This window comes from Mercurialis annua, linkage group LG6 (genome assembly GCF_937616625.2).
Source record: "Mercurialis annua linkage group LG6, ddMerAnnu1.2, whole genome shotgun sequence".
Classification (NCBI taxonomy): domain Eukaryota; kingdom Viridiplantae; phylum Streptophyta; class Magnoliopsida; order Malpighiales; family Euphorbiaceae; genus Mercurialis; species Mercurialis annua.
The window spans coordinates 37,504,516-37,575,513 of NC_065575.1; the positions used below are offsets into that span (position 1 = coordinate 37,504,516).

At 30.2% G+C, this 70,998-nt stretch overlaps 7 protein-coding genes and 2 long non-coding RNA genes across 14 annotated transcripts; 5 read left to right on the forward strand and 4 right to left on the reverse strand.

Moving 5' to 3' along the window:
- Nucleotides 1–1,572: 1,572 nt before the first annotated feature.
- Nucleotides 1,573–3,443, forward strand: LOC126686529 (monooxygenase 1-like). Of its 4 annotated transcripts, XM_050380628.2 has the most exons (5): nt 1,575–1,883; nt 1,989–2,135; nt 2,227–2,277; nt 2,365–2,533; nt 2,640–3,443. In XM_050380628.2, exons 1-5 carry the CDS (start codon nt 1,804–1,806, stop codon nt 3,399–3,401), a joined length of 1,209 nt encoding a protein of 402 aa, XP_050236585.1. In that variant the 5' UTR covers nt 1,575–1,803; the 3' UTR covers nt 3,402–3,443. The 4 variants fall into 4 exon arrangements, with proteins under 4 accessions (XP_050236584.1, XP_050236583.1, XP_050236585.1 ...); XM_050380626.2 differs by having other exon boundaries at nt 1,574–2,135; XM_050380627.2 differs by lacking the exon at nt 2,227–2,277 and having other exon boundaries at nt 1,573–2,135.
- A 589-nt stretch (nt 3,444–4,032) lies between these two features.
- LOC126686531 (peptidyl-prolyl cis-trans isomerase A1) lies at nt 4,033–5,923 on the forward strand. Its single transcript, XM_050380632.2, has 7 exons — nt 4,033–4,272; nt 4,366–4,545; nt 4,653–4,797; nt 4,888–4,976; nt 5,077–5,131; nt 5,256–5,341; nt 5,552–5,923. The coding sequence occupies exons 1-7, from the start codon at nt 4,219–4,221 to the stop codon at nt 5,705–5,707; spliced, it is 765 nt and encodes a 254-aa protein (XP_050236589.1). The 5' UTR covers nt 4,033–4,218; the 3' UTR covers nt 5,708–5,923.
- On the reverse strand, nt 5,899–8,324 carry LOC126686530 (uncharacterized protein C24B11.05). Of its 2 annotated transcripts, none has more exons than XM_050380631.2 (8): nt 8,224–8,324; nt 7,867–7,932; nt 7,678–7,743; nt 7,197–7,294; nt 6,985–7,110; nt 6,636–6,893; nt 6,500–6,565; nt 5,899–6,319 (listed from the first exon to the last, which is right to left on the reverse strand). In XM_050380631.2, the coding sequence occupies exons 2-8, from the start codon at nt 7,916–7,918 to the stop codon at nt 6,167–6,169; spliced, it is 819 nt and encodes a 272-aa protein (XP_050236588.1). In that variant the 5' UTR covers nt 7,919–7,932; nt 8,224–8,324; the 3' UTR covers nt 5,899–6,166. The 2 variants fall into 2 exon arrangements, with proteins under 2 accessions (XP_050236588.1, XP_050236587.1); XM_050380630.2 differs by lacking the exon at nt 8,224–8,324 and adding an exon at nt 8,017–8,149.
- An 8,588-nt stretch (nt 8,325–16,912) lies between these two features.
- On the forward strand, nt 16,913–20,999 carry LOC126686721 (protein ABC transporter 1, mitochondrial). The gene is made up of 8 exons (XM_050380924.2): nt 16,913–17,622; nt 17,734–17,959; nt 18,326–18,478; nt 18,789–18,947; nt 19,243–19,402; nt 19,853–19,962; nt 20,120–20,236; nt 20,360–20,999. Exons 1-8 carry the CDS (start codon nt 17,084–17,086, stop codon nt 20,762–20,764), a joined length of 1,869 nt encoding a protein of 622 aa, XP_050236881.1. The 5' UTR covers nt 16,913–17,083; the 3' UTR covers nt 20,765–20,999.
- Nucleotides 21,000–22,662: 1,663 nt separating this feature from the next.
- LOC126686722 (pectin acetylesterase 6) lies at nt 22,663–26,207 on the forward strand. 2 transcript variants are annotated; one of them, XM_050380926.2, is made up of 12 exons: nt 22,663–23,011; nt 23,256–23,468; nt 23,554–23,627; nt 24,110–24,196; nt 24,279–24,403; nt 24,509–24,569; nt 24,706–24,759; nt 24,843–24,920; nt 25,073–25,178; nt 25,291–25,436; nt 25,551–25,654; nt 25,906–26,207. In XM_050380926.2, exons 1-12 carry the CDS (start codon nt 22,804–22,806, stop codon nt 26,003–26,005), a joined length of 1,356 nt encoding a protein of 451 aa, XP_050236883.1. In that variant the 5' UTR covers nt 22,663–22,803; the 3' UTR covers nt 26,006–26,207. The 2 variants fall into 2 exon arrangements, with proteins under 2 accessions (XP_050236883.1, XP_050236884.1); XM_050380927.2 differs by lacking the exon at nt 25,906–26,207 and having other exon boundaries at nt 22,666–23,011; nt 25,551–25,880.
- Nucleotides 26,208–27,487: 1,280 nt separating this feature from the next.
- LOC126653468 (uncharacterized) lies at nt 27,488–29,225 on the reverse strand. The gene is made up of 2 exons (XM_050347369.2): nt 28,311–29,225; nt 27,488–28,060 (listed from the first exon to the last, which is right to left on the reverse strand). Exons 1-2 carry the CDS (start codon nt 29,068–29,070, stop codon nt 27,978–27,980), a joined length of 843 nt encoding a protein of 280 aa, XP_050203326.1. The 5' UTR covers nt 29,071–29,225; the 3' UTR covers nt 27,488–27,977.
- Nucleotides 29,226–48,172: 18,947 nt separating this feature from the next.
- Nucleotides 48,173–49,475, forward strand: LOC126687996 (uncharacterized). The gene is made up of 2 exons (XR_007644181.2): nt 48,173–48,582; nt 49,024–49,475. It is a non-coding gene; the product is annotated as an uncharacterized LOC126687996 (long non-coding RNA).
- A 1,146-nt stretch (nt 49,476–50,621) lies between these two features.
- On the reverse strand, nt 50,622–52,145 carry LOC126685949 (uncharacterized). Its single transcript, XR_007643755.1, has 2 exons — nt 51,761–52,145; nt 50,622–51,156 (listed from the first exon to the last, which is right to left on the reverse strand). It is a non-coding gene; the product is annotated as an uncharacterized LOC126685949 (long non-coding RNA).
- A 6,683-nt stretch (nt 52,146–58,828) lies between these two features.
- LOC126654136 (transcription factor MYB61-like) lies at nt 58,829–60,837 on the reverse strand. The gene is made up of 3 exons (XM_050348203.2): nt 60,523–60,837; nt 60,284–60,413; nt 58,829–60,188 (listed from the first exon to the last, which is right to left on the reverse strand). The coding sequence occupies exons 1-3, from the start codon at nt 60,653–60,655 to the stop codon at nt 59,189–59,191; spliced, it is 1,263 nt and encodes a 420-aa protein (XP_050204160.1). The 5' UTR covers nt 60,656–60,837; the 3' UTR covers nt 58,829–59,188.
- Between the last annotated feature and the right edge of the window lie 10,161 nt (nt 60,838–70,998).

Consider the following 70,998-nt stretch of genomic DNA (forward strand, 5'->3'; position numbering starts at 1 on the left):
TTAAACCGATTACTTAATCTGATAACTGATTTGACCGCTGACATTGTTTTCGATAGGGTTGTGTTAGGATACGTGCAATATACACGTACTACCCTGAGTCCAGAGATGCAATCGCACGGTTTTGATTACACGTTTATTTAAAGGTTTTCAAATACTTGTGAAAAGAGATTGAGACCTTTTATGTTTCCAAAACGCGAAAAGTTTTTACTATTTTTCCTAGGCTTACTACGGGTTTCGGAACAACCATTCTCATTTCCTAGCACCGGTCGGCACGAGTTTCTAGGCGGAAATCGGGTCGTGACAGTGATTAAAATGAAAAAAGTGTAAAGGTGGTGATTTTATATGGAATTAACCCTTTTAAAATCGAACAAATAAACTCTTCAAACTTAATTTCTGGACACTTACCTCGTCAAATCTTTGGTAAATATTTGAACATTAAAATTATTTTTGAAGTTTTTACCTATATGATTATGAGAGACATGTCAGCCATTAATGAGTGGTGTTGGACGAAAGGAGTTATTTGTTCTATTTGAAAATAAAGAGAGATTAATTGTACATAGAAAAAGAAAAAGGTCAATATGTATTTTTATAAAAATTACGAGGATTTTTTATATTTTTTGCCTTTTTTTTTCCTATAACAAAACATATAGGCACTTTTTTAAAATTATGTCCCAATTTTTTATGCTATATATACGCGGACAATTATTAATGGCATTTCATGTTGAGACTTTGTACCATAAGATATCAAGAATATTTTCAGTATAGCTACTGAGCATTTTGTTATTTTATTAACCAAATTAATGTTTTAGTTGAACTCAAAATCATTAATTCTTTTTAATAACAGGTCAAAATAATTAATATACTGGAACTTATTTATGCTTAACTAGTTGAGTTCTTGATTATAAGGAATGGAACAGCAATTTTCTTTCAATTCCCACACTACTTTTAATATAATAGTTTGTACCCATTTACGTATTGTTATTTTGTGATTATGTTGAATGTTCGATTAAAATTTGATGATAATAATTGAGCTTTAATGAAAAAAATTAAAGAACAATTGCTACTGTAAAATGAAATTATTTCTAAATGATAAATATTAAAATATTTATAAAAAAGACTAAGATTAATTATATTTATATTTATAATATATCATATTTATAAATAAAAAGGGTATTAGCATATCAAATCCCAACATATGATGCATGTAACGATCTAATATTAAAGTTTAAAACATTACACATTAAATCCTAATTTTTCGTATTTTTATATTTTGTAGCCCAAATATATTTTTCGGCAATTTAGATCATACGTGGCATAACAGAGTGTTAGGTCATGTACAATGTCAATGTGGCACGGATGATCAAAACTATAAGAATATATTTGAGTTTCAAAATGCAAAAATACAAAAGATTAAAATTTTATATGTAACTCTTTAAATTATAAGATTAGATCGCTACAACATCATACGATGTGATTAAATATGCTTACCCTATGTAAAACAGTAAAAGGACTTTGTATATCTTTAAAAATATATTAGAGATGTTGTCATAATATTATGATATTGTGCGATGAGGGTGCCAAGTGATGGTTACGAGAAGTGAGAACTAATTAAAAAGCATTTAAAAGATCAGTGAGTTGTTCCAACTAGAAATCAAAAAAGCTTAAATTATTGTTTGCTTCAGACATACTTGAACTATTTTGACAAAAACAAGCTCATGGACCAGGTTGAAAATTTTAAACTATGCTAAGTTCGAAACTTCTGTTACTCTTCTTGTAAGATAGAGCCAGAAGGAGCAAGAAGATATGGATGCCATTGAAGAGGTAGAGATTGTGATCGTCGGCGGCGGAATTTGTGGCCTAGCTACTGCTCTTGCTCTTCACAGGTTTGTATTTTGTGTTAAATCTCTAATTTTTATGTCAAACCATGATCTTGATTTGATCTATAATGTTAGGACCAATTTAAAATCGAATCGTAATATGTTAAACAGAAAGGGTATAAGAAGTGTAGTGTTAGAAAGATCAGAAACTCTGAGGGAAACAGGATCTGGTATTGCAATCCTTACAAATGGTTGGCGAGCACTTGATGAGCTTGGTGTTGGTTCCAAAATCCGACCAACTGCACTTCCTGTTCAACGGTAAACTGAAATAACCGTCTTATTTCAGTTTATTTTGATCCAAGATTCAGTTTAAGTTTAGCTCAGTGTTCCGTGTTCATGTGTATAATAGGGTATGTGATATAGATCTTGACAGTGGCAAGCAAAGACAAGCACCAGCCTCGTAAGCTAATTATAAAATTTTGTCAATTACTTAGTTCAATCCTGATGGGTAAATTTGTAGTTATATGTTGAATTTTATTTTTGACAGGGTTGGAGAAGCCCGCTGTGTTAAGCGAAGTGATCTAATTAACGCAATGGCAGATGAGCTTCCACTCGGTGCTATACGCTTCGGATGTGATATAATTTCTGTGAATTTGGACTCAAAAACTTCTTTTCCGGTTTTGCAGTTAAGCAATGGGAGCTCCATTAAGGCCAAGGTATTTAAAGCTCGTCTAATTTTTTAAGCTATGTTGCAAGGAAATTTGTCGAGTCTTATGTTTTCTTTCCGTACGACGTATAGTTTTTAAGTTACTTGTTTTGCAGGCTCTAATTGGATGTGATGGATCAAACTCAATAGTCGCTGATTTTCTTGAGCTAAAGCCGAAAAGAATTTTCGCCTTGTGTGCGGTAAGAGGATTTACAAATTATCCGAATGGTCATGGATTTGCTCCCGATTTAACTCGAATGATCAAAGGCGAAGTTTTATGCGGAAGAGTTCCTGTTGATGAAAATCTAGTCTTCTGGTTCATAGTTCAGAAATTCAATTATCAAGGTTCAAAGTTCCCCAAGGACGCAGAGCTCATCAGACAATTTTCTTTAGACTCGATAAGAAACTTTCCGACAGAAAGACTAGAGATGGTTAAAAATTGCGATGTAGCTTCACTGTCTCTAACACAATTAAGATATCGAACACCTTGGGAAATACTACTCGGAAAGTTTCGGACAGGAACCGTGACGGTGGCTGGAGACGCGATGCATATAATGGGTCCATTTATCGGACAAGGAGGTTCAGCAGCTCTTGAAGATGCAATTGTGATTGCTAGATGTTTGTCGTGGAAGATGCTCGAAGCGGATCAGTTAGAAGATTCGAGCAAACAAATTATGTCTGGAAAAATTGGAGAAGCATTTGAGATGTATGTGAAAGAACGAAGAATGAGATTGGTTTGGCTATCGGCTCATACATATCTTTTTGGTTCACTGCTGGAAACTACTTCAGGACTTGTGAAAGTTATGATTGGTGTTACTATTTTGGTTTTGTTTCATAATCCAACTTATCATACTAGATATGATTGTGGTCGCTTGTAATTAAGAATTTTATAGATCAATATTTCAAAAAAAATTGATTCAGCTCCTAATTTTCAAAAAATTGAATTAACTCTAATTTCTTTCAAAAAAAATGAGCTAACTTTTAATTTTTCAAATATCTCCTTTAGCTTATCTTAATGTATCAATTCGTTGGTTCATGTGAGCTTAATTTGAATGAATATTTTATAGACTAAACTTTCGTAATATTTAAATCTAATAATCACAAAATTTATAAGCTGGTCAAAAAATTTAAATATTCTTCCTACATGCCCTATTTTCTAATTTTACACCTAAATTTTTTTACTTCAGAAATGTATAGAAGACGTATTATTATTTATTAATATATTTTTGAAGTATTTAATATACATTTACGATATTCTTTTGTAGAAATATTAAAGAGTAAAAAGTGATTTAAAAAAAATATAAAAATAAAACTTAAAACATATATTTAAACATTAAGACTTATTTTTGGATAGTTTTATGGTCTTTTTGTGCAAATAAATAAATAAAAATATTTTTTATTAATTTGTATTTATTTTCTTGAAGGCCCAATGGTAAATGGCCTAGGCCAGCATGAACACAGCCCAACTAAAATGAAGTGACGGATAATATGAAGATTTGAATCGGAGAAAACGATGCGTACCCTAAAAAAGGCCTATCCTGATCCTCTCCTGCTGCATTTCTCCTCATTTTCTTTCTCCTTCGCCAGTCACCACTACCAAACACTCTTATCTTTATAACACACAGACAGCCATAAATATACTCAGTGTTCCCAATTATAACGACCCATTTTCAATTCTCACCCTCAAATAATTAAATGGCCTCCACATTCTCTGTTCAAACTCTGCATAATCCCCGCCTTGTCTTCAAGGTCAGTCTTCCTCTCCATTTTTTTTATAATTTTTAACCAAAGCTGTAGACAGTTGAAAATAATTGGGTGGTTTTAATTTTTTTTTTGTGACAGGGTAAAGATGTTAAAAATCTTAACAGGCCATGTATGATTTCAGCTTCTGCAAATTCTAATTCTGCTTCTTTGAGCTTGGCCGGAAAATCTCACTATGCGTCAGGTTTTTCTACAACACAGCTCTTTAAAGCGCCTTCCGTTAAGCATCAGCGAGTGTCGTGCATCAAGTCAATGGCAAATGTAACAGTTCTTTTAATCAGTTTTTTTTGCTTATGTTTGAAATTATTGATGGTTAAGATATGAAGCTCTTAAATGTGTTACTGTCTTGTATAACTATATTGCCTCAGGAGGATGTCGAGCTGCAAGCCAAAGTGACGACGAAAGTCTTTTTTGATGTTGATATTGGAGGTGAAGCTGCTGGTAGAATTGTGATGGGCCTTTTCGGAGATGTTGTCCCCCAAACAGCCGAGAATTTCCGTGCTTTGTGCACAGGTAGGCTTCTTGCTTCCATATCATGGGAACGTGATTAAAATTCGGATGTAACGTTGTGATTCATTAATTACTGTAAATAATCATATGCAGGAGAGAAAGGGTTTGGTTATAAAGGCTGCTCCTTCCACCGTATAATTAAAGATTTCATGATACAGGGAGGAGACTTTCAAGAAGGAGATGTAAGCTCTCTCTTTCTCGTCTTCTTGGATGAAAACGTTTTTCTTCATAAGCGAAGATGAGTGAAAATTGCTGTATTGATCGACTTTTAATTATCTGCAGGGTACCGGAGGAGTTAGTATCTATGGTTCCAAATTTAAAGATGAGAGCTTTGATTGTGAGTTTTTGCTATATTGTCCAAATAGTCATAGTGAATGTCTATGTTTTGAATCCGCACCATTGTATTGTTTTTGTGCCTATCGCGTGGCTTATTACTAACATATTGGAGTCCTAATCTGCAGTGAAGCATGTTGGACCTGGAGTATTGAGCATGGCTAATGCAGGTCCTAACACAAATGGGAGCCAATTTTTCCTTTGTACAGTAAAGGTAAGGTCATTGCTGCAGTGTTGATTGTTTCTTGGACTGTTCTATTTATTTTAATTGTTTCAGTTATTAGATTCTAGGGCCTAATTCGCTACATAGTTTTATTAGCTTTAATTTGAAGCATAGACGAAAGTGTTTCTCAAGTAAAGCTGGTTACAAACTTGCTTAGTATGTTTGGTTTGGTATATAATATTGTTATTTTGTTTATTGTAGACTCCTTGGTTGGACAACCGCCATGTTGTGTTCGGGCATGTCATTGATGGAATGGATGTTGTTAGGACACTTGAGTCTGTAGAGACAAGCAGGTCAGATTACCCTCGGAAACCATGCAGGATTACCAATTGCGGTGAGCTACCATTGGATGGATGATCTGTTGAAAATATTCTTCAGTTTTCCACGTCATGCATCCCTATTTTTGAAAGATCTATGATCCTTTTGTACAACATGTATGTCAAACTGCATCCTTATTAGCTGAGATAATTTAAGCCATCGCTTTTTCAACCCATGATAGAAGTGCACGTACTGCACTTATGTGAAACAAAATTTTGCAAACTATCAACTCAATAATAAAAAGGCCTTACTTAATTTATGGTGACAATGACTTATTTGTTCATAACACCACCAACTCGGAGTTTGGCATGATGTTAAGGACATTGTTACATGACCATATCAATTACAATGATCTTCTAAACAGTTCGTATTTATTATGAGATGAATGTGATGGTTTCAAATAGACCATCATTTCCTCCCAATTCTTACCTCTAGATTACAGATTCTTCAATACCAGGATTATTTTGTATGCATATGTTTATGAAAATAACGAGAAAGCTAAGCGAGTACAACAGTTTCAACTGCAATAGACGGGATAACTTGTCCCTGATGCTCGCCTTCACCCTCCCATATTTCGGGTATTGCTTCTTTGATATTGTGTATGCTACTCAAGGCGTGGTCTGCACCTGGCACTAGGATTGAGCTCCCTACCTGCCATCATAGTTTAGTCATGTTAATATATAACCAAAACCTGTCTATTCGTATGTTCGTTAATCAGTCTTGTGCTAGTATACATGTTGGTTTTGCAGATTTTTCTTGATTATTAAAAAAGTTATTTGTATGAAGCCCTTCAATATGAATGCAAGGTATGCATTTCGTTTTGTAGCTTACAATTACTGTATGAAGTCCTGCTGCTTTTCCACTTGCAATATTTCTAGCACTGTCATCAAAGAAGATCTGACAAGGGAAAAAGCGGATTAATAATTAGCTATAAATTGTTAAATTAAGTAGAGAAATGTTTTCTTACTGTTTTCTTGGGGTCGACATCTGCGATTCTAATCGCAGCTTCCATGGCCTCCAATGAAGGTTTACAGAGAATCCGAGGCTTGTAGTTGCAAGTCTTGTTAGTCCCACTGAGGTCTGATTCGCCTTCTGAATGGATTGCATCCATGTAATTAGCAGGAGGATTAAGAGTTTCGAAGCATATTACACCTTCGAAACAATCTTCCAATCCCAACCTATTCAGAACTTGAGCAGCATGCACCTTATCAGCATTAGTGAAGATCTGAAAACGACACCAAAATCTCTAAAATTTTAGATTTCGAAGAATATTTATGTTCTGTCTTGGTGAAAAAGTATAATTGGAATGAACATACTATTTTTCTTTGTGGCATGGAAAGTAGAAGGTTCCTTAATACAGGATCAGGCCTCAGTTTTTCATAGGGCAATCTTCCATGTGCAAAAGCATGAAATTCATCATCATCAAAATCATAACCAATATCCTGATTTTGATTTAAGAAACAAATTAACTTCCAGATTAACAAAAACAATTAAAGAATTGAATATTGTTGAAGAAATAATGTTTGACCTTGAGACCAGCCATTGTTGTTCCATATTCTCTGTATAATTCCAAGCACATCCTTGGCACTTCACTTTCTTCAATATTCAAATGGTGCAACATAAACTCTGCAATCAAATTATCTCAACTTCATAATTCAGCTATACTCTATAACATCTAGTTGCATGAAAACTTGTTGAATCCCTAAGTTTCGTTTCTGTTTTCTAAATGCTTTTGAAACTCCAAAATCCTATATTTTAGAGTTTCAATTCTGTTTTGCTGTTTTCAAAAACGCTTTTGAAACTTCAAAATCCTATATTTTAGAGTTTCATTTCTGTTTTGAAATTGCTTCCGAAACTCAAAGATTTTATATCAATATCCATAAATAATGTTATTTTGCGGTTTTCTACTATTGCATTTCAACGTTTTTGTTTCCGTGCAACATAGTGTTAACACTAACATACTATACCTAATTTCATATCGCCGCCATTTATACTGTATATAATCTAACCTTCAATGTTTTTGCGGCATGCCAAGTTAAGACCTGTGCTCAGTGGGTACAAAGTATCATCCATATCTGCAAACATATACCACCAATCCAATCAATGATCAACCATTTCTACAAACATAGCTTGGAATTCTTTAACTTGGATAACAAGTAAGTAACTAGGTTTAAGTAAAACTCATATTTCGTACATACCAAAAAGCAAGCACTCATATTGGATTCCACTGGCCCTCCCATTAGTGTCCATCTTCCTACAGGTACCTGCAACAAAAGAAAGTTTCCAAATTGCTTCAAATTCTTAACAAAATGATGAAATAAAAAAATAAAATATAACCAATAATAAACCTAATGAACCCATCAAGAAATCCAATGAAGGGCAATGACTGAAATGCTCGAGACTAAGCTGATAAATATATAGTATCATTTTTAGCATATCTCGTTGATTATATGATGAAAGCAATGCAATAACATTAATATTAACCACACATTATTAGACTATAGATAATGTATTTTATACAATAAAACCTATATAAATACAGCAACGGTACACACCTGATCTAAAATATAGTTGAATAAAATATAAGACCTCAAATAATGCAGTGCATAGTCCAATAAGAGCTCACTATCGACCTATTTATATAATTATAAAAAATGACCCACCACGTTTAAATGTTATGCATGAGGCATGACATAATCGATCTGAGGTGGTTAGCATATTTATATTCTTCTTTAAGCATGATTTCGAATCATGCATGTTCAGCTTTCTGTTATCTGTCAATTTTTTGTATAGTTGGTGTTTGAGAATTGCCAAATTCCCAACTTTAGCCACTTGTGTGGTCAATTTTCTCTGTTTCCACATTGGAAAAACAATAACAGTATAATAGGAATAATAATAATAATAATAATAATAATAAAAATAATAATAATTCATAATGGTCCAATGCATTTTGCCACTGGTTTATTATGTAAAAGGATATATCAGATTGACGGAATTTAAGAATGCAGGATACGGATTAGATTGCGCCATAAGTGGACATTGTAAAGATCGGGTTTTTTCCCATTAAATTGCCCCCTAAATATGTTATTCCCAAATGGTGCCCCCTTATTGAATCCGCAAGTATGACTTGCGGATTCATTATGAATCCGCAAGTCATACTTGCGGATTCAATGACCATCCCTTAATCACATGATTAAGGGTGATTAAGGGATGGTTACCAATCATTGGGAGACAACTTTTGTCTCCCAATGATTAGTGTAATCATTAGGTTAATGATTGGGCATTTAATGCCCAATCATTAACCTAAATTATTTAAAAAAAAATTCAATAAAAATTTATTTAAATATATACCTAATAATTGAAAATTAAAAAAATATTAAAATTAAATATAAATTTTAATATTTGTAATAAATTAAAAAAGTTATTTTAAAATTCGAAAATTTGTCAATTTTATCCTATTTTGCATTTTTATGTTTTAATTGTACTCTGAAATATTAAATTAACGTTTATGTCATTTGAAAAAAATTTAAAAAAACATTCTCCGCGTCTAGCATATATTAATTGTATGTTTTTAAAATTTATTTAAATTTAGTTAAATTAATTAAGAATTTAAATTAGTGTTAATTTGATTATGGTTTTTAGTTAGTTTTTAAAAATAAAGGACTTACTTGAACTTTTTTGAATAAAAAAGAATTTAATTTCATCTTTAGACTTAGTTAATTGACAACACTTTTCAACGTCGGGGTGAAATTGAAATATTTTTTAAAGGTGAGGGTTTTTTGAGTGATTAGGCCTTTTAAAATTGTTTACAAATTTGGTACAAAATACAACAAAACTAATCACGAAATCGGGCCGATTTTGAACCACCGTGATATTCTGCTCCACCGGGGGAGTTCACAATTTGCCCACCATACCATATCAGAAACGATATATTATGTCGACATTACTAACAATAAATAATTATAACAATTATGACTTTCTAACATTTTTCTAAAAACATATAATTAACTTCAATTTTAACAATTACAGTTCTCTAATATTTTTTAAAAGTTAAATAAAATAAAAAAAAATTATAACATTCTCCTAAATTTAACTAATCTCTAACATTTTATTAAAATACAATTAATTTTTATAATTATACTAAATTCTTTAATTTATTACATTTTTCTAAATCATATTAGGTTTAAAAAATTTATCAGCAATTTTTATTTGATATCAATTTTAACAATCATAATGCCTACCATTTTACCAACATTAAATAATAAATTAATATAATATAAAAATTAGTGTTGATAAAATTATTAATTTATTTCAAATTTTAAAATAATATTATTTTTTTAATTTATTATAAATATTAAAATTTATATTTAATTTTAATATTTTTTAATTTTCAATTATTAGGTAATATTAAAATTAATTTTTATTAAAATTAATTTTTTTTAATAATTTAGGTTAATGATTGGGCATTAAATGCCCAATCATTAACCCAATGATTACACCAATCATTGGGAGACAAAAGTTGTCTCCCAATGATTGGCAACCATCCCTTAATCCCTTAATCACCTGATTAAGGGATGGTCATTGAATCCGCAAGTATGACTTGCGGATTCATAATGAATCCGCAAGTCATACTTGCGGATTCAATAAGGGGGCACCATTTGGGAATAACATATTTAGGGGGCAATTTAATGGGAAAAAACCCTGTAAAGATCCTCAGAGATGTATAAAGCAATTATAAATGAACTGAACCGGATTAGTTGGTTGATCAACCGCACAGAACCGGTCAGTTCAATCGATTGAACTGGGAATCGGCCGCCTGTCCAGTCCGACTAACTCTTAAAAATCAAAACATTTGTCCAACAAGATTGAATAGATAGGTAGAATGGGACCGAATCGGTGAGTTTTTGGGTAATTTTACTTTGAATTTTTTAATATCGAGCTACGAAAATTGCTGAGAATTACATACATCATACAAGCCTAGACCTATTCTATTTTGATAATTTTATTCATACCAATTTAAGCTATTGAGTGATTGAAACGGTAGTCATATACCGCACCAGTTTGGCCATCGGTTTAATTTTTAAAACATTGAAACGACGGTATATGGAATATAAGCATCATAATGTACATTTTGATAAAGGTGGGCTATTGTCCACTAAGATAATTTTTTTAAAAAAAATAAATTGACTCCGGCAATGAATCTATTAGAATTCTGAATTCTAGTTTTTCACCGATTCTTTTCGGGGAAAAAAGAAGTGCAAGGGCAACAAATTATCTTGCAAGTGCTCGGATTTGATTCTGTTTATATAGAAAAGAAGAGAACATAAAGATTTGCCGTATTTGGCAGATAATTATTCTTCGAATTTCACATTATTCTACCACTCTTTTTTTTATTCTATTGGGCGGATTGGTATATGCTGCTAAAGTACTACTATTCCTCACTTTGATTCCAAATTAAGAGCATCTCTAACCCAACTTTAAAAATAAATTGGGTCTCATTATTTAGAGTTAAAAATATTTATTTCATACATCGACTCTACCACGTCATATTTACAACAAGTCAATGAGTTGCGATTGAGAATCTTTTAATTATTAATTTTTCTATATGGCTAACACCATTGGTTTACTGCACGAATTACATGACACAACATGACGTAATGGTTACATGTAGAGTTTCTCTATTCGTTACTTTATAAGAATTAGTTTGTGATGGATTCTGCTGACCATGTTGATTAAATATACAAAACAGAGTAGATAGTCAATTGGATGGTGATTGTCCGATTAATTCTCCGATGCTAAAGTCAGGTTACGCTTTGAGCAGCGTTTTAGCGTATTGAATGTAATTATGTGTTGAGGCATACTTGAAACTCCTTATATAGTAGTTGAAAGAACACCTAGTTAGATCCAAATAGGAAAGTGATTCCCAATTAGTAGTTTTGTGTTTGAATAGGAAAGTTATTCCTTATTTGAAGAAAGTCTTATTCAGGAATATCTTACTAAATAAAGTTATCTTCCAAGATAGGAGTTTGTCTCCGAATAGGAAAGTGATCTCGTATATTTAGTCTTGTAGATATTATTATTCCCGGAGTGAAGGTTCAATTTACCCCCTGAACTTGGTACAAAGTATCAAATAATCCCAACCTCGCAAAACCGGATCAAATCACCCCACAACTATGTAAAACCGGATCGGTTTCACCCTTTTGATAAAAAAAGAGAGTGGAATAACTTAATTTTAAAAATTAATCTTAATTAACCTAATTAACTCTAATTAATTTTAATTAAAACACATCCTATTTAATTAATATAAAATTGAGCGTTTTTCCTACCTTTTTCCCTAATTTTCTTCTTCTTCCACTAAAACCTCCGGCTACCTCACCACCGCCGACCGAAAACTTCGGCTACCCCACAACCGCCGACCGAAAACTCCAGTTACCCACCACCACCCCAGACCCAACGGGTCTATTCCATCGTGAAGAACAGACCCGCTGAGTCTGTGTGAAGAACAGACCCAGCGGGACTGTTCTTCATCGTGAAGAACAGATCCCACCGGATCTGTTCTTCACAAATGGAGAACAGATCCGGTGGGATCTGTTCTTCGCGCCTGAAGAACATATCTGGTGGGATCTGTTCCTCATCGATTCCGGCAGTCAGACTTCCGGAATTTTTTTCTTAGTGCCGGAATATTTTTTTTTCAAGTAGATGAATGGGTTGGGTTAATGGGTTTAGGTTAAATGATATAAAATGGTTAAAGTTAAAAATAGTTCCCTGTTTTTTAATTAAAAATTAATATGATTTTAAACTTATGAAATTATAAAAAATTAATACATTTTTAAAATTAATTAATTGTCAAATTTGTAAATAATATAAATATTAAGGACTATTTTAAACTTTTAACCATCCAAAATCACCTAAAACCGGAGAGTGTATTCACTCTTTAGGGTGAGAGTGGGGAAGGGGGTGTTAATTCCGTTTTTGCATACTTGTGGGGTGGTTTAATCCACTTTCACGAGGTTGGACTTATTTGATCTTTCGTGCCAAGTTCGGGGGGTTTTGAACCTTCACTCATTCTTCCCGTATAGATAGATCTCTGGCGACGCGTCTCTAGCGACGTGCTTTGGCGTAGATTCTGTATACTGATCGGATTCTTTGGAGTCTGAAGATTCGAGCGAATCTCTCTTTAGTCTTTAATCCTGGCGAGTCTCGTGGATTCGAGCATTGATATCTTTCGGCTTTCGCTTTGGGCGAGTCCTATGATTCACCCAGAAGGGCAAATCTTGTACGACTTGGTTCCATTATATTTATGTTTAAATTCGGTTTTATTATCAGCCTCCCCGCAGTGAGTTAAAACTTTAATATTTATGCTTTGTTAAGTTTTAGCTTTATTTGAGACGAGTTGTTCTCTCTTCCAGCGAACCGTTTCACTTGTCAGTTTGAATTTTTAATTCTTTTTATTTGACGTGTGATAATTGATTTTTTAGATTTGAGACAAATGTCATTTCGCTTGACATGTATCTTTCATCTGTCGCGCCGTTTAGGGTTTTGTCTTTTCGTTTTCTCAACCATCATCAATTCTATTTTTATATATTCATTCTATCTTTTTCTTCTTTCTTCTTATTTTCTTTTCGATTTGCATTTTTCTTAAGAGCTGCCATTTTTCTGGTTAATTTTTCTCAAGATTTCTGCCTACCTGATTTCCAGATATTTCGAGTCTGTTTTTAGATTTTCATTTGATTCTTTCGTTTTTTATTTATGTGTTCTTCTTGATCTTGTTGCTTTGCAAATTTTTCTTCATCTTATACTGGTTTGATCTTTGTAATTTAAAGTTTTCATCCTTTCTTTTGTTTTTCCTTTGTTTGCCATTTTTATTTCAAAAATTTCTGATGAAGCTGAAAGAATCCAGGGTGCTCATAATGATGTGGAGCTTACCCCTAGCTCTTTGTCTTATGAGCAAATCATTAAATATGCTTTGGATTATGATTTTCTTGAAATCTACCAGGTTTTAAAACCTGCTTCGAAATTTAGGGCGAATCATGTTTCTAATTCGCCAGATTAACTTCTTTTTTTTTGTTGAGCATTTTCTTGCCGGCATGAGAATTCCTATAGAGCCATTTTTGAAAGATATTTGTGAAAATTTGAGCGTTCCGCCAGGAAAACTTCATCCTAATGATGTTCGGGTAATTTTCTCTTTTCTCGAGTCTTGTAAGAGTTTATTTAATTACTTCTATTCTTTTTTGTAAAGACAAGGGTTTATTTATGCTAGCGGTAGGCTTGATCATTCACTTTTTGTTCTTCCTTCTAAGTTTGGATCCCTATGTTTTTCTTAGTTATGCATGAATCTTTTTCCTCTTTTCGTGAAGACTTTTCCAGTGGTAAAGTATTCCTTCTCTCTCTTCCGAAACTGATTGACGAAAAAATGAACTTTGCCAAATTTTATTGTTAGGATGCAAGGTTAAAAAGTCTAAGTACGGTGTGATCGGAGAAAAGTTTATTTCAAATTAGAGATAGAGTTTATAGTCGGAGAAAAACTTATTTAGGGTTAGAAATCGAGTTTGTGATTAGATAAAAACTTATTCTATCGCTAAAAAATAGAGTTCCAATTTTAGAGTGGACTAGAGATGGCCTAACACACTGAATTTTAGAGATGGCCACGGTTTACAAACTGATTTTTCTAATTTGAAACTATCAGTTTTACGGTTGAATATCAAAACCGGGTATAAGCCATTCCATGAACGGTTGTGGATCGGTTTGATATCAGACGGTTCAAAAAATATATTTAAAATTAAGTTAAAATTAATAGTAAAATAAAGATAAGTGATTATGTATACTTGAAAGTAAAAAAAACATGTGATTTACCATGAATTTTTATAATTAATTATATATGGTAGATATAACTATATATTATTATAAAAAATGAATAGTTATTATTTAAGGGGAATTATAAATTTTAGTAATTAATATTGAATATATGGTATATGATAATTATATATATCAATATAAAAAGAATAATAAATTTATAAATAATATACAAAAAATGTTAAAATTTAATAAATAATTTTTTATACATGTTATAATAATCGTACACTATATAAAAAAATTATGACAGATATATAAAAGGCCTAGTGGTGTCAAAAAGCCAAATATTTTTGACCTTTTGAATATCTATTCAAACATTTTAAGAGTTATAAATTTATTTTAATTCGAAATTTTTTTAGAATCAATTTAATTAAACCTACAACATCAGTTGAATATGTAAAAAAATTAAAAAATTAAAAAAACTTATTAGTTGGGATATCACATGATTTGGATAAATAGATTTTAAAAAATAAAATAAACTTCCAGTAAATTGATTAAATTATGATAAATTTACAACTTTTAAAAGATTTGAATAGATTTTTAAAAAATTAAAAAAGTTTGACTTTTTAATACTATTAGGCCTATATGAAAGATGTACTACATTTTGATAATTAATTATATATATTTGACAGGTATATTAAAAATAAATAAATATTGTCTTATATATTTATAGTAGAATATATTATAAATAATCATAATATGAAATATCAAAATATAATTATATATACATATGTATATTAGGATACAAAATATCTCCTTTTAAAAAGTTCAGGTTTGAAATTGAAATTGCTTATTTAGAATCAAAACTAGCAGTTCCGATTTCAATAGATGTATAAACTAGCCTGTAATCAATCTTTTCCAGTTCTGGGCCAAGTTAAGTCCGATTCAAAGTTGAGAAAATAAGAATAAATACTTATGTTTTTAAAAAATAATATGATTTTATATCCCAATAAAAAAAATATAACGAAAATATCTCTCCTAATATTTTTATTTTTTTACTTTAAGCCATTTGTTACTTTTTTTTCTCTATTTCTCTTTCTCTTTTTTTTCCCATTTCGTTTTCTTTTTTTTCTTTCATTTTTTCCTTCTTTATTCCTTCTTCATTTTCCTTCTCTATTTCATCATTCTTTCATCGCTCCGCCATCGCTCCGTTGTTCTTTCATATTTAATTTTAACAATTTTTTTCTTAACTCGTGGTGGTTATTACTATTTTTTTAATGGTCAGATTTAAATAAATTATTCTTGAATTTTTTTCAATTTCAGATCTAAAAATCTGCATAAAAACGATTTCATGGTATGAAAAAAATAATTTTCTACAGAAAAATATTTTTTTTGTAAAAAACAGCGTCTAATTATCATATGAGTACCACTGTATTATCATATCGGTATCATAACACTGTAGAGAAAAATATTTTTTTAGAAACAATACAAAATAATCATATCGATATTATTATTCATAATATTATCAAATTAATATAATAATATTATAAGATTATGATAATTGTATGATAAAATTATGATAATAATATGATATAATAATGATAATAGTATGATATAATTATGATAATAAATTAGATAAGGTTATGACAGTAGTATGATAAGATTTTATGTAGAAAAATAATAAGATTATGATAATAGTATGATACCTAGATGAAAAATAAATTACAAAACAATTATGATAAAAGATGATAATGTTATGTTACCTACATAATAATTGAGTAAAATCATAATTATTTTAAAACGGAGAATAAAAATATATATATCTGAAAAAAATGTGAAATATTTTCTAAAACTTATATGTGTTAATAAATAATATTTTTATTTTTTAAAATAAATATGTAAGCAGCCTTCCAAAATTTGACTAGATAGGGTTGAGTTTGACATGATTCAGTCCGGCTCATGATCACCTCTACCTACTTTTTTTTTGAGAATTCATCAAATTTGAATATAAAACAGTTACATTTGTAAGAAATTCAAAAAAATTCAAAAACTAAACCCGATAACCTGACATGGAACAGACAACGTGCTGCATGATTCGCAGATCTACTTATAAAAATAAAAACTAAATTATCTAACTATTTCGCCAATAAAGTGTCGTCGTCGCTTAATCATCACCATCACTCGCAAATTGATTTATAAAATTAGAAACTACAGCCGTGACATCGTATACGATAACGATGTGAGCATCTCCACCAATCCATTTTCGAATAGGTTTACAAAAGCCCAAGGCTCAATGATAACACCTAAGTCTTACAAAATTTTAAAATTGAAGCCCAACTATCATCCAATTTGGGCTTTGTTGTTAAATGACGCATGTCCAAAACTTGCTTCCAAATCTTATGGAAGAGACAAGTACCACGTCAACTTTCCCTATTTTAGCCGCTTCTATTTTCGGACACGTCAGATAAACAAAAAAGAAAAAAAAAGAAAATTACAAACTCCGCTCCTTCAACCTCCGTCCAAACTTTTCATAGCTCAAAAATCATAACAGAATTTCAAAATTTCTGAAAACCAAATTCATTTCAAATAAAAAGAAACTGACAAATTAAAGCGCGGGATGATATGACGTCGTTTAAAGAGATTGGGAGGATCGCTAATGGACTCTCCCTAGTTGCTAAAGAAATCGCAAAACGCTCCGGTAAATCACTCGACACCGCCGCCGCAACCGGAGACTTCCAAACCCTAATAACCTCCACCGCCAAAAAAGCTATAACCTCCGTTACAGATATATCGGGCCTTACTAAAGGAAATGTCCGCGAGTTTTCTCCTCCCACTAGGCCCAAAGAGTCCGTCGTTTACTTTGACAGCCAAATTACTGACCCGGAAGAGCCCGGCCCAGTTCAATCGCAATCCGTTAATGTTAAAGAAAATAACAGTAATACAACCGGTGATGATGCTAATCCTGCCGTTGCCGAAGATATTAATGGCGAGATTCAGGTTCCGATCAATGAAATTGTTGGTGTAGAGAAACAATTTGAGGTTGGTGGCAATGCCGGTGACGGAGGAGAGATCGCGGCAGCCGCACCACCGGTGATTGAATTAAAGAGAAGGAAATCGAGAGTGAGGAGTGTTCCGTCGACACCGTTTTCTAGGGCAATTGGGTGAGTTTTGTTTTTCTAAAATGAAAATTTGTTCAGCTTAATCAGCTGAATTTAGTGCAATGTGTTTTGTTATATTGTTAACTTAGAATTTATTATAACTTTTTAAAAAAGGTTTGCTGGTCTAGGAGCTGGGCTAGCATGGGGGACAGTTCAAGAATCTGCAAAGAGGCTGGTGTATGGTACACCAAGTTCACCAGACAAGCAATCTGCTCTTTCCCCATTTTTATCTGAAAAAAATGCTGAGCGTTTGGCCCTTGCGCTGTGTAGAATGCGTGGAGCTGCTCTTAAATTGGGGCAAATGCTCAGTATACAGGATGAATCTCTTGTTCCTGCTCCGGTATGCTAAGTTGTTCATGTATGTATATATGTGTTAGTATATGTTTATTTATGAATTTTGATTCTAGGAGGTTTATTTTACCAAATAGTTAGTGCATCGGTAGGATTAGTTGTGGATATAACAATTTTGATATTTATAATGGGGCATTTATCAAGCTCTATAAGCCTATTATTTCTCTTAGATGGTAGAAATTTAAGTTTGTGGTAGCTTCTGTTTAATAGAGTGCGACGATTATTATAGTAAGAGAATAATAACATTTTCTTTTGAATGCATGTTGAAGTTGATTGTTGTCTCTTCGAGAACAATCAATGCCGTTTTCTAGGGTGTTTGTTACATGACTATTGTAAAAATCTTTCATTTTTATAGATCTTGGCTGCTTTAGAAATTGTCCGTCAAGGGGCTGATGTGATGCCAAGGAAGCAACTCAATCAAGTTTTGGATGCTGAATTGGGTTCTGACTGGACAACTAAGCTAACAAGTTTTGACTATGAACCAATTGCTGCTGCAAGTATTGGCCAGGTGATGTAACAGAGTTTTGTTTACTAGAATTTCCTATTTGTGCTGTAGTCTGTACTATACTTCAAGCTACCTAGGGTTTCTCTATTAAATTAGGGAAGCAGGCTATTGGCTTTTGGGAACAATGCGTGTGCTACCTTTTTATGCTATACGTTCCTGATTGCTCTATGCATGGAGCATACTTCTTGCTTCAGATTTATAAACCCATTTACCATGGATGTTGTCTTTTGCGTACATATCTATCATCTAGTTCTTGTGCAATTTTTAATTTTGAAGGCTTATTGTGGCCTAACTATTCATCCATAATTTATAGGTGCACCGAGCAGTTACAAAGGATGGTTTGAATGTTGCAATGAAAATTCAATACCCTGGTGTTGCTGATAGCATTGATAGTGACATTGATAATGTCAAACTTCTCTTGGATTATACAAATCTAATTCCGAAAGGACTTTTTATTGAGAGAGCTATGAAGGTGAGTAATGAGTATGCTATTTTTGTTTGGATATATGCCAAACATGCTTACCCTTTTGAGCTATGGCTTTGTTCTGCACATGAATCCTTTCAAGTGATGGTGTTATCTTGGTTTTATTATATACTATCAGCAACATGCGCGCTATTCTATTTTTTTTCCTTGTGATGGTTGCTACTATCATTAATTCTACAAAGCTTCAAAATCTGGTCACTTTTTCATGGTAGCTACAAGATAATTGATATGTGTCTGCAACTATTGAAATTGGATGCTAACCTGTTTTATCAAATTTATTAAGGTGGCAAAAGAAGAATTATCTCGTGAATGTGACTATGTGTTGGAGGCAACAAATCAGAAGCGGTTCCGTGAACTACTATCTGACGTTAAGGGTTACTATGTTCCAATGGTTGTAGATGAGCTTTCATGCAAGAGAGTATTAACTACAGAACTTATTTCCGGTAATGCCTTTTTTCCACTTATGTGAATATTTTGAAATGAAATTGGATTACTCATTACTGTACCATTTTAATAAGAGCTGTGTTGTGAATGCTCTTAAACAACATAAACAGAAAACTGAAGTAGAACTAGTATAGGTTTACAACTTCACATTGCACAAGAATAGAAATAAAATTTCAAGAGATGTGGATGAACTTACGCCAAAATGAACCATGTGCTAGCTACTATGCATTAAAAGGCGAGAAGAGGTTAAGATAAGTAATAAATATGAATTTGATATGTTATACTGCAACTTTCTACTTCACTAGATAACTGTCCTCTCCTTCCTCGCTTTGCCATTAATCAAAACGGAGTTTGGATCTTACTGTGGCTATGCTGCAACCTGACATTAATATCCATTCTTTTTTTGTTCTTTTCGTAAATTGGGAACTGTGGCTGTTTTTGTTATGCAGGAATTCCAATTGATAAGGTGGCCTTACTGAATCAAGAAACTCGTAATTATGTCGGGACAAGGCTGTTAGATCTCACATTGATGGAGTTATTTGTATTCCGATTTATGCAGGCGAGCCCTTAATATTAACCTTACAAATAAATTCTCTGGTTTTTCCCTTACGCCTCTAAAATGGTCGTCAAGCTTCCTTAGATGTTCAAAATGCAGTTGCTTTTGTAGGATTCCTTATAGCAAAGTGATCAACTATGTTTATATTTTGCTGGTGCAGACTGATCCTAATTGGGGCAATTTCCTGTATGACGAGGCCACGAAAACTGTAAACCTTATTGACTTCGGAGCAGCTCGCGATTATCCCAAAAGTTTTGTTGATGATTATTTAAGAATGGTAATCCTTTTCACCAACTTTTTCTACAGTTGGCGAATTTCAGTTCTAGGGCTTTTTGTATAGGCTTACTATGTTATCCTTAAGCTGTATATACTGATGAATTTCGCCTGAATTTACATTTAGGTTGTTGCATGTGCAAATGTTGAGAGGGATGCAGTTATTGAGATGTCAAGAAGACTAGGATTTCTTACAGGAATGGAGTCGGAGATAATGCTGGACGCCCATGTTCAAGCTGGTTTTATCGTGGGATTGCCATTCTCTAAGCCCGGTGGATATGATTTTCGATCTACCAATATTACCCAAAGTGTTACAAACCTTGGGGCTACCATGTTGAGACACAGGCTCACTCCACCACCAGAAGAATCTTACAGCCTTCACAGAAAGCTTTCAGGTGCATTTTTGGCTTGCATCAAGCTTGGGGCAGTTGTACCATGTCGGGAGCTGTTACTTGATGTCTATAAGAATTATCGATTTGATGACAATGATGCTAATGAGGTCTTATCAAGGAGCGAGTCAGTTTCTCAATAGGTTTTCGACTCTTTATTTTTTAAAATTATTCTTTAGTATGCAATAATATGGTTGGGTGAGATTGTGAACCAACCTCTGTGATGGGTGTAGATTTTGACCGGCAGACTCAGAGATGTAGTTCAAGTTTGATCCAAATGAGAAGATAGAAGTGAGTTAAAATCACCCATCTGATTGTATAAACCTCATTGATTCTTTGCACACAGTACAAGATAATTGTGTTTTATATCCTTAAAAATTACCTTATGATAAACAATTGAAGCTGATATAATAGAGTCAAATGTTGGGTCGTACAACTTTGTTGGTGTAGCCATCCCAAAAGAATAGAATAATCAATCACTTATGATTAACCTCACTTTATCCGAGCAATAAACAGAACACCTAATTTTTAGGAAGTGGTCTACTGTATTTGTTTTTGGTGATTTTATTGTATCAGATAGAATTATAAAGTTTAGTAATTCTGTAACAAGGAGCGCCATAAATTCAAATTAATAAAGAATATTTGTACTCTAATTATTTAAAATCAATTGAAATATTAGAATTGTAAGACAATACAGAACACTTGATTTGAACTAAAAATAATCTATACTTGTATTTTATGGACAAAAACAAAAAAGAAAGGGCGTTTTTATAATTTAATCATGATTTATAAAGTTGTCAGCTTTATACAACAATTATTATTATTTGGTAAATTGATAGACCGATTGAGAATCTACTGAAGATTAATCCGGAGGTTATTACAATTGGTCATGTCAGTGACACATCAAAACACATTGTTTTGGATTGTTATACATAAATTCCTACGTTTTTGTACTTTTTTTTTTGGTAAGCCCATCCGGTTTCCAAGGATTCGCCCTGACTAATCCGGATCCGACCCGCGTCGCGCACCTGGCATGGTGGGTGAGTCTGCCAGTGGAAATTTTCTGCATTCACAAGGACTCGAACCCGAGACCTTGCTTAAGCGATACCAAGCCGCTTACCACTTGGACCAACTCCCATTGGTTACGTTTTTGTACTTTAATCATGTTTAAAATTATATCATTTTATAATATTTGTAAAATTGAATATATTACATTTATGTTTTAAATCTATATTACTTTTAGATATTAATAAAGTTAAATCAATCTAAATTTAATTATTGCTAGATTTGAATTGATTTAATTTTAATTGAGACTATTTAACATTTTAATTCATTAGGATTTATATTTAAATTTAAATGAAAACATATCATATAATTAAAAATAAATCAAATAAACTATACTCTTGTCATACAAACATGATGAAAAAGCTAGTTATGACATCATATTAGTCTATATAAATTACATTCCAAATCGATTTGAATTTGTTATTTAAAAGTTATATAGATTTAAATTATAATTTAATTGTTTATTTTTATAAATATTATAAAATGCTTCCATTCCAAATGTGATTTAATTGCAAGACATATAAAATTCGTGATCAAATTACAAAAGCGTAAAAAGTTCATAAATTTATTTATAAATAATGTAAAATGTGTTTTGAAGTGTCACGAATATGGCCAATAATAATAATTTTCGGCTTCCACATTAGCAATCTTTACCGTATTTTTAATTGGAGTATGAGTTTGCAAAAAAAAAAATGGTAGTTGGTGTATGAATTATAAATCACAATAAGATCATAAAAAGATGTTGTCTGTTTGGTTTGGGTTGGGTTGATGAAAACAGGTGTAATAAAGAACTAACATGCAAAGAGTAATAATAATGTAGAAGATAATGGGAAGGAGAAAAAGAGGGAAGAAATTAAGAGAAAGGTGATGTTGGGGTCCCCGATTAAACTACAACACATAAAGTATGAAAAAGACAACAACGGTCTTCTGCACCATATCATTTATTATTATTGTTTTTTTCTTGTGACTTGCGTTTGAAAAGTGTTGTCTGACCATCATTGACTTACAAACTCTTGTTTTCTTTGTCAGAAATAGAAACAGTCACCATTTTTTAATCAGCTCACTCTGCTTCACTCTGCTCTTCTCCTCATTTTGCAGACACACAGGAAGAACAGCAATGAAGCAGGAGATGCTGTCGGCGGTCATGCTTTTGTATGTCTGTGGTGTGTTGTTGATCGCGGTGGTTGTGGGCGGATCTGTCGATGTTTTTCAAGATTCTAAAGACATTTCGTTTCTAGACAGTGATGCTTCTTCTTCACCGGCAGCTCCAAAACCTCTTATGATTGGCCTTACTCTTATTCAGGGAGCTGACTCCAAAGGAGCTGGTAATTTCACTTCTTTATTATGTTCTTCTGTTCATATCAGCTCATTGTTGCAGAGATTTTGAATTTTTTGATTAGAAAATGTGGAATTAATACCAATGAATTATAGCTCGAACTATAAGCGCTCGCCAACAATCTGCTAGGTTGTGTCTTCTATTTCTTCCACAAGCGCTCGCCTCTTTAATCATATATAAAAAGGAAAAATACTCTAGAATTAATGCTTTACTGTAATGTCTGTCACTGTCAGTATGCTTGGATGGAACATTGCCGGGTTACCACTTGCATCGCGGGTCTGGATCGGGTCTAAACAGTTGGGTCATTCAATTGGAGGGAGGTGGATGGTGTGATACCATCAGAAACTGTGTTTACCGCAAAACTACTCGCCGGGGTTCTTCTAAATTTATGGAAAAAATAATTCCTTTCACAGGAATTTTAAGCAATAAGCCTCAAGAAAATCCTGGTAAACTTTCATTATTTTTGCTAGTTTCACCTACAATTTCTAATTGTATTGTCTGTTTTATGATTTTAATCTTTTCAAATTGCAGATTTCTTTAACTGGAACAGAGTCAAGTTACGGTATTGTGATGGGGCATCATTCAGTGGGGACTATCATAATGAGGTTGGTTGAAATGTCTCATCTTTCTTTATCCTGTAAAAAAGTTTGATGATCCACAAACATAAGCTTTTCTGTAAATGGCAACATATTGGAAACTAGTCATTAATATAAGGTTTAGGTGCAAATTAAATCACGAATTTTAGCACAATTTGCAATTATAACACGAACTTTAAAATTTAGCAGAATCAGTCACGACTTTCATGTTTTGGCAAATCGGATTACCGAGCTATTTCCGGTGAAAACAAATATTGACGTGGACATCATAATATAAACTATTCCGGTAGCCACATTAGCATTTTTTCAACGGAAATTAGATTTGTGTTCCAATTTGCCGAAAAACTGAAAGTTGGTTGCTAATTTTGCAAAGTTTTAAAGTTAGTGTCTTAATTGCAAATAAGCTAAAGTTCATATTTATTTTGCAATTAACCCTCGATAAATTTGGCTGTTAAAATCATTAATTTATTAATTAAGGACTGCTATTTCAGGCTGCACAGCTTAATTTTCGAGGACAGCGAATCTGGTCAGCTGCAATGGAGTATCTAATGGCTGAAGGAATGAAGAATGCCAATCAGGTATTTAATTTATTACTCTTATCTCTCATTAGTTGCATATTTCTTGCAGCTCTATGAACACTAGATAAATTTTGCATTCCAGGCTCTTCTTTCTGGATGCTCTGCTGGAGGTCTAGCTTCCATAATACATTGTGATGAGTTTAAGGACTTATTTCCACAATCTACCAAAGTGAAATGCTTAAGTGATGCCGGATTGTTTCTTGATGCGTAAGAACCAGTTTCTTATTACTCGTTTATAATTTGTATCCACGTATATAGTTCGAATGTAATGTAAAAGATTCTAATTTATTCAGTGTCGTAAATCTTCTGTAGGATTGATGTTTCTGGTAACCGCACGCTACGACATATGTATGAAGGTGTAGTTAGCTTACAGGTATAGATGGCTACTACATTGTGAAAAATCATTCTCTGGATAAACATTAACAGAACTTCATTGCTGCAGTATTTTGTCTTATATTTATGCCCAATTTTTAACAACTGATGATTAACTGATCGGTATGAAACATTAGGAAGTGCAAAAGAATCTGCCAAGTGCTTGTACCGACCACCTGGATCCAACTTCAGTAATTATTCATCTTTTTGTTATGGCTTGGCTTTTGTTCGGGTGGACATTATTAAAGAAGAATTTATGACTCTCTATCTGCAGTGCTTCTTCCCCCAGAATTTGATTGCTAATGTTAAGACTCCATTATTTCTACTCAATGCAGCCTATGATGCATGGCAGGTACTTATTTTCATATTACTTTTGTTTCTGGTAATATCAGTTCATTTATTGTCTATGGAAAGGGCTGATCATATGATGCTGCCCGTGCTTTTGGATCTAGAACTTGCTTTGTTGTTACTGCATAACTTGGGTTAGCTTTGGTTATTTATCAGGTTCAAGCTAGTTTAGCTCCACCAACAGCTGATCCTCAAGGTTCTTGGAAAGAATGCAAACAAAATCATGCACAATGTAATTCATCTCAGATCCAATTTTTTCAAGGTGAATTACGATTTCTTATTTTTTTTCTTTTAATATGTAATATGTTATTTCATTTGGACGTGTTTATCGGTTATTTTGCATGCTTATTTCTCCTTTATTTTGTATTGGACAGACTTCAGGAAACAAATGCTAGATGCCATAAACGTCTTCTCAACGAAAAGACAAAACGGTTTATTCATAAATTCATGCTTTGCTCATTGCCAATCTGAGAGACAAGACACGTGGTTTGCTAGCGATTCTCCCGTCATGGCCAACAAGGTACCTAAACTAAACTCCAGTTTCTAAATATTAGAACATCTTTAGCAAACATAAATTTGATATCTGCAGTTCAATCCCATTAAATTTAACTATATTATGTTCATCGATACGCAGAGGATTGCAGAATCTGTCGGTGACTGGTATTTTGATCGCGTTGATGTTAAAGCTATCGACTGTGCATATCCCTGTGATAGTAGCTGCCATAATCTAATTTTCAAGTGAGTGAAAAATTTATTGCTTCCTCATTTACCATTGTAAAAAATTGTAACATTAATTTATTTTCACGACCTTTCATCATCACCATCATCGACCAGCAACATCCTCCGTTATGTTATTCATTAGTTTATTATTGTCTCAGTAGAACAGTCAAGTTCACTGAGCTAAAAAATTGTTATGAAGTTAAGAATCTTCAAGTAAGATGATAAGCTAAATGGCTTTGTTATTCTTCTTTTTCTCTTTCACTATGCAGTGGTGTTACTTCAACAATAATATTCTACGAGTCGTCGGGATTAAAAACGACCCCGTTAAATCTGCTTAGCTCATTCTTGATAGTACTAACCTGGTACTAAAATTAGTAGAGTTTCAGTTTTATTGATGAAACGTAATTGTTATCTGGAAAATCTATAGATGTGTTAGCTCTTACATTTTTTTTTTTTTTTTGAGAAAGTGTTAGTTCTTACAGTTGCTCAAGTGTGTAACATCTTGGTGTCGTATTCATCAACCACCTACATTAATTTGCAGTTATTATTTAAAGATTCTTTCAAATCATAATCAGCAATTATTTAAAGATCCTTGCAAATCATAGCCTTCCATTTGTATATATCAAATAGGTATATAGTTATCAACAACAACTTCACCAACACTTTTGATTAGATTTTATTTTTGAATATATTGGAAGAATAAAATCAAAAATTGTAATGATTTTTTTTGAAAAATTAGTTGGTATGAGTTTCGGATATACACAATGTTCTATTATCTAGATTGCAGATTGTTTTTCATCTTCCTTTAATAAATTTGAATATCATGCCTATATAATTTATAAAATCTAAATAGTAAAAACGCTACTATCTTTTTATACAAAAAAATTATACAACACAACAGTTGCACCATGTTTTTCGTGCAATAAACCAATAATGATAAGAAAACAATATAATTAAAAGATATTCTGTCGCAAATGCTTATTGACTTGTTTTAAATATGACATGACAAACGGTTGTGTGAGATAAACTCTCATTTATACATGCAAGAAATTATAAGCATCTGTTGTTGGCTGTCGAGGTGTAGCCGAAATGAGCCAACTCGCAAGCTATTTGTTTCAGAAAATACCTGAAATCGACTTGATCAAACTCGAGTTCGAGCTACACGAGTTCGATTACTGAGTCGGTCGAAGTCAAGCATTAAAGCGAGTCAAGCATATAAGATTGCAAACCTAATCAAGTTTTAATTAATTATTTTTTTACTTTTTATGATTATATATATTTATTATGATAATACCTTTATTCTTTATGTGTACTCAAGCCTTAATTGTTCTACCAAGTGCGAGTTTCTAAAAGCGAGTTTGAATTGAGTTTTGATTTTTAAATTTTATAGTTAAGTCGAGCTGAATTTGGTAATATTTCATCATAATGCTTCTTTTTTTCCAAACGCGCAATCTTCCAAAAATGATGAAACAATATCACCATGAAATGATGTTCAATGACATTATCAAGCTCTTCTTTTTCTGTTTATCTCTTCTTTGCTTCATATACATTAAATAAATTTATTTGTAGATAAAGTCATTCCAATAAATTAGAATCAGGACACTCATTAATGGAAAGGTGACCAAGAAATGCCTGCAGGATAAACTTAAACAAAAAAAATCTTGATAGCATCATTTCTTTTTCTTTTTAATTGGCAGAAACTTCAACAAACATAATAATGAAAATCTCTACAAAGACTAAATAACTTCACTTTCTTGAATTTTTTTCCAACACATTTGAATTGTAAACACAATCTCACTGACTCCCTATGCTCTAATCACTCAAATCAATAGCAAAATAACAAATGTTAACTACACAAAAGCTCCAAAAATAGCAATAATAATCAAATGTTTTGAGTCAACCAACCAACAAATGCCTCCAACACCCACCAAACCATATTTACAGCAGTGAAAAAAAAGTATTTACACAAGGAAAGTGGTGAGACTCTGACCCTGAAATCCCAATACCAAAATCAACATAACCTTTCAAATTTTGTAAGGATAATGGACTCAAATCTCCATTTTCACATCCACTCAACTTGATTAGCTAGTCTAGTTAAGAAATTGAAATTGAAACAAAAGAAAAAAAATACAAAATGTGCAAAATGAAAAGTATGGATAAAACAGCGGCGTAGCCAGAAAATTTAGTCGAGGTGGGCGAACTATAAGAAAAGAAACTCTAACCGACGATTTTTTTTTCATAACAACGAGGGTGGAGCTCGAAATCATGACTTTTTCTCTTAAGAAACAAGCTTGTGATTGGCTCCGCCACTACATAAGAATCCACAGATAGATATCAGTAGTCAGAACTTAGAAGCAGTAGATGCAAGTGCTACTGCCTGTGCCCACATCTTTAGTCTCGCCTTTACATCTCTTGGATCATCACCTATATCATTAAATTAACAAACTTTAGCACTCAAGTAAACACTAATTCACTGCAAAGTCTCAATCTTTACAGTCATCGTCTAGGTTTCGGTGTTTTACAAGCGTTTTCGGAAACAAAAACTCGAAAAAAAATCATCATACAACAATGCAAGAGAAACCAATTTCTCTCATACTTTTAATTACTTAAACCACTTCAAAATTCTTGAATTATGTAACTAATAAACAAGAAAAAGAAGATCAAGAACACAAACCAGGGCTAGAAATCCGCCAATTGGCAATCGGAGAATTGCCACCACTGCTTGTATTCGTATCAAGATTGGATCCTGAAACCGAGACCCGACTGTGCTCCAATTCAAATCCAAGGTCTCTACAAGCTTTCACTTCATCTAAATCCATACACAACGTCCTTTTACCTCCCTTTGGCCTTGTAATTACCATAACCCCTCCATTTTCACTTTCACCGCTAAAACTATTACTATACCCATAATAATTACCCTGCGTACCCGCAGTAATTCCCTCCTCTTCCTTCTTTTTTTCACTTTTTTCACTGTCCAACTCTCTAATAACCCTTCTTTTCCTTCTAAAATTACCCTTCTTCACACTCCTTCCCCGAGCTTCATTCTCACTTGCATACTCCTTCCCCACCCCAGAACCACCACCGCCGCTGCGGATTCTCCGGCGAGGTGGAGTCGCCGGAAGTGAGTAACACCCGGGTTCTTTATCCGAACCCGACGAAAGATCAAGCATGGTTATAATTCCTTCTTTATTATTATGATCAGAAAGCTCTTCGTCAGCATCAAAGCTCTCGATAGATAATCTTGACATGAACATCTTCATCCCGTCACAATCTTGATAATCAAGATCATCTTCGTTAGTGTACATGGAGCTTGTACAGACTGATAATCTTGATAAGTTATGCTGTTGCGGGTGGTGATCGTAGTACCCGTCGTCCGTACTGTCGTGTTCGTAGTAATCAAAAGTACCCATGTTCAAATTCTCATCGGAGGCCATGTAATAATGTAAAGTTTGATTAAAAAAAGTAGAACGGAAAGAAAAAAAATGATGATCAAAGTGATGAACAAAGTGGAAAAATGATTGTGGCTTTTGGGTATCTAAGAATCATTCGTTTTTCATTTCATGATAAGGTGAGAGAAGGGTAAACTTAATCACTTGCTCAACATTCTCATTTATACTGCATTTTACTTTCTCTTTTTTTTTTCCTAATTTGCCCTTTTATCCACGTGTCACTCATGTTTATATTTTTTAATGAAGGGTCGTCTTGAACTTGTAAAAGAAGTTTAGATTAAATTTGATTTTTTTGATAATTTAGTTAATAATTCTTTAATATAAGTCTAATTAGAGGTGGCCACGGTTCATAACCCGCCGGTTCCGGTTCGGAACCGCCGGGTTACGGTTCAAGAAAAAGTGGAACCGGCCCGGAACCGCCTAAGAGACGGTTCCATGACGGTTCGGAACCAGACGGTTCCGGTTCCGGTTCCGGTTTAGGACGGTTTAAAAAAAATTAAAAAAAAATTAAAATTTAATTACTAAAAATGTAATTTAACAATAAAATAACTCACGGAAATAATATTACAAGAAAATAAATTCTTTTTTCTTTTAAATTAAAATATTAATCAAAAATTTAACTAAAATAAATATAACATATATTTTATTGCAAAAGTAAATATATTATATGATAAAGATATAATATATATATTAAAAATATACAATATATATTTTTTATCAACGGGTTCGACCCTTGAACCGCCGGTTCCGACCCAGAACCGCCGGTTCACGGTTCAACAAATATGGAACCGGCCCGGAACCGCCTTTATACGGTTCCGGGCCGGTTTTAGTCCGGTTCCGGATTTGACCGGTTCTGGGCCGGGTTTGACCGGGCTGGTTCCGGGCCGGTTCACGGGCTGACCCGGCCCATGGCCACCTCTAAGTCTAATCTCATTATTGCATTTATAAAGCATGGGGAGGAAATTGTAAAAATATTAAAAAGATAAACTCCCTCAGTCCAATAGAGTTGTTCATTTTAAAAATTGTTTTTGTTCTAAAATTCTTATCCACTTTTAAAAAGTAACAATTATAAAATTTAATTTTTTATTCTATTTCTATTTAAATTCCACTAATAACGTAAAATAAAAATAGACTCAATATTAAATAAGGATATAATTAAAAAATAGAGAAAAATATTTAAAATCAATAACACTAATTATGTTTTCTTAAACTGTGAGATATCGGCAAAATGGACAATTTTATTGAAAATGGGGGAGTATATTGTAAGGGTTTAGTTTATCTTTTTTTTCTCTTCAAAATTAAGCTTATTTTGTGTATTTTTCACCATTGGATAAATTATTATTTCTCTCATCCAATACTAAATTTAACAAAGTAAGCTAAAAAAATATAACTCTAAAAAAACCACATTTTAGTTGATACAAAACATAAAACAAAAATTATGAAAATATTGAAATTAAATAAATAAACATTGTAAATATTTTTTATGGAGTTCTTTAATAGTTAAGGAGTAAGGAATTTTTGGTATTTGTGGGCAAAATTGATTCCACGGCCTTAATAAAAATCTGTCCAATACACGTATCTTTTTAAGATGTAGCACATTCGTTTTTTCATACACTTTTAATTTACAAAGTGTTAAAATAAATTAAGTTTAATTTATATAAATTCGATTTGTAAATTTAAAGACTGGAGTGGCCTTTTAACTCTCTCTTTTTCTACCGCAACTTAATATGGAATCAGTTGGAATTCGTAATCAGGTTACCCAGTATTAGTGGTTGAGTAAAATGCAAATTGTGGTCCAAGTCTAAGCTCTAAAATTTAAAAGAAAAAAAACAGACTATTTATTCAGTAATTAGAAGTTTCTAACAATTTGGTTGGATAAAGACGAATAAAATAATGGGATTAAGAACTCCAGACGTCAAAAAACTTGAGGATTAACGTACAGGATAAAAGTTCAAAAAGAGTGTCCCACCACCACTAAAAAACTAACACGTAGACTTTGATGATTGCTGCAGTCCTTATTAGAATAGAATTGGTTTGCCAGTGAGTTCCTAAAGAAGAAAAGGGATTTGGCGTGAGTGCACGATTTCCAACGACACTGAGCTAAATAAAAACAAAATGGTCAATAGTCACGGGTCCATTTGGCTCACCACCACTACTTAATTATGGCTCCTATTCTCGTTAGTCAAGCTCAGGTGGGTTCGGTTCAGCTCTCTGCTCAGTCTCATTGGTGGTGTGGCCCTTTCTAACATTTTACCGGCCGCTCATAATTCACATGCACATTATCTCTCTGCTTTTTTTGTGCTATTCTTTGTTCGTATTCAACCCCATGTTACTTTTATCATTGTTATTTTTGCGTTCATTTCAATGGAAAGAATTGCATTCAATGGGATCCTAACTGATTGAGTACCTCATGATGATGCCAAATTATGGTCATTTGCTCGCTATTTGTCGGAATGGGGGCGGCGGTCCCATTCCGATTTCGAGATGTTCGATGATCGGATAGTTATTTTGGAGGGAATCAATACCAAAATGATAGAAGCAGCTAACATTATGTGCATATATAAATTAAAAATCTAACTACTTTGTCACAAAAGGAGTGTGCATTTAATAGTTACGAGTTTGGAGTAAGAGTGCAAGGGTCTTTTCTTGCTCCTTTTTTCTCCTCTTCTAAAATCTTCTCCTCTCTTTAGAGTATTTATAGAGAATAATAATTTAGTAGTCGAGTCGCCCTTTATAGAGACAGTTTCCTTTCATAGTCGAGAATCGCCCCTCTATTAGGCATTTTCCTCTCCTCTTTTACTCCTCTTTAATGAAGAAGCAACAACTTCTCCATTGATAGAAACATTGATTGCAATATTGTTTTAACTTTTTTTTATTTTTATTTGGCAAAAGGTACAAAAAAACTCTTGTAGTTTTCACAAAAGTACAAATCAGCCCTTTTACTTTTTTGGGGTATAATTAAGCCCTCTTTATTTTCAAATAGAACAAATAACCCCTTCCATCCAACATCATTAGAAACACTCGTTATCGGCTGACATGTCTCTCATAATCATATAGGAAAAAAGTTCAAAAATAATTTTAATATTTAAAGTTTTTACCAAAAATTTGAGGGGGTAAGTGTCCCAAAAGTAAACTAAAAGGGTTTATTTGTTTGATTTTAAAATAATAAGGGTTTAATTGTTCAATTTTAAAAATACGGGGGCTTAATTGTGCCCAGATAAAGTAAAAGGGTTGATATGTACTTTTGAGAAAAACTCGAGGGCTTTTTTGTACCTTCTGCCTTTTTATTTTTAGTTAAAAATTTGCTTGACTCTTCATACCAAATTAAAAAGACTTGAAATATTAATATGCCCTCAATAGAAATAAAATTTATTTTATCTCTTCAATTTCTTACTTTTATTATATTAATTAGTCATTTAAATTTATTTATTGATGATTAATAAATTAACTGTATTAGTTATACTTTTGAATTTTAAGGAGTAATTTAATTCGTTTGCATTTTATACAATCAAATTATTAAATAATTGATAACAAATGCATTGAATCAATTAATACTTTTTTCTTTTGATGAATTACATATATAAATAAATTAATGCACATCAAATCTTGTATAGTTGCATTTGATCTTCACACTTTTAATTGGGTGTAGTATGGATAATTATTTACTAGATAAAATGTAGCACTATCACCAACCATGGCAACCTTTAACCTTTTCTTTTTGACTTTTTATTGAATCTAAACAAATGAGTGAGCTTCTGTAGATTCTGGCTACTTAAAAAGTGTAAATCAAATTGTTCTCTAACATTAATATTTTAGACCGTATATTTGCTTTTCATTTCAATTTCCAAAATTGCCCCTGTCAAAATTCAATGAACAAGGGTAGTATGGGCAATGGATAAGGATATAATTTAATTTGTTCTTTGTTTGTAAAAAGATTTTGGAGGCATCAAGGCCTACAGTCGCTGTGTCAAATATGAAAACGACGTTGTTTGTTACTTAGATGAGGTGACGTGTGCAACCGCGTTTAATCGGACAGGTGTCCGCGTTTTTTACTCTCATCTCTTCTGGCCCACATTATGGCCCACCTAAGTTAGGCCCACCATCAACAACAAAACAATAGTGCCTACACTCTTTTACTATTGGACGTGGCATTTATTACATTGCACCAACACATCACTTATCTTTCTTCTTGGTTTATCAACTGGGGACTACAATTTTTTCGTGTAATTTTTAAATTTTATAAGATTGTTAAATTAAATTATTATTTTTGTTTTGGTTTCATACACAGGATCAAAATGGATTGGTTATCTAATGTGTAAATTTTGGTTCAACTTATTTTGAAGTTTTAAAACTTAATTTAGGAAGTTTTGATTTTATATATGTGTTTAAACATAATTGGAATTACCAACATTATAATTTAAATTAAAAAGAAAACAAAATCTTACAAAATCTTAAGACTATGAACTATCAGACTAAAATTTTTAAAATCCGACATTTTCTTTCATACTTCCTTTTTAGTAATTCATGTGTTTTAGTATTTCTCAAATGAGTTAATTATGTATTTATTTATAAATAAATATTCATGTATAATATATATTTATTCCTTAATAATAATAACATTGTAAATAAATAGATTATATATTCGAGAAAATCTCCTAAATACTATCTTTCAAAAATTAATTATAGCAGCATCTATTTTTTTTGACCCTCTTTCATTTCATATCTTTTTTTTTATCAAAATATTCTTTTTTTTTAATTTTTAATTTTAAAAATCTCTTTTTTTTACCTTTTTACGTTAATGTATGTCTTATATAGATTTTTATTAATTTTTATTTTTTTGTGGTTTTGAATAGTGTATTTTATGGTGTTTTGGTGATGTTTTTAAAGTGTTTTATGGTACATACGAGTAGCATCAAAACTTGATTTATTAATGATACATACGAGTAGCATCAAAACATCAGTTAAATAAGATCTAAATTAAAAGAATATGTAATCTATAAGAGAAAATGACAATATTGAAAACATAACGAAGAGAAAAATTGTTAGCAATTTAGCATATTAACACTAGATCTAAAATAATATATGTACAAAACATTATTTACAAATAACAGTTATTATGAATTTTACTGAAAAATCTAAATGATTACAAAAATGACGGTGCAAAAAAAAAAACAGTCTCATGAAAAATAATTGGAAGTTGTCATTTTCTTAACATAATACCGCAGGAAAAATACGATGAATATGAAATTTTATTTTTATTTTTTGATGCGAACACCAGTCGGTTATATTATAAACAGTTAAGTTTTTATGTATGCTTTGTAGATGATGGATTAAAAATAGAAGTCAGAGAAAGAGAGATGAAAGATTTGAGAGGAAGAAAAATAGGAAGAGAGAGGCGACTGAATAATATTTTTTGTGTTTTGTTTATGTGAATGAAGTTTTAATAAGAGAAAAGTATTGTTGTAACTAGTTTATAGAAATATATAACGAAGGTAATTAAAAATTCATGGCCCATTTTTAGATAATTATTTTTAAAAAGTGAATTAATTTAAGGGTAATCTCTAAATATTTAATATAATTTATTGATATGAAATGGTAATTTGATTATTAAGATTATGTAATACATAATACAACAAAAAAATTTTGAGAGGAATATTACAACAAATGTTATTTTTAGGCGATGAACACAAAAATAAAAACCCTAGATTAGAAGTTTGAAGAAAATTTTATCCAAAATATTTTTCGAAAACACTATTTTTAGAATTTTATTTATATCAAATATTTATATTGGTGTATTTGATCTAATCACCAAAAGAGTTCTTGACTTTTTAGTTCCTGTTTAGTTACACTCCGACGTTATAATTTTGTCAAATTCACCTAAATATGCATCTTTGATCTCCAATTCCAGCTTAAAAACTAAACTGACTACTTTTACTTGAAAAAGAAAAATTTGAAATTTGAAATTTTTAACATATTTTTTAAAAAGTATTTATCTTATTAACAAAACAAAAAACCCGCTTTTCCATAAATTCAAATAATAATATAATTTATTATTGAATAATTTGTTAAATTTAAATATTTTTTGAATCCGTTTGTCTTCCTCGTGACGGACCCAGAGCAAGTTCTTTACGAGGAAGACAAATAGGTTTTTAAAAATTAATATTTGTTTAAAAATTTAATAAATTAATTATATATTTTTAAAATTAAAATTAAATAAAAGTAATTAAAAAAATTATTTATATATATATATCAGTTCATTAATTAAGTAATATTAATTATTTTAAAAATTAGCTGGAGTCGGGAAAAATACGGCGAAGCCGAAGGAGTGTAGTGGTGAAACTTTCTTTTGATATTATAATATTTAAATAAAAATCAAATAAAATTTTATTATTAATTTTTGAATTTATGAGGAAATGACTTTATTGTTCTTTGGGATTTTATGACAGACTTAAAAAATCACCTACATACGCTTTACGTCCAATCATTTCGGATAATGCTGGCATCTTATATATTACCACGGCTGCTTGCACATAGTTCGCCAATGTTTTTATTATATTAAATATTTGTTAAAAAAATGTTCAAAATAAAAAATCAAATTGGTATTTTCTTTTCAAGTGAAAAATTATCAATTTAGTTTTCAGGGTCAAATTGGAGTTCAAATATGCAAATTCGGATGAATTGAATAAAATTTTAACATGTGGGTGTATTTGAAAAGGAGTTAAAGGTGAAAAGTTTTTTTTTGGTTGATTAGGCTTTTATTAATTTTTGTAACATACTCTATTTTATATGTCATTTTTTAAAATTCTAATTTATTCAATAAAATTATTGCTAGTTGCAACTGAAATATAAATCTTGATGGTTGATCTGTCATAGACTTATAGTATTATAACATACCTTTCTCATTTTTATTTTTATTTTATTGTTGCTCGTACAAAGTGGCGGATCAAGAAATCCCGCATGGTGGAGTCCACATATATACTAATATTTTAAATTGTATAAACATATAGATTGTTTAATAAAACAATATAAATAATAAAATAATTTTTTATAATTATTCTCAACGAATTTTCATTTTTTAAAATATTTTATATTCACTTACACTTTTAAATAAATTATTTTTTATATACGTTATTAAACACAATTTCAGCCACTCATATCTTATTTTACTTTTTAAATTACTTTTCACCAGTGCTGTTACATATATGAATTTTTTCAAATGTCGAGTCAAATAATTGAAAAAAGATAAATTATTAACTGCGAATAAATCTTAATTTGTATCTCAGGTGTGTAGTTTTAGCGGTCAGTTGTGAACTTTCTTTTGTTGTAGATCGGGAAGTCGCCATTTTGCCATATATAGTCCTTCTCTTTAGCGCTGCATATATAGTTCATACGTTATATGTTTTTGGTCAAGGCCTTTAGCGTTTTATGTTTGTTTTGGTTGGGTAACCGCTTTGTTTATGACATTTTATAAGGCCTTGTCTTGCCAGTGTTGTAGTCAGTTTGTGTTTGTTAAACTGACATAGTTGTATATATGTAGTTTCCGCAACTCCGATATAAGTATGTACGTATATAACTATGTTTATAAAAGGTGGCTTGTGAGCTTTGTAACAAGTGTAGTTATTTAAGTTTACAGTCCTTATATTGCCGGTTTTTCGAAAACAAATTATTAAAGTTTTTGTTAGCAACAGTTTTAAAATGATATAAGCTTTGTTTAGTTAAGGCTTGTTATGGGTTTTGGTGCTACAACACCCATTTTCCAGCGCCTGTCTCGGTTCGAGAATTTGGGTCGTGACAGTTTTATAGTTTATGTTGTTGTTGATATTTTTTTTATTCTATTAAGATTTTATAGTTTCGGACGATCATCTATTTTTATTTTTGAGAATCCCGTTTTCAGTTTTGTTTCTTGACTTTAAGTTTTGTAATGTTTCAAACTCGTTTGTTGCCATCTTTCGTCAATTTCATCAGCTTTGCAACGATTCAGTCTTGCATATTGCGGATTCTTGAAAAATCAAAAGATTTATGTATTATTAGTGTAGTTATATGATATTAATTTTTAATGTTTGTAAGACGATTTATGATCAGAATATTCGTGTGTGTAGTATAGCCGTCTTTTTCTATGTCAAGTCATCGAGTTTATCTCATATCTTATATTTGTAACTGTTTTATCATGTTGATTTTTGAAAGAAAAAAAAATAGAGAGGGGGGGTAGGAAGAGCCGCTATAGTGATGTTTAGTATATTTTTTTAGCCACCCTTAATTTTATATTACAAAAATATAATCTTTACTTATTATTAGGAAAAAAAATTGTGGACTAGAAGCATCAAATTATTTCATCTAAAATTAGCTAAATTAGTATAGTGCCGCTCACCGACCGTTGATCTTATGAACTAGTCACCTTTCTTTGCTAGCTGTGGTTTTGATGGCATTATAAATGGACGGTTGGAATAGTCGCACTGGTGACTGGGATGCTTACACGTATCTCTTTTCTAATGCTAGTTAAAATCAGAAGCGAACAATCACAAGTATAAACTGTGGACTGATGCCATCTCCTTATTTATGCGGTTAGTATTGCACTTTTAAAAAATGGGTCCCATTCACTTAGTTGAACTTGAAATTATTTTTAAAAGACAATATTTGTGTGGAATTGGCAAAACTATATTTTTGTTTGACATAAAACATGGTTATAAATTCTTAATAGGGACGTGATTGCACATTTTTGTGTATATCTTTGTCCTTCTAAAAAATATGAGGCTGAAAATATTAATTGTGTTTAAATTGTTTGTATTTTTTATTAGTATATTATTGTTGATGAATTGGTCAATTATTTATGTTTTAGTTATTTAAAGTGCTATTATTTGCCTAATGGAAAAAAAGTGGCATTATTGAAGTTGAGTAGATGATAAAATAAATTTATAATTGAAGTTTACAATTTAAAAAATGATTTCATTCGTTTTGAGCTATTTAAATTTGATAATATGTCATATCAAATAACAAGTGTTTTAAAAATCAGACCGGATCGGATGGTCGAACCGGTTAGACCGGAAACCAGCCATTGATCTGAAAAAACCGGAATTTGTGTTTGAACTGGGTTAGACATGATCAAACTGGATCAAGCCGAATCAAAATCGGGGGTTGAATTATTGAACGGGAGATTGAACCGAACAACGAAAATTAGTGACGAAAAAATCCGTCTGCAAATACCGAAAATCTGTCGGTAACTCTAATTTTTTTTTATTTTTTTTAAATGTATTAAATCGGTTCAATTGGTTGAACTGCAAACCGGTGGTCTCACCGGTTTGGCCACCGGTTCGGTTTTTAAAACACTCCTAATAATAATAATCAGAAAGTTTAATGATAAATCAAACAATTGTAAACAAATTATATTTAATGAGCATAAGGATTTTTTTTCCAGTTGAAAATTTGAATTATTTGAAGAGATAATTTATATTTTGATGTAATTGCATAAACAAAATAAGTACTAGTGAATCAGTGATAGCAAGGGCTTTATCTGATGGTTAGGCTTGTTCTTAAAAACCAAATGAATAGCTGAATTAATGTGGCTACCAGTTCTCAATTCAACAACCGATTCAATTAGTTGAGTAAGATTTTAAAAAAATCATAATTGGATCTGTTGCCACTAGCTTAATTATCAATTTAATTTAAAAATATCGTCTTATAGTTGAAAATCATTTAAAAAACTTCATGAACCATTTATAAAAAAAATTATTAAAAGAATTGATAAACTATATAAAAAATAATTGTCTAATATAATTTTTATTATGTTGGTGTGTAAACTACTATTAAAAAAAGTGGACAAAGATTATAAAAATAAAAAAATAAAAAAAGTAAAATAAAATAAAACAAAAAATAAAGAAAATATTAATGGTGATAAACTTATAATTACAAATACATTATTATAGAATATTAAGATTTAGCATATGTCAAATTTTGATGTAAGATACAACATACTCCCTCCGTCCCAATAGAGTTGTCCACATTGGAAAAAAAATTTGTCCCAGAACTCTTGTACACTTTCAAAAAATAACTAATTTTTTACATCTAATTTTTCTATATTACCCCTATTTGAAATCTATTAAAGAGTAAATTGGAAGTAAATTGTAAGTGGATCCCATATTAAATAAGGGTATGACAAGAAAAGTAAAGAAAATTTATAAAACCCATAAACAATAATTACTTTTCTTAAACTGTGTGATAAAGGCAAAGTGGACAACTTTATTGGGACGGATGGAGTATATCAAATTTAATATTAACTGTAACAATATATTAAAGTTAAATTTTAAAATTTATTATTAAATTATAGCATTAGCATATGCTATTTTAATATTAAATTGGAAATATTTGAAAATTTTATTAATAAAAAATAATTTATATATATTTAACTTCATTAATTGGAGGTAAGTTTGCTAAAAAAAATATAACTTTTTAAAAAATAACATTTATTTTTTTATTTGATTCCTTTTTACCATTTTATATCCTGGCAATTTAAGAGGTTGACTTCCATTTTATAAATTTTTTGATATTAATTTTTATTATTTCTTTCATATTTATAGTTGCGGAGTGAAAAATATAAATTAATTTTAATAAAAAATTAATTTTTAACGATTTTTCAATCGGGCTCATTTAAAGACTAAATAATCGATTATGGTTTGATATAATCAACGATTGAAGCAAACGGATTGACATTTGAAAATGCTATTGAAGAATATAAATATTAATTTTTATTATTTGATTGATGTTCTCCATTCATACTTTTTAATTGTTTTTCTTATTAAATTTTTTTATCAAGTTGTATTTCTATTTGTCTATCAATAAAATATTCATTATATATAAAACAACGTAACTTTTTGCACATTAAGATGTTATTTCGCTATTTGAATTAGAATTTTGAAAAAAATAAATATCATCAATCATTTTACGTACCTAAAATAACGTAATCTTAGTTCTTATTTCTTATACAAATTAAAAGAAAATAGGATAATAAAAATGAAAAAAACATTGTACAAACTTCTATTACAATACTAGGAAACTTTAAAATTTAAATAGAAATAGAGATCATTATCAAAATCTTCTATCTTCAACCACTTTTATATATCTGAGTCTCAGGTTTATGTCCTCTTTGTATAACTAACCTTGATATTAGTAATATCGGAGCATATGAATCTCAAATAGTCAAAATTTATTACATTTCTTAATTTAGTGGCACACCAATTACTGTTCATCTATTATTTTTAACATTTTTAAATTATCAACCGTTTTTATTATTTTGTTTTTCTTATGTCCCCAACCACAAACTACTTTCAACTTCAGCCGTCTGAATCTCAATGATCTTGCTGATAAGCTGATTGCTGCAGTCCAATATTTTGATTTTATATCTATATATTAAAATATTCACGTGGGTTGGGCATCAATATATAATAGTATATTGTTACTAATTAACTTAAAAAAATGTGAGAAGAATTTTAGAAATTTCTTTTACTAAGCCAATTAAAAACTCACGCGATGAATGATTAAATTAGTTATAAAATGCAATTTGCAAATATTTATTTATAAATATCAAACATGGATTAGTTTGGGTAATTGCATATATTATCAATTGCCGACACCATAAGCGTTACTACGTTGGAAAGTGATTGGCTTTTGGACTCCAAAGCTTTGGGGTTAGTTAGGTGTTATAAAATGGCCGTTTGGTTTGACATCAAAAATAATTAAATAAAATGAGAACAAGGGCCAAGATATTTTTTTATGACAAGAATTCAAAACTAGGTCTCCCATCAATTCATTTACGTTTTCAATTTAATTTTAGAAATTGATAGAATTAATTTTTGATCAATCTATTTCAGTTTTAATGATATAAAATTTCCTATTCAAGCCTGAAATTTAATTTAAAGAACAGTTTTAGCATGCAATATAAAATATTTCAGATTTATTTTTAAAAAATTTATTTAATTAAAAAAAAACATTGCCGCGGCCTCCTTGTTTTCTTTATCAATCGTTGTAGCTACCATCGACCATATTGATTGATAGTTTATTTCCTTTTTTTATTTTAGTATTAATATTATTGTAATTCAATCAATATATACATATTTCAAATATATTAATAGTTTATTTTAATGATTTGTTAGAATCTATTTTCATGCATGGATGTAAATGTTTCTCTTTGTGAAATTTTGATATAATATGCTCTTTATAAATTTTGCCATTTTTCAAAAAAAAAAAAAAATTGAAAGTTTTTGGATTAATTGCAAATGCATACACGAACTTTACCCTAATTTGCAATTCAACATAAACTTTGAAACTCAACAATGTCAGGAACCAATTTTCATTTTTTGGCAAATTGGTACATCGACCAATCACGCAACGACACATGGTGGTATATTACAATGTCCACGTTAATGTTTTTCGTGTTCGGTGTATCGATTTGCCAAAAGTGTAAAGTTGGTTACTAACATTGCCAAGTTTCAAAGTTTATGTTGTAATTGCAAATTAGGATAAAGTTCGTGGATAAATTTGCAATTAATTCAAAGTTTTTTTATCTAGAAAATTATTGTCGAAAAATAAATGATGAACATATTTAAATTCATGATGAAAATTTGATGAAGAAAACTGGAATAAAATTACCTTTAATTGATCGTATCTCATTCTTTAGCTTTTGGTAGATGAAAAAGATTAGAAAAAATAACTATGAATGTGAATGGCTACATCAAATAAAACAGTACACCCTGTAGATTGTTTATTTGCTCATCATCAATATCAATCTGTAGTTTATATCTTAAAAAAATATACACATTTAAATTAGTTTCCACACTTCATCTTTGATGACATGTATTCTAAATAAAATTATATCAACTTAATGAGTATTTAAACTGTATAAAAGTAATATGTATATGATAATTACCAATAATACATTTATATCTATATGGCTATAAATTATTATAAATATGTATGCACATCGATTATAATCCAAATTTTCATAATATATCTCTTAAATTGCCCGAACATGTACTCATACTATAGAAACCTTAACTCATATGGATGATACTGTAACAATATTTGTGTGCATAAAGACCAAAATTTTATCATTTAAACCGATCGCATCCATTAGTTATCAAAAAGGCAATTGTTGTCATATTTACAACTAAACTCACAGTGATTTCGTGAACTTAATTAAATTATTCGCATATTAAACCGTAATTTTTCCCGTTGATAGCAATTTAAACACAACTTTTAAAACATTGCAGCACACATTCTCAAATTTTAATATTTGACATTATATAAATCGTCTTTTTTCCATAAAATATAGAGCTGCGAAATGGTTATTAAAATTGCGCAGTTTTGTATAAGATGACGTCGAAAACAAAAATGAGCTACATAATGTCTGAAATGAAAAGGATATGATGTGTGGTGCAATGTTGTAAGTATTATGTTTAAATCGCTAACCAAAAAAAAAGTTAAAATTTAATTTATCAATAAGCAAAAAATTTATACTTTAGTAGTATATTCCCATTATTATAATGTGATCTTTGATTTAGTTGAATTCTCCTTTTGATAAACTAGTTTTGCGCCACGTGCTACGCACGTGAGCGGTATTTATATGACCCGTTGTATATATATATAATCTCAATGAAATTGTTACATATAAACTTTCAATTTTTAATGAATAATTATAAATTACAGAATAATTATAAATTACACTATTGTTTAATCTATATGACCTATATGACCTGTTATTCATTGGCTAATAGCTTTAATGAATATTAGCTAAAATTATAAAATTATAAAATAATTATTACATCAAAACATAATAAATCAATAAAAAAGGGTAGAGCATAACTTGAAATTAGTTTATAACTAAATAATAAAATTATAACATCAAAAATATTAAATCAATAAAAAAAAGCAGAGCATAACTTGAAATAAATAAACACTAAAAAAATTCAATATAAATGACATCAAAATATATAAAATTAATAAATATAAAAATTACCTTATAATCAATTTTTTAGTCGAGAAATTTTGTTTATTTGGATCAAACAAATAGAAAGGCATCTTTGATTTTCTTGGAGCGCATAGGCACATAACCTTAGAGAAACATAGCAGTATTATATATAAGAACTTAACTTCCAATAATTTAGTATTAATTGCCTAATACAGAAAACAATTGTGTATTTTCCGTTAACCTAACAACATCCTTTTACTTAGGCATTTATTTAGGTTTAAACTCAAGTGTTAATATCCTCTCACATTAGTAATACACGTATTTTCTATAGTTGAACACTTTAAATTTTATTGTAATTAAATTATTAATAAACACTAACATCGTAATTTTGCCTGTCCCCCCCCCCCCCCCTTCACACTTATAGTATAGTTATAGATAGATAGATAGATTAGAACTTTAATTATAATAGTGATTAATTAAATAACTAATTAGTTAATGACTATAAAACCTTTATTTAGTGATAAACTGAAAAGAATTATTTAGTAAATTTGCCCGTCCCCCCCCCCCCCCCATCCGTGCTTTTATATATAGTATAGATAGATAGATTAGGACTTTAATTATAATAGTGATTAATTAAATAACTAATTAGTTAATAACTATAAAACTTTTATTTAGTGATAAACTGAAAATGATTATTTAGTAAATTTGCCCGTCCCCCCCCCATCTGTGCTTTTATATATAGTACTAGTTTTTCGCCACGTGCTACGCACGTGAGCGATATTCATATGATCCGTTATATATATATATATTAAAATTATAATAAAATTATTGAATATAATATTTAAATAAAATAACCTATTTATTTTTAGGCAACCAATTAGATTTTATGAATACCCATTATATATATTAAACATTAATTTAATTTTTATTTTATAATAAATTAATTTAAACTTTTTATTAAAATTAAAATTAGTGTATATAAGTAATATTTATGTACTCCGTTATATTAAATATTATTAAATAATGTATTTCCTAACTGAAGAATTCTTTTACCTAAAATGAAATCATAGTATAATCACAGTGATTAAGTTTGTATATACTAAAATTTAGTCCTGTGTTAGGTAATTGAAATTGAATTGAAGTTAAACTCTTAATATTTATCATCTATAAATTTTGAATAGTTTTTTACGTAGAGATTATTTTCCTTTATGATAATTATATGAGTTGGAGTTAAACTCTTCAATAATCTATAATATTTTTATTTGTATTACTCTATTTAAATTTTATTATTTTAATATTAATTATATTCTTAATAAACTCAGTCATTCTTTTTCACTATAAAGAGGAATGTGTTCATACAAAGTAATTTTTAAAATTTTAATTGTTATTAATTTAAAATATAAGAGATTTTAGGTAACACGAGCGAGACAAAACAACGTACTAACCTTTTGATAATATAAATTAATATGTAAAATCAACAAACATATAAACTTATATTAGCTAGAGCCTTCAAAATTGATCTACTTGGATAATTTTATTTTTTTTATGAAAAACAAATAACATAAAGGAAAACTAAAAATTAAATGACTACTCCGCTTCCACCAACTTTTCCCATTTTATCACGCATCATGATATTATCCAAAACTGGAGGCAAATTATTAGTCCAACAATTCTTTGAGTCTGCTAGAGCAGCTAGCTCATGAGCTAATTGGTTCGCTTCTCTACCTACATAACCCCAAGTTATACGCTGACTGCTTAATGTCATTCACAATATCTCCAATCTCATTCAAATAGGCAGATATCCAAGTTCAAGGCATTTATCAACTGAATATTATCACTTTCCACCATAACACTTTTGATACAGAATTCTTTTGCAGCTTTAAACCGGAACAACATTGCTTGCAGCAGGATCCAGGAGACGATTTCCTGCAAACCTTTATATCAACACCCCACATGATTTATTTTGCAAACCTTCATATCTTCAAACCCAGTAAATTTTTTTTCTAGTGCACCCATAATATTATACAGTGTCATTGTTTATATATATATAGAATCACTAAACCAATAAGAATACAAGACTTAAAATATTAGACTTCTACTTAATTAAAACAACTTTACCTAAAATAATTAAGAGTTTGTTTTTAAATTAAATGCATTTTTATTATTAGAATTAGATTTATACTTAACTTCGTAATTTTTTTTAATTATTGAAGGCTAATGTTGTAAATTTGTCTGTCCCCCCCCCCCCTCACACTTATAGAATAGTTACTAGTTTTTCGCCACGTGCTACGCACGTGAGCGATATATATATGACCCGTCATATATATAAAATTATTAAATATAATAAATATTTTAACTAATTTTTATGCATAAGTTTTATTTTAAATTGAAATTACAGAACGTAAGTGGTAATTATATGACCCGTTATTTAATTTAAATATTAAATATATTATTTTAGCTATAAATACATTTATAAAATACATTTTTTAAAATTAAAATTGTAGCACGCAAGTGATATTTGTATAACCCGTTACGTATATACATATAGTACAATCATCATTTTTTAAATATATAAACAAACTTATTTTTTTATTTTATATTTAAATTAGAATTCTATTTAAATTAAAACTTTTATTAAAACCAGACACTTAATATTACTTTTTATTTAATTATATATTATCTAACATAAACTTTCTTCTATGAAAAATTTAAATAAAACCGAAAGATTTATAAGATTATACTAATATTTACTAAATCTTACTGAAAGTGGACTCTACTATAGTTAAATTATTTATATTTTCAAATACTTGTGATATTTCCATAAAAATTAGAGTTCTATTTAAACTATTGAAGCCACACTCTTTTTGCTTCACCGAATTACCCGACATGCCCAAAATTTACTATACAAATGCTATAATATTACAAATTTTATAATATTACAATATTTACAATACAAATGTATAATTCTTATTCCTTTTAGAAATACAATTGTATTAGGTATGGGATTTAAACTCTTATTAATTTGTATTATCTTTTATCTGTGTTTTACTAATATATAAATTCCTAGCTGATCTCATCCTCATAGTAGCTAACTCTTACCTTCGTAAATTTAGTATTATTAGTATATAATTAAGTGTTGTTATTAAAATTAAACTCCTACTTAATTATTTTTCTTAAATTTAAACTTGTACTTAACTTCGTAATTCTTTTAATTATTGAAGGCCAATGCAAAGAAATCACATACATGATAATTGTCATACGTACTATGTGTAACTCGTACCAACACTTCAAACTCAAACTTCACTATTTATATTCGCATTACACAGATTTCTAGAAACCCTAAAAAGCAATCCTAAAAATAATAACACACTGTATAATTGATGTTTATTAGAAGAATACTACCATTAGTAAAATTCTTATCTGCTTTAATCGATTTTTACCCTAAATTATAAATATATAATTAAATGATTGGTTTTCCTAAATAAATAACTTTAAAAGATCAAAAAAATCTTCAAATCCTGCTGAGATTCAATTTATGCATACTGCATAGAACAAAAATCAATGATTTCCATTGTACAATTGCAATAATGATTTTCATAGGAAAAGGATTATGTTGCTTCTACTGTGTAAATCACATCATGTTCAATTCATAATGTACTGCATGTGCAATATTTTTTTTCTTATTTTTTCTTATTTAGAAAATATTTTCGTAAATTTGTTCCAAATACTCACCCAATTTGGTCATATGCAATACTGTTACGTAGTCAAACTTCTTTAACCAGATTAAATTCTAAATATAAGTTGGAGTTAAACTCTTAAATAACTCATAATATTTTTATTTTACATTTAAATTTAATCTCTATTACCCTTAATGAAACCTATTACCGTAATTTTGCCTGTCCCCCCCCCCCCTTTCGCTCTTATAGTATAGTTATAGATAGATAGATATATGAGAATCGTTTTTTAAAAATTTCTTAATTAATTTTTCAAGTTATCTAAGATGAAGATAATTTGATAAGAGGGGAGTTGGATAAAAGTTGGGCGGTGAAGGGGGATTAATTTAGCAACGGAAAAAGGTGGTTAGGATTTGGTGAAATTAACAAATTTTCGTAGTAAAATGTAATGGGCCTCGTGTCTCCCTAATGGGAAGTAAAAGTGTACGTGTTATAGTCAAAGTCTATTTTATAATTAGCAAATCATAACAATTGCTTAGGGTGGTAATGAAAAATGTAATAGTAATAATGAGATTATTATATAAAATTAAATCAAGTTTAGCGACTAAGTTTAAGAAATTTCAATTTAACTAATGTGGTTAGTTGAATGAGCAAACGTTAGCATCAAGTGATAATCATAATCATGAAATAATTTCATGGTCAAAGGTAAAAAAATATCCTTCACACTTTTAAAAATGAACAGATATCTTTAATTTTACTCCCTACTTGACCTCTTCACATTATTAAACAGTACAATTTTTTTTTTTGCTATTTATTCCCTCATTTCCTAATTATTTGTGCAAGTTTCTTTCAAATGTGCGAGTTTATTTACTGTATTTAAAAAAAATAAAAGCCGAATGTTAAAAAAAATTAAAAAATTAATGTAGTTTTTTTAAAAAATATAAAAGATTTTTCTTTCCAAAATATATACCTGATTCATCCAGTCAATATGAATATACAAAAGAGTTCGGATGAAAAAAAGAAAATGTGACAATCAAAAGAGAACGGCTATTATCGTTCATTTTTTTTATATAAAAATACCTTTTTGTGAGATTAGTTATAAAATTATATAATTTTATTATAAAATTTAATTTTTTTTATTTTTTAAAAGTACTTTCTTGATAAATTTTCAAATGAGTATATATTATATAAGTGTAAAAAGTGTATTTTCCTCTATTGCACCGAGCCTCCTAGAGAAAGGCCCTATCACGAGCAATAGGCAGAGAGCAAATAAAGCCCATTTATGATTTATGGTCGCACTTATCTAATCTAGCTATTATCATTAACATGGCCCTTTTACATCTTCTTGGGCTATACTTAAAGTGGCCTATGAAACAATTCCAATCTTGAAATTTGTGTTAACTAATTATCCATATCAGTTCGTTCAGATTAAACTTGAGGAAATTACACTCTATGCCTCATTTTTCTTAAAACTATACATTAGTGACTCATAAATTATTTTTATGCAGTAATCTCTCCTTTTTTTTTAAAGTTATCTTTTATACCTCAAAAAACTTTTATTCCTATTTTATCCTAATATTGTCACGATGTGCATCTGATAACAAATATTTTCTCTTATACATAACATGTGATGTGAGTCTGTGACCCACCAACATGGTGACGAAGGTCGCCGGCGACGGAAATATATCTGAGAGTTTGAGGGTTGTCTTGGCTTGGGTGATGAAATTGAAGGCAGCTCCGAGGAGGGAGAAATTGATGACGGCGTCGCGCGCGGCGGAGTTTAAAAGAGTAGAGGAGACGAGAATGAAGTCGTCACAGCCGGAGAGGGTACAATCGTGGAAGAAGATTCGGAAATTTCCAGCAGCGGTAGTTGGATTTGTGATTTGAAGCAACTTGTTTATTATATTATTTTTCCTATTTCCTCACTATTTTCTTCTTTTTCCAATATCGCTTTCTCATTTGATGCTTTTTTGCGGAGACATCCATTTTAGAGCTTTATGGTACCAATTTTTCTTAGTTTTTTCAACAAAGTCATTTCATCTTTATATGCTTATAATGTGTTTGATATATTGTTTATTTGAATATGGTTTTGAGCTCTATATTAAACAAGTTTTTGAGCTTTGACTGTGTGATTCTAATAGCACAATACAATCAAAGTAAAGTACAATTATGTTTTTTAACTGTCATCTATTATTAAACAAGTGGGGTTTGTGTACATACATTTGAATTGCTTATTTTACTTTCATGTTTGGTTGGCTTTGGCTATTAAAGATGCCACAATTTTGAATTGGAATTATTATTATACAGGGCTGCCTCTATATGTGCATCAGCTGGTCATAGAATCATTGGTACATTTGCTCAACTTGTTATGTGGAAAATTTTGACAGAAAAAGTGTTTGGTATTTTGCATAAATTTTTATCCAGGTTTTACTTTGTATCGCTTTCTAGCAGTACTCTCCAGCCATGTAGGCTCTGTTTCTTGCCTGGCTTTATGTAGTGAGTTCATCTTAAGCGCTTCCTAAGGGAAAGATATTATAATATCGCAACAACCTGATTTGAGACTGTTTATGAAGTTTGGACAAGGAGATAGGTCTATTAAAGCTTTGGTGACTATCGGAAACATAATATTTACAGCACACCAAGACATTATAACTAGAGTATGGAAGGTTTCAAGAATCTTAAAGAATGTGTTTAGGCTTGTCGACACTATTTTATCAAAAAATTCATGAATTGTTTTACTTCTTTTGATTTTATACTTAGTTTTTAATTTGTTTCATGCACTGAGTTTAAGAATTTATCTATAACTTATTATCAACCTTAAATAAATTTCAAGTCAACCCTTAATTATTTAAGATTTTAAAATATATTTGAGATTAATTATTTTGTATTTTAAAATATATTTGAGTTTAAGATTTTAGTTCAATGTTGTATTTGCTATGACTTTGTTGTGTGAAACAATTTGAGTAGAAGCTGAACCAAGGGAAGCTTAACGGTCACTGCGATATGGAAGGAGCTGTTAATTCGATAACGCCCCACATGTTCTGCAAAACTCTTGCTGCTTCTGATACTAGCACTAATGGAGGCTTGTTTGTCCCACATCGAGCTGCTGAAAATTGCTTCCCTAAAATCAACCAAATGTCAACCGGTTAACTTCTCATTTTTTACGCAAAATAGTTCAAAATTATTACTACCAATTTCCTTCTCCTTAAGGTTGACAAGTGTCGATTTTGACTATTTTGATGAGCTCTTGTTGAAGCTCTTCTTTTATAATTTGGCAAATTTTTAAAGATCAACTAAATGTCAACCGGATATCAACTAAATGTCAACCGAAAGTAAACCGGAAATTAACTGAATATCAACTGAAGATCAACCAAGTGTCAATTTTTCATTGATAGAGAAGTGAGGACACGATTCATTTTCAATTTGAATTTAGTAATTTTAATATTTTGAGAGGAAATTAATAGTGCATATTTGATAATTTTAAGATCAATTAAAAATCAACCTAAAAGCAACCAAATGTCAACTGAAAATCAACCAAATATTAACTAAATATCGACCAAATGTCACTCAATTAAATTTTCATTTTTCTTCCGTAACTGTACAAAATGGTTGTTATCATTTTTCAATTTTAATGGACTCCCTTTATTTAGGAAATACAAAAAAGAAGAAAATGAATTTCGAACTTCTATATTTTCTAAAATTTGAAATTGATCTAGCTATAGCGAATTCAAAAAATAAACTATAAGATCGACAAGTGTCAATTTCAAATTTTTTGATGAATTTTTTTTATTCTGTTGAACCTTTTCTTCTATAATTTGGCTAAATTTAAAAGAGCAATCAAATATCAACTGAAAATCAACAAAATATCAACTAAATTAAATCAAATGTCAACCAAAAATCAACCAAATACCAACCAGGATTTTTCATTTTCTTACGCGAAACAGTTAAAAACTAGATTACAGCCTGGTGCTAAAAATGGCAGCAATCCAGTACCAAAGCATTCTTCAGAATATACAAAATTTGAATCAAACCAACAAAAAATTAAAGACGTCAATTTTTTTTGTCATTATAACTATAAATCAACTTATAGTCAACCTGTAATTTTAAATAGCACCTACGTAAGAAAAAATAAAGACGTCAAAGTTGTATGGTGCTAGTAATGTTATCGTTTTTAGTACTAGCGCCCAGAGGAAAGAAAGGTTCAACTGATCTCCAATATCAAGTGTATGAGTGACAATGTTAAGAATCAGCCCTTCTCTTGAGGAGCCAAAAAAAAGCTCTGCACAAAACGTCTCCTGCCAATAATATCCTTATTTTTAATAGATACATAAACCATCACCGTAAGACCTCCATTCCATGACTCGAGCGAATTAATGGTCTTGATCTCAATTGCAGTAAAAGTTAAAGATGTGATAAGAGTGTGGATTTGCTGCATATTAACTTTAAAAAAATAAGTTATTAATTAGAAAAACAATCAAAATACTGCACAACACAAAAGAACCTGAAAATATAAATGTCCGAACACAATTTCACAGTTATTACTTAGCAAATCGGAAGCAACATTGAATCATAATAATATGTACTTAGAGCTAAAAATATCGACAACAAACGCTTATAAGAATTGCTATATAGAAAAGACTGATGAGGATAAGGATAATAATTATCCTTATCCTCATCAAAGACATGCCTGCCGAATATAACAATCTAAGATTTAGACAGTCTAGAAGCTACAAAAGAAAAACCTCAATTCATGAATCACAGACAATAAATTAAACTATTAAAAGAGAAAATTGACACCAAATTCATCAAATTACTAAACGAGAACCATCAATATCAAGAAACAAGAAATACTAATTTCAAGAAACCACAAAAACCCAAAAACTAAATATAGCATTTTCTTTTATAAAGAAGAACAAAACCTACATCAGAGAGTCTAATAATTCAATTCAAATGTAAAAATAGAACTGGACACATCAGATTTACATATGTTTTAGCAATTTAATTGATGTCATTGGAATTCGATTATCAACCAAAATTTAATTACCTGTCGCTTCCTCTTCCTCAACCTAAAACAGGCATAGAATTTTGTATTGACCAAACCAAAACCGGCTGCAAAATCCTAGCCGCTGCTCGGCGTGTCGACCGCCTGAAATCATTGTGTATGAAATAAATCAAGATAAATTCAAATTCTAGTTCCATGGCTACATCCGCGCCGATTAATCAACCGCCGTCGGATAATTCTTTATGGTTGTTGCCGGCGGTGGATTTATCTCTCTTCAAAGTAGTGAAGTTCTCAAAATTAATCAGACATAAGCTTCTAATAGATAAGGGGTAAAGTTGTCCAATTTTACAATTAAATCAGCTTATTTAGAGTTTTGAGGTAATTATGAAAACTTTTATTTTTCCGTGAGAGATTTCTGCATATTGATATTTTGTGAGGTACAAATGTTAATGAGTTGCAATTTGAGGTATCTGTGTATTTAGCCCATTAAACTTGTCAATCTAGAAGAATTTGGGTTAGAAATAGACCCTTCTATGGGACGGGTTCGGGCCGGATATGTCGGGCATTTCATACTAGCTAACCAAATCCGGCTTTTTTATTTTATATATGCGTGTTTAGATCGGGCGATTTCAGCCTTACTCGAAAAATTATATTAAATGACAGTTCGAGTTCATTCATTAATAACAGTTTTTTAATGTTTGGACTCGACCCGAACTTGAAACAAAAAATGATGTCCACCCGATTTAAGACAGACGGGCCAGACAGATGTCCAAATCCATCAACAAATTTAACTAGAGAAAATTACACCAAATCACTCAAAAACTCAAAAGTTTGTATAAATCACTCAACTTTTTTTTTTTTTTGCAAAAATCCCTCAATTTTAAAAGATTCTTTTCATCCCTACCTTTTAATAGTTGTGATTACTATTTTATCCCTATGGTGTATTTTACCTATTGTGTTTTCATTACACCTAATAATTTCTCCTCATTTTACATAAACCGGCCAATTCTAACCGAACCACCACCGGTCAGACCATTATTGGCCGGTCAATGGCCGGACCACCGCGGTCAACGCCGGTCAACGGCCGGACCACCGCGGTCAACGCCGGTCAACGGCCGGACCACCGCGGTCAACGGTCAGACCAATGCTGGTGAACGTCGGTCGGACCACCAATGGTTGGTGGTCTGACCATTTTTAATGGTTGGACCAATACTTGTTTAATAATTAAAAATTAAATAAAACATCATATTGGGATTAAGGGAATTTGAACCCTTGACCTCTTACAAGAATGACCAAGTGCTTTGCCATTAAGACAAAGGCTTATTGCTGTCAACATTTGCTCTATAATGTATATATATATTATATACATCTGATTATAAATTTATTAGAATGAAATTATTTTTATAGTATAAATTAAATATAAACTAAATATCAGTTTAAATTAAAGTTACTATTAAATAAATCTAATTTAATTTATTTAATAAATATTTACACAGTAAAAATATAAAATATACATATATTTATATTTTACACTCTTTATTAATACATGAGTAAGACTAGTAAGATATTTCACTTGTTAAAATTAAAAAATATAATGGTTTGTTGGTCAAACCCGAGGTGGTCGTGGTCGGATACGTGGTGGTGGGACCCGTCATGGTGGGCAAAAATTCAATATAAACCTAATAACGATTTAATGTCAACTCAATGACAACTTAATGTTAACTTTATTATTTATACTATTAAAAATAATTTATAAAATGACAAATAAAGTAATAGTAATTTAAAAGCAAACTATCTAAGATTTTATTGACATGAGTCGAAAGTAAATTTAAAATAAATGAACTGAATATAAACTTAATATGAACTCAATGTCAACTTAATATAAACTCAAAGTAAACTTAATGTGAACTTAATATAAATTTATGTCAACTTAATGTAAATCTAATGTTCACTAAATATCAACTCAAAGTAAATATTTTGATAAATAATTATAAATTTTAAATGAAATTATTTTTTTATTATAATAGTAAAATTATTTTTTTATAATTCATACTTTTAAAAATAAACTAATTGTAGAATGAAAGTATATTATTTAAGATTTTTCGCAATGATTTATGTAAATTTAATGTCAACTCAACGTCGAATCAATGTAAACTCAATGATGACTCAGTGTCAACCCAATATAAACCTAATGTCAACTCAACGTCGAATCAATGTAAACTCAATGATGACTCAATGTCAACTCAATATAAACTTAATATGAACTGAATATAAACTTAATATGAACTCAATGTCAACTCAATATAAACTCAAAGTAAACTTAATGTGAACTTAATATAAATTTATGTCAACTTAATGTAAATTTAATGTTCACTAAATATCAACTCAAAGTAAATATTTTAAATGAAATTATTTTTTATTATAATAGTAAAATTATTTTTTTTATAATTCATACTTTTAAAAATAAACTAATTGTATATTGAAAGTAAATTATTTAAGATTTTTTGCAATTATTTTTGTGAATTAATGTCAACTTAACGTCAAATCAATGTAAATTCAATGATGATTTAGTGTCAACCCAATATAAATCTAATGTCAACTCAACGTCAAATCAATGTGAACTCAATGATGACTCAATGTCAACTCAATATAAACCTAATATCAACTAAATGTAAACTTAATATAAATTAAACTTAATATCAACTCAATGTCAAGTGAATGTAAATCTAATATCAACTCAATATAAAATTGATGTAAACTACATGTCAATTCAAAGTAAATGTTTTAGTAAATTATTATAATTTTAAAAATTAACTTAATATCAACTCAACGTCGACTTAATATCAAATCAATGTCAACTCAATGTAAACGTAATATCAATTCAATGTAATCCTAATGTCAACTCAGTGTAAATATCATTTCAATGCAATGCAAACCTAATGTCAACTCAATATAAATTTAATGTCAATCTGAAAAAGTAAATTATTTTAATTTTGAAATGTAACTTAATATCAACTCAATGTAAACTCAATGTGAACCTAATGTCAACTCAATGTAAACTTGATGAAGGTTACATGTCAATTTGAAGCAATTTTTTTAGTAATTTATTATAATTTTAAAAACTAACTTAATATCAACTAAATTAACTTATATAACTTATTTGAGTTTATATCGAGTTGACATTAAGTTAATTGTGTTTCTAATACATTAATTTATAAATTTATTTTAAGTTAATATTTAATTTACACTAGTATTAATTTAATTAGAATAAATTAATTTAAATTTTAACAAGCGTAATATTTTATTAGTATTTTATAATAATATATTATTTATAATCAACCATTTTAATATGTTTATATTTAGTTTAAATGCTTTCTTATACATTATTAAAGAGTATATGTATATATATAAAAGAGTAAATAAAGACAACAAACATGTCTTACCTTGATGGTTAGACACATGGACAAAGAGTGAGAGGTCATGGGTTCTATTCCTACTAATAGCAAATTTGTATTTTATTTAATTCTTTTAAAATCTCACCACTATAGTTGATTGCCGTTGACCGTTGGTTGACCGCCGTTGACCGCGGTGGGCCGGCCGTTGACCGGCGTTGACCGCGGTGGTCCGGGCGTTGACCGCGGTGGTCCGACCGGTCGGACCGAAAATTGGTTGGTGGCGGTTGGTTAGTTTGTCTAACCAAATCCACATTTGCCACGTGTCATCATTTGATTGATTCAAACATATACCAATGAAATGTTGACAAATATCAAGGACAATATTGTCTCTTTTTTTTTTATTTTGGGTTATGAGGGATTTTTGTAAACTTTTTATTTTTTTTGAGAGATTTTTGCCAAAATCAAAATGGTGAGGGAAAAGTGAAACAGCATAGCATTTTTAGGGGATTTATGTAAAAAACCCATTTAACTACGAAGTACGTAGACACTGTGGATGGAGAAGAAGTTGCAATAAATATCAAATTAAATATATTAAGGATATATTTATATTATAACTTGTAATATATGAATTGAAATATATTTTTGTATCCCAAACTTCTATATATGTTACTCTTCTCGGTTCGTAAGTATAAATTATTATAATTTAATGAGACTTAATGATTATATGAGCTTGGTTTTTTTTATATTTATTAAATTTATTAAAGTTTATTTTTTATTTTTAAAAGTAAGAGTTCTAAGAAAATTAAAAAAACTATGGAAATTTAAGAAAAATTAATAAATTTAAAATTTAATAAAAGTAAAAACTTAAATTCATTAAGCCTTTAGATAGTTTATATAATATCAAAAATATGTTTAAGGATAATTAACATTTTTATTTAATTCGTTTAACTTGATTGATTAACATAAAAAAACAGAATGATTAAAATGTTCACGAACTTAAAAATCGAGGATGATGTCGATTTTCAAACAAGAAGGAAATAAGTGTGAACTATATAGAACAAAGGATCAATTCACCCCTCAATTTGGCACGAAATATCAAATAAGTCATTTAGGACGATTTTAGGTCAAACTAACCCGCAATTTAGCTACATCGGATCAATTCAACTTGCAACTCAGCAAAACTGGCTCAAATTTACCCTTCTGAGTTCTGACACAAAAAAGAGAGTGGATTACCTAATTAAAAAAATTAATGCTAATTAATTCTAATTTAAAACTAATTAAACATAATTAAAATTCTAATTACACTTAATTATTCTAATTAAATATCCAAAGTTAATCAACCGGAAACCGCCGACTCCGCCAACCATCGACCATCGTTCTCAGACGAAAACAGTGGGCATGTTCTCGTTTTAGAACAGCGGATATGTTCTCAGACGTGAACAGATCATCTGTTTTTGTCTGAGAACAACGGGTCTGTTCTCAGACGAGAAGAAAGACGAAGGGGCGGAGGGTGTTGCTGAAAATGGAGGATGGCGACGGTGGAGGAATTCGGTGAAGGGTGAAGGGAAGATAAAGAAGAAGAAAAAGAGAGAAAATGAAAGATATGGTGGAAGGGAAGTGGAAGAGGCGAAGAAGAAGGGAAAAAAATTTAGTCTCTAAATTTTTATTTAAAAAGTAAATTGATTTTTAAAATTTTTAAATATAAAGGGAAAAATTGAAATTTAAAAATTATAAGCATTAAACCAGAAAGTAAAAGAAATATTAAATACTATTTTGAATTATTTTTATCATCAAAACCGGAGAGTGTGTTACACTCTCTAGAAAAGGGTGCAATTTGTTCGATTTTGCCAAGTTGCGGGTCCGTTTGATCCAAAACCGGTCAAAATAACTTATTTGATATTTCATGCCAAGTTGAAGGGATTGATCCTTTGTTCGAACTATATAATATGCTATATCTAAGAGATGTCAGAGTAATTTGCTCAATATAAAATGCTTAAAACGTGTACGCATATATTATTATTAGGGGTATATATTTAATTCAAATCAAATGAATGAAATTGAATCAAACCGAACTAAATTGAACCGAACTAAACTGAACCGAATCAAATCAAACTGAATTTAATTTTAATTTTTCAAAATTAAATTGAATAAATTGGTTTGGTTAATTTTTAGTTCCTTTAATTTTTTAGTTTAATTTGTATCAAAAAATGAATAGAGTTGTTTTTGTTTTGCAAACCAAACCAAATCGAACTTAGAAATTAAAATATTTTATAATTTCAAGCGGTTATTGCACACCCTAATTATAAAATGCACACAATTTATCCTCAACAAAAAAGGAAATTCCCATTGATAAAAAGTTATGTTCAAAAAATTTAAAATTTCTTGTTTATTCATATAAACCATTGATCTTTTGGAGTAAAATTATTCCCCTTTCAGTTAGGAGTTTCCTTCCAGTTTCCTCACTTTAATTTCAAGCATAACTTGGAATAATCCTTTTCAAAGTGATTTTAACTCATGAAAGTGGTTACTGGTTCAGTTCTTAACTACCAACTAACAATAATATGCATCCAGTTGAGAAATTAATTATCAGAAACAAGACCTCTGCACACGTGGATGGCAATGATTTGGTTTAACTATATTTGCCAATTCTCAGTTTTACCACAGTAAAATTTGCCCTGATTTGGAAGTTTCTTATTGCTTTATAAAGTAGTAACTCTTAAGATAATGTTTAATCTCTTTAAGAAGCAAAACCATAGATATGGCCCGTATTAGATTGTGAGTCACCATCTCATCTGTACGGAATTGAAAGTGAATCAACTCTGAGTTCAATTGTGGGGTTTCACTTTCTTCCTTCATTTTCAAGTGCCCTCTCTATTTCACACTTTCCTCCCCGCACGTGCAAAACCATACTCTCCAATTCTACGGATAATATTCATCGATAGTCCCCCGACTTTACATCTCTCTCATCATAATCTCTAAACTTTGATTTATAATTATAATATGATGTTACTTCAACTTCATTTCCTTCGAAATTAATGATGTGGCGCGTTGTTATAGTGCAAGAGGTGAATGGTATTAATACCTTAATAATTTCCCGTGTTCGAAAAAATTTGATCCAAGTAGGAACTCAGCTGGCATCAATGGTGTATTTATAATTTTTTTCAGTTTGAACTCAAAATTCACTATAAATTCTATCTCTATTTTTCATAATTTTTCGATCCCAGTCCGATGTGGAGCCTACCCTAACCTAAAGGTAGTTCCGTCCTTGGCTGGCATGTTACATCATTAATTTAAGAGAAAAGAGTCATTTATGCCCATAAAGTTTGGCTTTAGGATCAAGTAAGCCCTCAACGTCCGAAAAGGTTCAAATATGCCCCTAACGTCTTAAAATGTTGACAACCGGGCCCTTAATTTTGACGCATAAATGATACGTTAGGGGTCTGGTTGTCCAAACCAGGGGCTTGGTTGTCAACATTTTAAGAAGTTGGGAGCATATTTGAACCTTTTTGGACGTTGAGGGCTTTATTGATCCTAAAGCAAAACCTTAGGGCCTTAAATGACCCTTTTCCCTTAATTTAACGAAAATAGAGTTGGAACAACGTGAGGAACAACATAGTAATAAAATAAATTAGGAACTATGCTGGTAAAGACACAAAAGTTTAGGGGCCGTTAATAAAAAATTACCCCTTTAAAGTATGTTTGAAACACAGAAACAAAAGGAAAAAGGGAATAAATTATAAATCCATGGATCAATTACAATTTGTTTGGATTGTTTACAGATAAAATTGCAACACTATGATGCATATGCAATGAGGTAAAAGAGGAGAAGAAATACACTGGCAGAACCCTTATATATTCTGCAATTCTGCCCCACACCCAAGAACTAAAATGAAAAATCAAATCAAATAAGCTAACAATTTTTTTTTGGGGTTCACAAATATTTTAAAAGCAGTGATGAGAAATGTTCTGGTTTTTGTATCAGACCTATGTACATGAGAAAATGAAATCTATAAACTATGGCACACACCTTTGAAATTAAAGGAATAGGTAGAGAATTGCATCTTAATTTCCTCCTCTAAATATGTCCATAAGTTGCTGTAAGTCTTTGAATTTCTTTCGGACAAATATCAGAATTATGGTACGGTCCTTCATTTTGCTGTTGCTGTTGATGTTGGCTATGAACCCACATACCACTCGAATTCTCAGTGAAAAAATGCGCTTCTGATTTAATCTCATTGTATAAAGATTGCTGGTTTTGATTCTGTAAAGCCGTAGCCATCAGCAACGGGTTCTGTACAAACTCAGGCCACTTAACTTCCTCCGGTGGGTTTCCGATCAGCTGGTTTTGCGTCTCTTTTTCGGTCGAACTGCAATCTCCTAATCCCCACGGAAACATAGTGTTCTCAAAGAACGGACTGTTGCTTTGAAGCTCAGCGTTGCCGCTGCTTCCGGTGCTGCTGTTACTGTTATTACTCGCCGCACCCGCCTCCCAGAACCGCGAGTTGCTGAGCTGGAAGGTGGATAATGAAGAAGGGTGATCATCGGAATGCTTGAAAGCCATTGATGAAGTAAGAAATGAGCTTGTTGTCGGCGGGAGAATGGTGGGTATTGAAGTGGAAGAAAATTCTGAGTTCATGTCGAATGTTTTGTTGGATAATTGAGTAAACCAAAGTGAAGGATTTGAATGAGTGGCGAGTCTTGCATAATTTAATCCCTGGAGAGGGTAATTTCCGACCAAATCCGACGGTTGACAGTTGCTTGTGAAATAATCTTTGTTACTTATGGATGACGTCATCGAATTGGTGTTCGTGTTAGAATGTTGAGATGGTTTTTTGTCTGGTAAAATTGGAGCTGACTTGGAGGAATTATTGGCTTCAAGGAGATTGAGTTCTTTATCTAGGGTTTTGTGGGTAGGTGAAGTTTTGTCTTCTCCATTGTTTTCAACTTCTGAAAGTGGTTTATGTGTAACAGGGTCAATGCCTCTCTGTCTGAGTTTCTTTTTCAAGCAAGAATTCCAAAGATTTTTTATTTCATTATCAGTCCTTCCTGGCAATTGTGCCGCAATTTGAGACCACCTGATAAAAAATTAAAAACTCATTAGTCTTGGTTTCATAAAAAAACATAAAACATACTGTAATTAAACCCTAATCTGTGTTCAAATTTCACTCACCTATTGCCAAGAACTGCATGAAGCTCAATTATGAGATTCTCTTCTTGCTGAGAAAATGTACCTCTCTTCAAATCAGGTCTTAAGTAATTAATCCATCTTAACCGACAGCTCTTCCCACATCTTTGCAAACCTGAAACCGTAACGAATCGAATCAAACCGTTTCTTTTAATTATCCAAGAATTGCAGATATATAGTAAAAACAAAAAGAAAAAACAGGGGAAATAACTCATAATACAGACCAGCTTGCTTAGGGACAGAGCTCCAACAACCATGGCCATACTTAGTAATATGCCTCAATAATTTCTCATCTTCTTCAGGAGACCAGAGCCCTTTTCTTAACTTCTGTTTGTAGCAACAAGAGTGCCTCCCCATTTGAAGCAAAAGATGGGATTTTTATAAGTTTTTCTTGTTTTTTTTATTACCAAAAACAGAAAAGTTTGCTGAATCCTAGGTCAAGTGTCAGAAATGAGCACAGGTGAGAGAGATGGAAAAAAATGTAAGGAAAATCAGAGGGAGAGAGAGTTGAAAAGGAGGCTGAGAAAATGAAGTAGAAGCTGAGAAAGGGAGTTGAATTAATATAAGAAGTAGCATTCATGAAAAAGAAAAGTCGCCCTCAATAATAATTTCTCTTTTTTTTATTTATTTTGTTTTGGAGTTTTTAAGTTATTATAATTTGAAATTTAGTTGGCATTGTGCAGAATTAATGTCCTTTGTTAGAATGGTGGGGGCATTTCACTCATAATTCATTTGAGATATAATTGTATGCATAATTATATGAGTTGATTCTAATTAATTACCTATATGCAAAAACACAGAAAAAATATCCTTCAGTAGATGAAAAAACAGGATTAAGTTTACACTTCTTGAGGTGATTTTGTTTTAGGAAACTTGAATTTTCCATTCAACAAATCCTAAAGATGAAGAAGATGAACATACATGAGTTTAACTAGAGTTGCCATTTTATAGTATGTAAACCCAAACTCAATAATCGAACCGAATTGATAAATTAAATTCCGGTTTGATAATGAATTTCGATTTTGTAATTCGGTTGATTTTTTAGAGTGAAAAACTTTTAGTTAAATTTTGGTACAAAACAATGGTAGAGCTATGCGCGGGTGGAGTTGTGCGTTCGCGCTAGTCGAAGGTTGTCGGAGATGGAAATTTCTTATAAGAAAAAGTTCCAGTTCTGATCTCCGTATTAGTTAGTTGGTGTGAAAAAATTTCTAAGTAAAGTTCTCTATTTTAAAGTTCGTTCCTTCCAATTAAATTTTATAACTATGTCACTTCATTAGTACAAACCTAATAAAGATATCACAAAACTGGCTAATTCAGTTGGATTCGAAGTTAAATTTTTATATTTCTTTTTATAAATTTGGTTCAGTTTAATTATTTACACCCTAATTATTGCATGTATGCGATTGCTAGAAATTATGGTGAAGAAGATAGAAAACTAATTATTACTAAAACATTAGAGCTATTTATGAAAGGAAAGTCTAAAAAATGATGAGAACTTGGAAAAAGAATTAAGATGATGAGGTGGAAGTAGACATAAAGAGTAAAAAGGTCAATTAATGAAAGTAATTGAAATCTTACTAATAGTGATGAAATCCCACTTAGGGTTGCAAATTACTATACTCCAACAAATTTTTCCATTTTGAAATAAAGAGATTAACTAATATTGCTGCCATTTTTGGCTTCATGTAGAACTCAAGAAAGAGATACTTTGTCTACACGGCTACCACCAAATTTGCTAGTAGCCATAGATACTTGGATAGGGGTGTCCACTCAGTTCACATTGAATCGAATCGAACTGAAATTTTTAAAAAATGTAAATTTAAATTGGAACAATTGGTTAGGTTGATTTTTTAGTTTGCTTCGGTTTACGTTAAAATTTATCCGAATTTTTCTTATGATTTATAATGAATCGAACTGAACTTTTAAATTTTTATTACAGTATTAAACTGAATTGAACTTAATATGTCGTTTCGATCAGATTTTTTGGTTTTGGTTATTTTTGAATACCCCTAGCCATGGATGCTATATATGTCACTAGTAGATTGATTATGACTACGTAGTTGTATTTTCTATTTTTTGTACTCTTCTCTTTCCTCAAGAAATACCCATTTTTTGCTTTGCAAATTTTAAAGTATTTCTTTCATTCTTCTTTACACTGCCCCACTAGTTAAATACCTATCTTTAATTCTTAACTAATTAGAGGTAATTCTGTAATTGTCTTAATAACTAATTATTTGTTATTCTCCTAACTAGCATATGGCTAATTAAGCTAAACAAGCTTTAATAAAGCCACCGCCAGTTCATTTTTGCTCGGCAGGTCCACCACCAACGCCATCTCGCCTCTCCTCTCGGCCACTTTCATCTATTTCTAAGCTATTTGATCGCTGTGTAGCTAGAAAATGTAGTTGAGAGAACGAATTGCAAGGAATAAATTTAAAATACACGATTAAAATCGTATTAATTAAGATGCAATTTAAATTGATATTTTTTTTTCCGAAAAACATTGTATTTTTTACCAACTTTGACTAGAACCATAGCGCACGGCTCCATCTGGGAATGGCTCCGCTACTGCTGTTTAAAAAGGGTCAATATGTTTATGTTTTATTTTCGGAGTATGATTTTTAATTTAAATCGGCCTCTCGCTATAATTGTATTATTTAAATTTACACACATACATATCCATCATACTTTAGTTTATCTTGCCAATTAATAGTATTTCATTATCGTATTCATACAGAACAGTAATCTTTTAAAAACTATAACTTTTACTTTTTTTTCCTATATTGATTCAGGTCACAACTATATAAACATATCTTATTTACTATTATTTCATATCAAATATTTTATAAACTTTTATCTCTCAAATTACATATTATTACTGTCCTATAAAGATAGATGAAATTTAGTTTGTACAAAATAATAATTAAATTAGTTACTTTTAATTAATCTTTTATTCTACCTTTAATTTAAATATATAAATACAATAAAAATTATTAGTTGTATACTTTGAAAACATAAGTTACTTTTTAAAATTTACAATATATCTTTAAATTAAGTTTACTATAAATACTTTATGGGGTAAAATTATTTTTATTAATCAGGAGGGGAATCAAAGATAGGCTCTATCTTCGACTGCGGTTAGAAATTTTTAAGAAAAAAAAATAAGTTCGAGCAAGAGCGGAACCAGGACTTCAATTTAGGAGGGTCAAAATTTCCGCTTTCGTCTATTTAGAAAAATCAAATGACAGTAAACACATGATAATTGTCACTTGTAGAACCGCCTCTATAAGGAAAAACCGCCCCCTAACACTTGTAGGGGGCGGTTTGTAACCGCCCCTATAAAAAATACCGCTAAATCATTTTTTTTATTATTTTTTTCCAACAAGGAGGATCGGCCGACCCCTTGACCCCCCTTGTTTCTGCCCCTGGGTTCGAGGGAAAATAGAGTTAGAAGAAAGTTAAAGCCAAACTATCCGAAAATCATAACAGCATTAGATGCTCAAATATTATTTATTTCGGGCTAAAAGAAAATATTGTTTCCGCCACTGTTATTGGTAATTAAAAAGTTATATTAAAATTAGATAAAATTGAGAAAAATAATGAATTAAACATTTTAATTTAATTATTTAAATTAAAATATCTATATTTCAACGCATTTATAAATTGTAAATCAATTTATTTTTGTGGGACGAACGTATTATTTATTTTAAAATTTCACTTGGTTATTATTTTCAATCCATCATTTATTTGTTGAAAATGCGGGCACTATAATTTCAAAATGTGTGACTAACACGCAACTAATAAAAGTAATCAATGTAGTAATTTAACATTAACATCAAAACACAAATATCATGTGAATTGAAATTTACTTTTCACTCTTTCTTTCTCAATCAAAACAAAAATTGCCCTCTTTCATTCGACAACAAATCCTCCCTAATGGGAACATAACATAAAAATATTTTCTATCCTTTTTTAAAAATATTTTTTAAAAAAATTGTATATTTTATTTTATAATCCCTAATTTGTTGGGCTGTATCAAACAATTATGCATCTATAAGAAACAACCAATTTTCTATTGAATATATAAGGAATCAACATTTTCATAAGAAAAACAAATATTACATACTTACATATATCATAATCCAAAGTTAATCTGCACAAGAAACCCTATATATTATAAAGTCCATGTGATTAAAATTGGGATTAAATTTATGTTTTATCTTCAATGATTAGAGAGGCATATATGATAATTGGAATATTTCATTGAAACTGAATAATTAACTCAAATGGGATTAAATAAACTAGCTACATGAGAAATGTGTATTAATAAAGTACAATGTGGGTCCATTTTTCATATAGTCTTATATGTTACCTAATTAGACTTTAAACTCTTTTTAATCTTACCTGTTTACACCTTTTTTTTGGGATTCTTTCTTCATTAATCCAAACAAGATTAATTTCATTTTAAATGGTATATTCCACTAAGGGAAAAATATTTAGTAGTTGATACTATAGTCTAAATTAATTTAGAATAAAAGGTAAATTAAAACAATAATTCATTATGATTCTTATCGAAAAGAATATTAGAGAAAAAAAAATCACTAATTATTTCAAATAACTTGTTGTCTTTGTTTCTGGCCCATTTTGAATTTATGTAAAGCTTACAAGAATCTATAATCACCAACTATGATTTATTCATGTTATTATAAATAAGACATTAATTGTGTATATGGTTTATCATTCCAGCAGTTAATCATTTTAAACAAAGAAAAAAAATATTTTTTATTATTTTCTGTCTCCTCAATCTTTTAAATTATTTTGATAATAGATTGCTCTAGGCTATTGGACATGTATACAATTTTAACGAAGTCTAGAAATTTTATTTTAAGTATCGAATCATGAATTGACTAAAATTGTGAAAATAAAACAATTATGCATTTGCAGCATCTACGTCACTATTTATAACCAGCAAATCCACTAAAAGTTGCTTGAAAAGACCTACGATTGAAGTATTTGTGGGGCGTTAAAACTATATTTTATCAATTTTTTTTTTGTCTTTGAAAATAATATATAGATATTCTTGTATATTAGACCATCTCCAACCCATACCTATTTTTGGGTTTGGGTCTTGATTTTCAACTCCAACCCATATCTACTTCCCACCCCATTTCTTTGTTTGTGAATAGTAGCAACCCACTTTTTGGTATGCACTATTCATACAAACCCATTTTTTGGTTAATTGGATATTTATTTTTTAATTACAATTTATATAGCTAACTTTGTAAATGTTCATTTTGGTCCAACTTTTCATTTAATTACTATTGTACAAACTATTCATGAACCACGTACTCCGAAAAATAAATATTTTGCCATAAAGCAAGAAGCGTGTAGAAAAGATGTTGAGCGAGCATTTGGAGTTCTACAAGCACGATTTGCAATTATTGTAGGACCGGCCCGTTTTTGGAAAAAATATGTATTGCATGATATAATGACATCTTGCATAATAATACACAATATGATAATCGAGGATGAACGCGATTTAAATGCAACAATAACAAATTCAATGGAAGGAGAAATACCGCAAGTTGAAATGGTATTAAATGATGATGCTCGATTTGAAGAATTTCTTGCTCGCCACAGACAAATCAAGAACAAAAATGCACACCTTGCACTTCGTAATGACTTGATTGACCGTTTATGGGAAAAATATACTAATGCGGAGGCATGAAGAAGATTGTTTCAATTGTAGTTTTATTATTAATATTTGAATGTAATGTGTTATTTTATTATTAATATTTTAATGTAATGTGTTATTATAATTATAATTTTATTGTTTCAATTTTAATTATTATTTATTTTATTTTTTATAATTGGACATTAAATAATATTAAAAAAAATTAATATTTAATTTAATATTATTTAAGCATTATTAAATAAATGAATAGATGAGGATGTATGTGTTTAAAATATAAATATAGATGTGAAATGGTAAATGGTTAAATGTAGTAGTATTAAATATAAAAGAAAATATATAGAGAATATTCTTTTGGTGTGAAAAATGGGGTAATGGGTTGGAGTAAAAACACTGTAGCAAACCTAAAAGTAGGTAAATTGAAACTTAAAAATAGGTTTTGGGTTGGAGATGCCCTTAGTTTTCTGATATTCAAAAAAAGTGGCTCAATTGAAATTGAGTTGAACAAAGGGAATACATTTTAAAGTCCCTGTATTTTTTTTATTATGTCTTTATTCTATTTTTTTACTTTGTTTCAAAAATAGCTAAAAAATTTCTAAATTGATGAAATATGGAGGATGTGTCTCATCGCTATAAGGCGAGAGCGTGTAATAGAAATGCATATATATTGACAATATTTGTTATCCTTTAATCTCATTATATGAAGCCTCTCGATACTAAATGATATCGGTTTTAGTTTTAAATTTTAATTTTTTATAAAATGATATTATTTTAATTTCTATTGAACTTTAATTGAATAGGTTACAACATAGAGCTATTTTTCGTCGATTCTAGAAACTTTTTGACTGACCGCTCAGGGCTCATGCCCTAGTCATTTTCTATTGGCTATCAAAAAAATTCCAGTTACCGCTTCGAAGCACAAGACTAGACGTGTCGTGAGCCTCTCACACACACGCACGGGTGTAGTTCTTACCTACTCGTGCATAGATATTTAGACAAATCTAATCTAATCTAATCTAGTATGATATTTAGTAGGGGTGGGCAACAAAACCGGTCAAACCGATTAACCGAACCAAACCCGCAAAACCGAACCGGAAAATATAGTTAACAGGTACAAGAGCTTAGGTTTAGGTTTTAATTTTTGATTTTTATAGTTAATGGTTTAGGTTTAGGTTTTGGAATTTTAAAAACTGCGGTTAACAAGTTAACCAGTTTATAAATAATATATATTCTTATAAATTATATATATATATATATATATATATATATATATACACACACACATACATTTTTTATTATTCAAATAAAATATATTTTATACACACACATACATTTTTTATTATTCAAATAAAATATATTTTACACACATAAAAATTCTAAACACAAAAAATATATTTAAAAAATATTTTATTTATCAATATATTTTTATTTTCGGAGTATATATATAAAATATTTTGAAAGAACTTTATTATTCTTAGTAAAATATTTACTTAATTGAAATAGGAATGTATAAATTTATATTTTAATAATTAAATAGAATGGAAATTAAAGTTTAATTATTAGACTATTTTAAAATTTTATCTTTTTTATATCTAAGTTTTTTAATGATTACATGGTTAAAAATCGCAAAACCGAAAAATCGAACCGTTTTAAATGGTTAACCGGTTTAATGGTTAACCGTTTAAAGTTTTAGGTTTTGGTGTTTAATTTTAAAAAGCGAACTATTATGGACCGGTTTACATATTACCCTCGTGGACCGGTTAACCGGTACATGCCCACCTCTAATATTTAGCGATTTAATCCTAAAATTTAAAACTTTTACATATCAAATCGTAACCTTTCATATTTTTTCATTTTATAGCTAGAATGCCTTGTTGGCAATTTTTCTCATACGCGGCATACAACCATTTGATCGTACAACTGTCTCTGGTATTATGCCATGTATGAGAAAGATTAGCAGAAAACGCATTTGGGATACAAAATCCAAAAGTGCGAAAGGTTAAAATTTGATATGTAACGTTTTAATTCTTAGGATTAGATCGCTATAAACATCATACGTTGGGATATAATATGCCAATATCTTAAAAATAATTAAAAAAATTGACCATGTAAAATTTTATTTTAATCATTAAAAGTTTTAAATATCATAAATAATAAAATATACATAAAAAATCATTAATTTTTTTGTGAGTTTTAAAAAATATATATTTAAATTATCATTATTAATTAAGAGGGTGAGTCTCACTTTTCTAGTTCCGTCCATTTGGTACTTTTTATCTTCACTTTCGGTAACAGAGGGAGGAAGTAAAGAAAAAATCAAATTGGAATAAGGTAAACAAGAGACGTAAGTGTCGAGACTTTTGTATGAGTTATTGCATTGAATGAACTCATATGAGAAATTATTTTTCTTTTGATATATGAAAGTGAATTCTGAAGATATAAAATTTAGGTTAAATTTTTCAAAAAGAATTGATTTCCTTAGCTTCTTTATCGATGTTTCAATGTATTGAATACGTTAATTTCAACAATATCAATAAGTACTTTTAATTGTTTTAGATTCCAATTTAAAATTAATTGGTGTTAAATGGCAATGTCCAACCATTATTTAAATATTTCCACTTCACACTCCCTCTTATGTCTAGCGTGTCCGGGATGAGCAATCAATCTCCTCGCGCGCATCTCATGTGGTGCGTGCAAATTTAAATTGTGTAAATGGATAATATTGTGAGACCATGTTAGTTTCCAACTTAAAACCAATTAGTGTTAAATGTAGATTTCCAATTAATATTTAAACACATCCATTTATACACATAATTAACATGATATGCTCTCACTTTAACAAATTGCAAGGTATCTATTAAAATTAGTCTACAATTGGCAAAATCAGAATGTTTAGTTATGAATGAAATATTTAGCAAATTTGACATTTAAACAAAAACTAACTAATTAGCTAAAATTAAAATATATTTATTAAAAATTAGGTTCAGATTGATATTTTTTAAAAGTTGAATCATAACATTTAATTTTCTAGTGTGCACACATAAACTTTATAATAAAATAATTAATGAGTGAGAAATTAACTTAGGAAGAATAAAAGCTAATTTTATCAATTTAGGATTCATACTATGATATTTTAATAAATGTAAAATATTAAGAGGGTTATTAGCAGCCTTTAGCCTGTCCTTGGTCCGTCATTGGGCCAATAAGATATAAGGGAAGACTATTGGCTGAGGAGAAATTTTTATGTAGACTCGGTCTATCACGTCATTCGTAAACTAACCTATCACATTATGACACGTTATTAAAATGATGACAATTTTGTAAATTTGATTTTTATTTATTTACACCTTTGAATAGTAATATTACAAGATTGCCATTATTTTAATGACGTGTCATAATGTGATAGGTTTTGTCTACAGTTGATGTGGTAGACCGAGTCTACCTAAGAATTTCTCATGGCTGAGATATGAAAATAGAAAAAAGAAGTCAGTTAGATCAAACGGTTTGAAAGAGGACAGGCAATGAGGCTCAGAAGAATAGGGATGTAGTGAAACAAAACTAAGAGAGCAGAAGACAACATCTGCATGTGCAAATATTGTGCAGATAACGTATCTATAATCCATCTTTTCGGGCCCCTCTACTGTCTCAAATCATGAAATGATTGATGCCTTTTCTCGACATTTACTTTTTTTTTTTTTGAGAATTTTCTCGACATTTACTTAACTCACCTTTTTAATTTAACTCTTTTAACACACCGTACCTAAAATTTTATTCGTTCAATTTCCACCCAATAATGCATATTTCATAAAACAGAATTTAATCAATTTATTTTTTAACTGCCACGTCAGGTAGTACAAAAAAATATAAATTTTTTTTTTTAATAATTGAAAAAGGAGATTATTTGTGAAAGTATTTGCAGTGTCTTAAAAAACAAATGGTTGGCCAAACCGATAAGGATATTGGTTTTTGGTTCAACTAGTTAAATGACTGGTTCAACCGGTTCAATAAATTAAAAATCGTAAAAAAATTTGGTTCACCGGTTCAACATTCGGTTTTTTACCGGTTCGATCTGGTTCAATCCGGTCCAATCCGGTTTAACTAAAAGATCTGATTTTTAACAGTTTTAAACCAGACCACTGTTCAGATCCGGTTTAATTAGTTCGATCGGATGGTCCAGTCTGATGTTTAAAACACTGAGTATTTGAATCTACGATTTATTAGTTTGTTGTCCAATATTTACATCATATGAGATATAGTTCATTGGTTTTAATTGATAAACATGAATGGAGTATATAATTAGTTCATTGACAAATGACTCTAAATTTAAAATAGCTATTTATATAAATATAATTTTTAATTTAATAATTGTTTTTAGTAATTGGAGAGAATAAGCTTTTGTGGAAGAAAATGAAACCACGCCCTAGCAGATTCAATCGCTTAGGCCATCTCCAACAGCACACCAAATTGCTAATTTGGTGTGCAAATCCTCTCCAACAGTACTCTATATCCAACTCTATTATAGTGTATCTTATTTTTTTATTCTATATATAGAGTCGCTCTATTATAGTGTACTTTAAAATAGAGTACTGTTAGAGAACAAAATAGAGTAACTTTATTTTACTTTTGGTTTTCTATTTTATTATAAATTTCATTATTAAACATTTGTTAGTTTTTGTTATAATATAGTCCAAATTAAGAATGTTCGATTTAATCGGAAATTTAAATATGTAACATTAAGTAATTTTTTGTATTAATTAATTGAACTCTTTATAAATAAAGTATATTTAATGTTTTATTATTATTTAATTAATATGTTTAAAATTACAGACATAATTAAAAATACATATATAAACATATTTAGTAAATATATTATTAAAATTAATAATATATTTTATTATAAATAAATATATGAATGTATTTTGTAAGTGTTGAATAGTTCATGGATGTAAGTGTAAAATGTTTAAAATTTTATTGTTTAGAAATATGTTGAGAATATTTTTAGAGTGAA

Bases quoted from the DNA above. Each gene is read 5' to 3' on its own strand.
- LOC126686530 (XM_050380630.2), bottom strand. From the start codon at position 8,104: ATGCTAAAAATGATACTATATATTTATCAGCTTAGTCTCGAGCATTTC. The intron at 7,744-7,866 runs GTATGTACGAAA...ATATGTTTGCAG, and splicing joins ATATGAGTGCTTGCTTTTTG to ATATGGATGATACTTTGTAC. The intron at 7,295-7,677 runs GTTAGATTATAT...ATTTGATTGCAG, and splicing joins ATGCCGCAAAAACATTGAAG to AGTTTATGTTGCACCATTTG.
- LOC126686529 (XM_050380626.2), top strand. From the start codon at position 1,804: ATGGATGCCATTGAAGAGGTAGAGATTGTGATCGTCGGCGGCGGAATT. The intron at 2,136-2,226 runs GTAAACTGAAAT...TGTGTATAATAG, and splicing joins ACTGCACTTCCTGTTCAACG to GGTATGTGATATAGATCTTG. The intron at 2,534-2,639 runs GTATTTAAAGCT...CTTGTTTTGCAG, and splicing joins GGAGCTCCATTAAGGCCAAG to GCTCTAATTGGATGTGATGG.
- LOC126654136 (XM_050348203.2), bottom strand. From the start codon at position 60,655: ATGGGGAGGCACTCTTGTTGCTACAAACAGAAGTTAAGAAAAGGGCTC. The intron at 60,414-60,522 runs GTCTGTATTATG...TTACGGTTTCAG, and splicing joins CTCTGTCCCTAAGCAAGCTG to GTTTGCAAAGATGTGGGAAG. The intron at 60,189-60,283 runs GTGAGTGAAATT...ATTTTTTATCAG, and splicing joins CATGCAGTTCTTGGCAATAG to GTGGTCTCAAATTGCGGCAC.
- LOC126686721 (XM_050380924.2), top strand. From the start codon at position 17,084: ATGACGTCGTTTAAAGAGATTGGGAGGATCGCTAATGGACTCTCCCTA. The intron at 17,960-18,325 runs GTATGCTAAGTT...TCATTTTTATAG, and splicing joins AATCTCTTGTTCCTGCTCCG to ATCTTGGCTGCTTTAGAAAT. The intron at 19,963-20,119 runs GCGAGCCCTTAA...TTGCTGGTGCAG, and splicing joins TTGTATTCCGATTTATGCAG to ACTGATCCTAATTGGGGCAA.
- LOC126686531 (XM_050380632.2), top strand. From the start codon at position 4,219: ATGGCCTCCACATTCTCTGTTCAAACTCTGCATAATCCCCGCCTTGTC. The intron at 4,273-4,365 runs GTCAGTCTTCCT...TTTTTGTGACAG, and splicing joins ATCCCCGCCTTGTCTTCAAG to GGTAAAGATGTTAAAAATCT. The intron at 4,546-4,652 runs GTAACAGTTCTT...ATATTGCCTCAG, and splicing joins GCATCAAGTCAATGGCAAAT to GAGGATGTCGAGCTGCAAGC.
- LOC126686722 (XM_050380926.2), top strand. From the start codon at position 22,804: ATGAAGCAGGAGATGCTGTCGGCGGTCATGCTTTTGTATGTCTGTGGT. The intron at 24,760-24,842 runs GTAATTATTCAT...CTCTATCTGCAG, and splicing joins ACCACCTGGATCCAACTTCA to TGCTTCTTCCCCCAGAATTT. The intron at 25,655-25,905 runs GTGAGTGAAAAA...TTCACTATGCAG, and splicing joins TGCCATAATCTAATTTTCAA to TGGTGTTACTTCAACAATAA.
- LOC126653468 (XM_050347369.2), bottom strand. From the start codon at position 29,070: ATGGCCTCCGATGAGAATTTGAACATGGGTACTTTTGATTACTACGAA. The intron at 28,061-28,310 runs GTTTGTGTTCTT...TTAATGATATAG, and splicing joins TTGGCGGATTTCTAGCCCTG to GTGATGATCCAAGAGATGTA.